At 39.6% G+C, this 72,089-nt stretch overlaps 1 protein-coding gene and 1 pseudogene across 9 annotated transcripts; both read right to left on the bottom strand.

The window, feature by feature from the left end:
- Positions 1-12,906: 12,906 nt before the first annotated feature.
- On the bottom strand, positions 12,907-70,029 carry SSX2IP (SSX family member 2 interacting protein). Of its 9 annotated transcripts, none has more exons than XM_070367775.1 (15): positions 69,897-69,997; positions 62,223-62,310; positions 42,129-42,248; positions 41,155-41,324; positions 40,501-40,713; positions 31,613-31,723; positions 29,889-30,024; positions 27,507-27,582; positions 27,248-27,425; positions 23,040-23,190; positions 21,454-21,590; positions 20,940-21,113; positions 17,953-18,067; positions 17,311-17,476; positions 12,907-13,570 (listed from the first exon to the last, which is right to left on the bottom strand). In XM_070367775.1, exons 3-15 carry the CDS (start codon positions 42,157-42,159, stop codon positions 13,393-13,395), a joined length of 1,836 nt encoding a protein of 611 aa, XP_070223876.1. In that variant the 5' UTR covers positions 42,160-42,248; positions 62,223-62,310; positions 69,897-69,997; the 3' UTR covers positions 12,907-13,392. The 9 variants fall into 9 exon arrangements, with proteins under 9 accessions (XP_070223876.1, XP_070223871.1, XP_070223877.1 ...); XM_070367770.1 differs by having other exon boundaries at positions 42,117-42,248; positions 69,897-69,996; XM_070367776.1 differs by having other exon boundaries at positions 40,501-40,676; positions 69,897-69,994.
- On the bottom strand, positions 62,916-64,423 carry LOC102270332 (activator of 90 kDa heat shock protein ATPase homolog 1-like; annotated as a pseudogene).
- Positions 70,030-72,089: the final 2,060 nt, after the last annotated feature.

Below are 72,089 nucleotides of genomic sequence, written 5' to 3'. Positions count from 1 at the left end.
TGCAGTTGGGTTTCCATCATTTATACACAGGATCAAACATGACTTTGCCATGATGGACTGCTGGTTACATCCCTTTGAGCATAAGCCTAGGAGCTGGGATGGTGACCGCAAACCTGGTAAAGCCCCCACTGTGGTCTCCCTCAAAAGAATGTTTTGAGGCATGTAAAAATTGACATGAAATTCAATGTCAGTGACTACAACCTAAGTTTTGCACTGACACCACCATTTTCACTCATTTATCCACCATCTGTGACTGCTTCCATGGCAACATGGCAGAATGGAGGAGTCGTAATGGGCAGTATATGATGCCCTTGTTGCTTTGCACAGCTGCTCAGTTATAACTGGGTGCTGCAAACTGCAGTCACACCTTGACAACATTTCAAGGGCCATGTAGTGACATTTCAAAATTCTTTTTATTACTTGCTTATACTCATCATAACAAATCAAGACCAGTGAACTCTGTGGTATTCTTAAGGTACAATAGAATTTTGCTATTAAATTAGATATCAAAGCATGGTTTTAGACTCACAGACATGGAGAACAGACCTGTGGTTGCCAAGGGGGAGGGGCTGGGAGTTTGGAGTTAGCAATGCAAACTATTATATGTAGAATGGATGAACAACAAGGTCCTACTGTATAGCATAGGGAATGATATTCAATATCCTGGGATAAACCATCATCTAAAAGAATATTAAAAAGAATATATAACTGAATTACTGCTGTACAGCAGAGATTAATACAACATTGTAAAACAATTATACTTCAATAAAAATATATTTTTTAAAAAAGCATGGTTGTATTATGCAAGGACACAGGCTGTGCTGAAAGAATACAATGCATGTTGATATAATTAGATAAGCATTCATCACAGAAAAGCTGTGGTCAGAAAATTTTTTAATTTTAAAATGGAATATCCCCTATAGTAGAATTTCTTTCCAAAAACAAAAAATGAAAATAAGTCTTCAAATCAAGTTTCAAAGGAGTTCATTTGTTATCCAAGCAAGGAAAACTGTTTACCAGTGATGAATTAATCAAATAATATTTGATTATGAAGCTGAAGACATGTGTCCAGACAAAATGAATTTGATTATTCATTTTTAGAGGAAGTTACTCAAAGAATTAGGACTTCTCTGGTGGCTCAGTGGTAAAGGATCCACCTGCCAATGTAGGAGACATGAGTTTGATCCCTGGGGTGGGAAGATCCCCTGGGAAAGGAAATAGCAACCCACTCCAGTATTCTTGCCTGGAAAATTCCATGGATGGAAGAGCCTGGCAGACTACAGTCTATGGGGTCACAAAGAGTGACATGATTGATCAACTGAACAACAACAGCTCAAAGAATTGAGGGCGTAGGGGCGACATCAATAGAACATTTTTTAAAACTAAAGCAAATGATTTTGAGTCATTTTCTTTGGCTCTCGATGAGTCAACAGATATTACTGATAATACCATTATTTGAGGCATCAACAGCAACTTTTTAAAAAAACTTTTATTTTGCATTGGAGTACAGTTGATTAACAATGCTGTGTTAATTTCAGGTGTACAGAAAAGTAACTCAGTTGTACATATACATGTAGCTGTTCTTTTTCAAACTCTTTTCCCATGTAGCCTATTACAGAATACTGAGCAGAGTTCCCTGTGCTATACAGTAGGTTCTTGTTGCTTATCTATTTTAAATATAGCAGTGTGTACATGTCAGTCCCAAATGCTCAAGCAAGTTTGCAGTGATGGAAGAATTAGCCTCTGAATAGTTGGCATGGAACAATTACAGGTGAGAATATTTTCAGAGACATTGAGAAAACACTAATTCAGGACAGTGTGAAATAGAATCTAAAAACACAAGTGATGGTAACGTGTGGAGCAGCAGCTATTTTGCAGAAGGATGTGAATCTATTTGAATTTATTATGCAATGACACTACAGCTGTGTATTATTGAACCAGTGGTCCCAGTGGTGAATTTCCTTCTTTCACATGGTTGCCAATTCTGTGAATTTTTGTCAGCAATTGGAGTTGAATAGTTCAACTTTCCTGGCCACATAGCAGCCTGGTGGCTTAGCAAGGGTAAGTTTCATTGTGATTATTTGAGCACAGGATCAATATTGGAAGTTTTCAAAGCACCTTCATCCACTGTTATTGAATACTGAACGGCTTTGTAAATTCCCTTTTGCTGCAGACGTGGATGTTTCTTAATGAATTCAACCTCCTTACCTGAACTTCCTTGAAACTGTCTCTTCCTAGGGACAGTTGATAACTTCTTGCTATTTACTCTCAAAATGCTGGCTCTAGTGCTTACACACTTGCCTTTTAGATGCCAGTGATACCCGAGTCTTTACCTTCTGCCTGTCATTCTTTCTTCTCTTTGACTCCATCTACACCTACAGCTGGGCTTGCCCAGTGGCTCAGTGGTAAAGAATCCACCTGCAACGCAGGAGACACAGGAGACAAGAGTTAGATTCCTGAGTCGGGAAGATTCCCTGGAGAAGGGAATGGCAACCCACTCCAGTATTCTTGCCTGGAGAATCCCATGGAATGAGGAACCTGGCGGGCCACAGTCCATAGGGTCACAAAGAATCAGACATGACTAAAGCGACTGAGCACGCACGCACGCCTATAGCTGCAACAGTCCCATATGTGCCTATTCTCAGAATTCAGTATCTAGCCCAGACCTCTGTTGATTTCCAAACACATATTTCCAGTTGCCTCCTGGACACATTAACTTGAATATTTCAGACACCTTAAATTTAACATGTCCAGAGCAATTCAGGGATCCCCAAGACCATTCAGGGTTGATGATTCACTAGGACTTAAAACCTAAGAAAAGCTGTTACCTTCATGGCTATGATTTATTACAGCTAAAGGATACAGACTAAAAGCAACAGAGTGGAAAACTATAAGAAGCCAATGCAGGCAGGAGTACTAATGGTCAGACCAAATAAAGGTAAGGGTAATCAAACCAGATGAAAAGCCAGGACCAGCCGAGGTTCTTGCTGAGGGTGAAGGGAATACAAATGGGTAATGAAGAGAAGGTAGTTATAAACACCAGCGAGTAAAGGTGGCTGGCTTCAAAACATATATTTGGTTGTTATGAGTATTTTTTTAATTGTTTTGAATAAGTCAGTGCACATTTACTACATACATGCATGTGACTAGTGATAGAGACAGAGCATAATCCAAATGCGGGGCCCTTCTGGTTGACTATCATCGCATTTAAACAATTAAAAGCCCAAAGAGGCAAACAAACAAACAAACCCCCCCAAAAAATGAGGATATTTTGTTCAGCATAGGGAAAGACAGCCCTTATTTTGTAATAACTTTAAATGGAGTATAATCTATAAAAATATTGAATCAAAAAATAAAGAAAATTTTTATAAAAGTTAAATGTACGTTATGTAAGGAATGTGAAACTCAAAGACCATGATTTATAAATGTTCTGTAAAGTACTTCAATGCCATACTGTCAGTGCTCAATAAATTTTAAATAGCAAAAAGTGAAGTTACAAAAAAAAAAAATCAACGGAGCAATAAGGCACATGGGCAAAACCCATGGCCCAGGAGAAACCAAGATCAGGCTTCCAGGCATCCTCTCTCAGGAGAGTCACAACAGTGTGTGACAATACCTGTGAAGTGTTGCCAACCAAGGAAGCTCACCCAGGCCTTGGCATCCTGGGGTTTTATTGAGAGTCAGTCACGTAGGCATGTGGCACCCATGTGAATGACCTCATCTATTCAGATGCCAGCAAAAGCAGGCATTCACCATGAGTCACATTGTGCATGCTGTTGCTTCAGTCAGGCCTGACTCTGTGCGACCCTATGGACTGTAGCCTGCCAGGCTCCTCTATCCATGGGATTCTCCAGGCAAGAATACTGGAGTGGGTTGCCATGCTCTCCTCTAGTGAATCTTCCTGATCCAGGGATCGAACCCTTGTGTCTCACATCTCCTGCATTGGCAGTCAGGTTCTTTACCACTAGCACCACCTGGGAAGGCCACAATAAACTTATGCGATACTTACGTGGTCACACTGGTACAGCGTGGCCCGAGGCTTCATGCATATGTTGTTATTCAGTCACTCAGTTGTGTCCAACTCTGCAACCCCATGGACTGCAGCACACCAGGCTTCCCTGTTCTTCACTATCTCCCAGAGTTGGATCAAACTCATGTCCATTGAACTGGTGATGCCATCCAACCATCTCATCCTCTGTCATCCCCTTCTCCTCCTGCCCTCAATCTTTCCCAGCATCTGGGTCTTTTCCAATGAGCTGGCTCTTCGAATCAGGTGGCCAAAGTATTGAAGCTTCAGCATCAGCATTAGTCCTTCCAATGAATATTCAAGGTTAATTTCTTTTAGGATTGACTGGTTTGATGTCCTTGCTGTCCAAGGGACTCTCAAGAGTCTTCTCCAGTTTATAAAAATATTCTTATCAAGAAGAATATTCCAAGAGCTCAGATGTTATTTCTTAGGAGTCAGCTGAGGGCCAGTTCTGAAGGCAGAACTTTCTAGGAAGTAATGTGCAGGTAAACCAGGGCTACAGAGTTAACTCTTTTCTGCACAACTTCCCAGAGCGGTTCTTCCTTACACTGTATCATCTGCCGTTACCTGAGGAATCAGCCTAGAGTGCCTTGCTTAACCCCAGCATCCAATCAGATCTGCCTGTAAGTCCATTCCCTTTCTCAAATCACTTCTTGCACGGATTAAGGCAAACTGGACTCATCTCCATTTTGCTTTCCTTCCAGCAGTTCTCCCTATTGCTTCTATCTGGAAATCAGGATCATGACAACTGCTGTGACAAAAGTATGCACAATCTAGGCATTGGTAATAAACGCTATAATAGAGGAATGCTCGTGATGCTGTGACAAGGAAACAGAGGGAACAGTCTGCTTGTGTCATGCTCCTGCTCGACAGACAGCTTCACCAAGAGGATAAATTCAAAATCCCTTGTATCCAAGACCTCTTAGCCTGGCCCCTGCCTGTCTTCCCACCGGTTTCCTAGGTCCTTTACTCTATGCACAGAACCACTTAGAGTTTCAATAAAGTTCATGTGGTTTTGAAACCGTTCACCTCAGATTGGGACTTGAACTGGCCAAAACACAATCTTCCAACTGAGGTCACACACACGGTTTCAGGACCTAGTGAAACTCAGGTTCTTGATATCTCATCACAGAAAGAATTCTGTGAGAGATAAAGTGACAGGTAAGAGGTGGATTTATTTCAAGGGAAACATTCCACAGAATGTGGGTCATCCCAGAAGGCTTTTGCAGCCTCGAAATGTGTGGTTAACTTTTACGGGCTGGGCAATTTCACAGGTTAATGAGTAGAAGTATTATTCCAACTGTTTTGGGGAAGGGCCTCCCAAGATTTTCAGGACTTGGGACACTGCCCACTTTCTGGTCTTTGAAGGTCAACTTTGGAACTGTCATAGCACCTGTGAGTGCATCACTTAACTTGCTGGTGTGGTACAATAAGCATATACTGAGGCTTAAGGTCTAGTGGAAGTTGACTTGTTCACCATCTTAGACCCATTTGGTTCTATCAGCTTGTCTTTCAAAAGTCATGCTCTGCCCTTTTCCCTCCTGTTTCAATTTGACCTTGACTGTTCTGTTTCCTTTACCTGGAATGTCTACTCTTCAATATTTAGCTCAAACATCCTCTCTGATTTCCTACCTCCTAGTTGAAGATGCTGCCCTCCCTCCACCCCGCTTCTCTGATCCTCAGAGCATTCTGATGCCTCTACTGTATTAATTTTCCAACTGCCTTCAATGGTTCATTCGTTTCCCCTTGGAAGACTGTTAGTTTCTGACAACAATCAAGTTATATTCAAGGCCACAGCCCTTGCACCTAGCACTACAATCCTAATAGCTCAATAAACATTTGCTGAGAAAATAAAAGAAAGTTAAATTCTGAAAGAAGAGAGGTGACTGCCTGCTTATAGAAGGAGGGGAAGTTGTGTAGACACAAGAACTTTTGAGTTACTATTAAAGGAAAATAGATGTTATCAGATTGAGAGAAAATGCCATAAAATAATTTTAATTCAACTCCTATGCTCTTATATATTAGCTGTGTGGCACTGGGCAAAATTCTCTCTCCTTGGTTCAGTTTCCTCATCTGTCAAGTGAGGATAACTATTGCTCCTACCTATAAAGTTGTTAGGAGAAGTAAGAGAAATTGCTTATTATGGCTTAGTGTCCTGTCTGGAACACAGAAAGGGCTATTTTAAATTAGGTAAGTTTCTATCCACAAAGATCAGTTTGTGTTACAGATGTGCAGATCAAGGGAAGCTGGCATGGAATTTTGAGAGGCTCCCCAGCAGCCTCAACTATGAACAGTTCACTAGAAGGTTGCTCTTTTCTATCAGATCTGCTCTCACACAACACACACACTCCTAAGACCAACATCTGCAAAACTGCACAGAAATAAACACAGGGTGTGTGGGGAAATAGGATTATGGGCACAACACTCAAAAAGCTTCATCAGTGACTCAAAAAGCAAAAGTCCTAATAAAATCAACAGCAGCGTTTTATACTGTTTAAGTGGTTAAGAAACACGTGAACACTACAATAAATATGGAAATGTCGTTATAGCTTGTGAGTTACTGTAAAGTGGTGGCAGAAGGCGTCTGAAATGGAAGGGAAAATTATAATGCTAAATAGGAGCAGGCATTGCTGTAACACACATGATAAACTGAGGTTGCCGTGGATATTTAAGGTGTCTGTGTTTTTTCCTCCCTACCCAGATCAGTTTGGCTGGGGGTAGTTTTTTGCATTCATCTACAGTGTTTCTCGTACATAAGCAAATGCAAATTTTGCTCTGTGATCAAATCATTCCCAAATATATCAATCACACTGAGACAAATTTGGTTGTGTGTTGTTTGTAAACCAAGTATTTTAGGAGAACTGCTCAGTAAGATAGACTATAACTCAATTCTATCTTTTGGAAACCATATCTGAGGAATGAATTAAAGGGAGCAGTTTTGAAGGGATTAGGATTCAACAATCAAAACTCAAGTCAGAGTTCTGGTTACTTAGAGGCACCTCCAGCCACACGCAGAATGAGCGTTCATCCCACTTTACACCTCTGGTGTGGACCTCATGACAAACAGCTCCCTGTTCATTTCTGAAAATTCTCAGTTTGGACAGTGATTTATAGATTTTAAAATTAAAAGCATGAATTGATTTCCTCCGATCTTTGCCTTTGATAAAAATGAGCATTCATGTGTCACAAAAGGATCAAAGCTAAACTAATTCCAATTAAAATTTTCCATGGTTTCTTTAAAATCAAAATAGTTTCTTAGAACTAACATATGCCACAGTTTTCTGTGACTAGCTGTTGATCTATTTTTCTTTAGGGCATTAAGTCTAGAACAAATAACTGGAAAAGTTTGATTTCACTAAATATAGAGATTTTCACTTTGTAATATTTTTCACTTAAAATTTAAGGAATGAAACTATCAAAAACAATCCATCAACTAGTTACTTTTCCAGGTAAAAGGAAAAAGGCTAAAAGAGTTTAAGCTGGTACTTCACAAAGCATTACACTCCTGGGCAGCTCTGAAAGGGCTGTTTCATTGAACATTTTCGCTAATATAAAATTAGGAGGGGGAGGGGAAGGTTATTTTGAAAGTCAGAGTTACAGGTATTTGGGGTAAATTAATTATGACATTATAATCTGATAATAACCTCAGGGGCTGACAGGACGAGGAGCAGACACTTGTTAGGGCTGAGAACCAGCGGTGTCTTATCCCGCCCCTGGCTGGACAGTTTCCACCTCAGCTTAGACACCAGGTACATTAGAGAATTGGAATGGAGGCAGAGAACTGGAATGGAGGCAGGTTCTACAAAGTCTGAGGGCTTAGGGAACATGCAAAATCTGCTTTTTTTTCTAATCAGTGCACTGGGTTGGGGCAAGGTTTGCTTTAACAGAGCACTGTAACCAGAAAACTGTCTTGACAGACAGAAACCAGAAAACTAAATATCTAAATGCAGACACAGCAGGGAAACTAGAAAAGCTCCAGCTGCCCTACAAGCAGCTGTTCTTTTTCAACTAAGTCAAATATTCATACACGTTAACTTCATTCTACTACTGTAACATTCATTTTTCATGGTGACATCTGAGAAAGGACCGTTGGACAAAATCTTTTGGCCACTGTGACTATAGTCACAGAGGGACATGGTGCACATACTAAGAACAAAAAACCGGGAAGAAAGAGCAGGCCGTCTAGGTATGTCTTAGCATTACTCAGTGGCCTTTCGTTATATTATTTGCTATTAATTTAGCTACTTCAATTAGATCCTTAATGTCCTAAACTTGAAATGGTAGAGATTCAGCTCATGATCACCATTCACAGAAACAAGGGTGAGTCTCGTCTGCGGACCAAGTGATCAGTACCTTTGGTGTTGAAGATGATAGCATGGTAGATTATGGGTTAAGAACTGTACAGTTTCATTTAAAAAGTCATATAGAAGGTACTATAGCAGTCTGGAATAAGCTGAAATTTAGGGATTGGAAGATCTGGGGTTTTAAGTTCTGATTTTGTCACTTGTTATGTGACCTTGCATTTGTCCCTTGACATCTGGGTCTGTTACCAAGTCTCTAAAAATAGAAAGGTTAATATTCTTTTTCACAGGGTTGTTGAATCAACAGAAAATACGTGTTATGTACACTATGTTTTAGTAAATGTGTAAAACTACCATTTAAACGTTTAAAAACGTCATATTATGGAAAGCTTAGAGACTTAAAATACATTCTTTCCATAAATTAAGACTTTGAATCTTTAATAATTAATCAGCAATAAATGTGCACAGAGAAATGTGTTTTACCGATTTCTTAAAAAATAATTTCTGTGCTGGGTCTTGGTTGCCAAGTGGGCTTTTCTCTAGTTGCGGAGAGCAGGGGCTACTTTCTAGTTGCGGTGCATGGGCTCCTTTTTGTCGTGGCCTCGTTGGGGAGCATGGTCTCTAAGGCACACGGCCTCGTAGTTGCCGATTCTTGACTCTACAGCACAGGCTCCATAGTTGTGGTGCACGGGCTTAGTTCCTCAATGGCCTGTGAGATCTTCCTGGATGAGGGATCAAATCCGTGGCTGCTGCATTGGCAGGCAGATTCTTTACCACTGAACCACCAGGGAAGTCCCTGGCTGTTTATTTTTTAAACAAGTTAACTCACTAAACATATTATGTAGCCAACTAAGCTCTCAGTGCTCACCAAATAGCTACATTTCCTGTGTCTTCCAGTCTTGTTTGTTGTTAGGCTGGGGCTGTAGGCCTAGGTTCTGGATGAAGTAATGTGTAGAAAGCATGTCTCTTTCAGATCTGGTTCTTAATAGCCAACATCACCAACCGGTCTGCTTTTCCCCGGATTTGACAACACTGTGGGCCATGTGATCCAGACGGCATAAAGATGGAGGCGGACTGCCCAGTCCACACTGGTCATTTCACAAGCAAGAACTCAATCTTTGTACTTAGCCACACCAGTTTGGTATTTTTCATTGTAGAATGGCTTACTCTATTCCAGTGCCCTGTGTGAGGAATCAAACTTCATCAGGTTGGGAATCAACCCAAAAGGTGCCTACCACTACCGAGAAAGAAGAGTTTTAGGATTCTGACCTGATTTAGTCCATTCATGCCAATGAAGCAATGTGTTTCATTCTACAAGTATAAATACCACTTGTTTCATTAGTGTTTCACATCTCTCATTAACAAATATCCCATGCTCACTATGCATTAAGCATCTTACAAGGCACAAGTATTTCTGGATGTAAAATATGAGTATGGAAAAGGATCTCTACCAGGATCTTTATATATCACTGACATTACAGTACCTTCTGAGACCTCTGAAATGAGGTATTTGTAAGTGTTAAAAAAAAAAAACACTCAAGTAAAATATTTTTATATAAATCAAATAATTTAATTAGTTCCATTCCACTTTAATCTACATCCAACCTGAAAAAAATGCATCATATTTAGAGAAATGACCAGGATAATCTATCTCATTATCCTTATCTACATGGCCCAAATCTTTGCAAATTCTTTCTCTATTAGATAATAATACATGTTCTTGTGGGCAGTAATTCTTAATGCTGCTTTGCAGGTATTTTGATTGTAGAAAACAAAACCCAACACCCAACAAAAACAAAATATATTAGTTACATAGTTCTTCCCATAGGAAATAACGGAAAGACTCTAACTAGAAGCTTGCCACGGCATTGTTATGAGATGGATATACAGTCCTGAAATAGAACAATCAGTCCAGGGTTATCACCAGACTAAACATCTGAACAGCATTTCCCATCGTTTATGACAATTTAGGTTTTTATAGCCGGTCTTTCACTCAACCCAGGGATTCTCAGTGGCAGAAAGCATTAGTTGTCTTTCTCTCCCGAGTGACTGACTGGAAGGTATTAATAAGGCCTGACACAGCAGGTACTTTATCTGCTTATGAAAAGACTTTTTAAAATTAAGGATAAACATAGGGAAAAAATATATTTACTAGACTTCCATGACTCACACATATATTTTAAATACAATCTAGAAATAAGAACATGATTTACATCAGGCAACAAGGCATTCAAGACTTTTAGAACAGGGAATTGCACAGGGGCTTGCTAGCTCAGTCTGCAAAACCTCTCCCTGCATCCCAGGTGTTTTCAAACGCTCCATTAGGGTGAATCAAGACTGGATTCTAGGGTGCTTTCCTTCTCACCCTGCACCATGAAATATGTTTTCCCAGAAAACCTGTTATATCACAAGCCCAAGAACAAGCCTGGTCAGCAAAGGTAGAAAAATGGAACTTTTAAGTAACGATAGTATTTTAATTACACTATGAAGGGAACAATTTGCTGTGGACTGGTCTGTGAATCTAAACATTTAATGCATTGCTTCTATAAGAAAATACCTATTTATTATGTTTAATTTTTATCTTAATTTTCTGGTAGGCTTATTCTTCTAATAAGTTTCTCATCATATACTGAAGATATAAAAATTTAAGAGTAGGAAATAAAACTTTTCTCTATTTCCTTTGCCACTTTTATGCTTTGAAAATTCAAAATGGGTATGCCAGGTCAAAACAAATAAGGCACAAAATATTTCAGATTTGCATCCTGATAAACTAGACGACCTTTAAGATGGTCAGGAGGACTTTCGAGCAAAAGTGAACATGATGCTCTCATGCACCATCATGGCTAAATGCAAGACTGCCACATGGCTCAACTACCAGTACACTGCAGATACCTACAGAAGGGAGGGAAGCAAGACCTAGGGGGAGTTGTGTGTGTGGAGTCAGGAGTTATCCAGCATGGAAACCTTTTCAACATTCTGGGAAGCTCTGCGTAACCAGGAACCACTGTTGGAGCCGGAACGTAAAGCAAACTGACACTGTTAGTAAAACACACGACTTCCAGCAGATCTATGCACACTTGTATCAGAAGCACGAGGGCCCTGGCTTTCACTTTATTGTTTCTTTCACACCTGAGATTTCAAAGTAAGAATTTTTCTTTTCAATAAGAGAATTCAACCAACTCCAAAATGGAAAGAAAAAACATGCTGCTTTGTAGAAATTCATCACCATGGAATGCAACATTCCCTAAAATAAGATCTACTTTAAAAATTAGAACAAGTTTCTAGGCAAGTACATCATGGAAACCCCTGAAAAAGCACCCAATTCTTGACAAATATATCACTATTTAGAAAATTTGACTGCTTTTCTTTGATATCATTATTGCTCAGTTCAGTTCAATTCAGTTGCTTAGTCATGTCTGACTCTTTGCGAGTAGCCAAAGAATTATACCACCAGCTGTTTCTTCACGTGGAATATGGTACTATTTCTGAAATTCTGCATAATTTCTAATATTTTAAATGGTAAAGAAAGGGCATGCACCAAGCTGAATGTAGTGAGTGACTAATTTGCTTTTGCTCAAGAGCCAGCTTTTTGAGACTGTAATTGTGGTACTTTCGCTAATGTCTTATAAGATACTCAATGATGTGCTGTTAGCCCTGAAAAAGTTTTCTGTACAATGAGTGCGTGACAAAAGTACTATTTAACACGACAACTTTTAATGGGCAGCCACAACCAGGTGAGTGAATACAAACGGTTAAAACTGCTAGAAAGTGGGAAGGCAGATGGGCCTCAACTACAGTACCTGCAGCAAGGACTGGAGATGCGTAGGTTTCTACATGCAGAGGTAAGCAAGGGTTAGGTACCTAAAGCTTTCGGATGAAAATCCTGGAAAGGGCTTGGGCCCACACTTACGTTATTCTTATTATAAATAATAACAACAATAACAACCATGAAGAAACATGCAATTAGTCCGGAAAATAAAACAAGTCTGTCCAGAGTATCATAGTGTCTAGACTATAAAGTCTGATAATTTATGTTGTCAGATTCCCTTATTACTAAATATCTCATTGAAAAATTATTAAAGAATTACTGGCAACTATACAAAGCCTTTGCTGGTACAGGCGTTACAGTATGGGTACCCATCTGGTAAAGAAAATATCACCATCCAAACATCTTAAATATCAGTATCTAACATCGAAGTATCCTAAGCCAATACTCTTAAACTGTTTTATCCAAAGGTACTCTCATCATCTTACTCTATTACCCTAAAATCAACAGTCCTTTGAAAAATTGTAATATCCTTCATATTAAAAAAATCCAATGCTGTAGAAATCTCAAAAATGGAATGTTAGTCATGTTAATTATCTAAAGAACTTGGCTTCATGGAATAGCTTTTGACTATTTATTGCTCAGATGGGTTCAAAAAATTCTTAAACATAATGTGGCAATGGCTTTCATACATCTGTAACAGAGTATCACTAATAAAAATTTATTGGCATGAAATACTATAATTATGGATGTGTAAAATCTTTAAATCTTAAAGCCTCTTAACATAATCATGTATATCTATGTACAAAACATACATAAACTTCACTTTATTTAAAACATATGAAAGAGGGAATTTCAAATCACATTAAACATAATAAATATAGAACTTGCTTTGTTAAAAATCTACAGTATACATTCAAGGAAAGGCTCAACTTCCAATGCCAACTATGTGTGAGACAAAAGTAAACATTTACAATATCAGTTTCCTAAAAGTGCTATTTTTAATACCTATAATAGGAAGCTCATTCTAGTGCTTTGTTTCCATCCAAACATGTATACATTCCTTTATTCACAGAACCAGATGCTTCTGTTACTAAAAATACATATCCAAAGTTTTTATATCCTTTCAAATAGATTTAACATTTTAGCTCTTTGGGGGAGGAACAGGGAAGTCCAAACAAACAACACAGACCATCTTAAATGATTAAGAGATCACTGACTTTATAACACGCCCTGTTTCAACTCAGATGTGAAATCTGATGACCATGTTAATGGAAAAAAACTCCCTGTTCATACATCTAAGGTAAGTCATCCTTCTCTACATGAGAATTTGTGTAGGCCAAGGAGCATCCACTGTAGCAACCTTCCTGTGACCCAGGCCTTGACGACATGCTCCACTTCTGATTTGTACATTCTCTTCCAACCTGATTTGGCTTAGTTTCTTCAGTGGTGATATTCAGAACGTTGATTGAACTGCTGGGAAAAGAAAGGCAGATCTTATTATCTCCTCCTCCCTTCATACCTTAGATATGCCTGAATGTCTAAAATTTGATTTCTCCCTTGCCCCATGCTAAACAAAAAATTTGAGGACACGCTGGTCAAGAACATACAAGTGCTTTAACATGGTCTAGTTTAATTTATCACTTTGATCTATCCACCTATTTATTTATCTGTTCAGTATACTCTGAAGAATGCTACCCGACCAGAGCCTAAGGTAGATAGATAACATGTTGAGTTTTGAAAGCTAACGTCTCCCATACCACAATATCCTAGTCTTTTTATGCTTTCTTCACTCATTGATTTGTTCATGCACGCTTTCATCCTCCATCCATTCAGCCATGCAGATATTTAATGAGCACCTACAAAGTAGTTAAGAGTCCAGACCCGAACAGATGGTTTAGGTTCACAGCCCAGCTGGACTACCTAGTACATCATTTCTGGCAAGTTAAGCCCTGCTGTTCTTCAGCTTCCTCAGCGGTAAAGTGGAAATAATAACAGAACCCATAACTCATAGGCTTGAGGTGGAAAATAAATGAGTTAACACACACTAAGCACATGTGATGATGCTCAACTAACTTTAAGTGTCAGACAACAACAATTTAAGTGTCTGAACCCTGATACAGCCCCCTAGCTTCAGAGATACTGTCTGAGGTATGCTCTGCAACCAGCCTCAAAGCAAGGAAATTTAGTTAAATGACTACTTACAAATCATGGGGCTGAGCCAATGAACAATACATTTTTATCAACTGAATAGCTTAATTTTTTCCATAAAACTTATTTTTCCTAAATATTCATTTTTTGGTGTGACTTTGGTTAATAACCTTATAATGTGGCAATCCTTAAAAAAATTAAGTTGCTTCAATTCTAAAACTGTAAACCAAAAACACTGACAATTTTATACTTATTTGCTTTAAATAAAAAAAGGCACTTGCTTATAAATCAGATTCAGAATCCCTGCCATCTCAGATGAGATTAGATCAATGGTGAACTAAGTTTCCTACATAACTTAGAACGTGAGTTACTTTGCCGTTACTTTGCTGTAACGTGAGTTACAGCTGACATGTAAAATTCCACTTTACAGTGGAGGAGGAATGAGGATGTGCTATAGAAATTAGGCATAAATACTCCTAATTATTTTGCCATAATCTGATTATAAACCCAGATCCCAAGTGCTTTAAGAGCAGGAATTCAAATACACCAAATAATTAAAAATTTCAAGGCCAATGTCAAGCTGCACAGCTTCTTGCCTGATAACTAGTCACATGACTCTTATTTCATCCTCAGAGGCCAGCAACTGGAAATAGCTTAACGAAATTTTCTTAAGCTCCAAAATTCTGTTTCTATGCCACTGATACTGTTCAGTGTAGCTCTTGGGATACAAGAAACAGAAAAGCATTTTTATAATCCATGTATGCTTACATATATTTTTATTAGCTGCTACTGAAGGTTTACAAAGGACCAAGTACTGTTTTAAGTGCTTTACATATTTTACATTTACATACGTTACTGACACTGAATCTCACACAGTACGCTTAATGTAGGTACTAAACGTTGGCCTTTTTATTAAACACAGAGTCTTCAAGGAGTTATAACTAAAAATAATTATGTAAAAAAGTAAAAATTTTAAATATGTAAATATAATTGAGGCAACTAGGCTACATTCTCTTTTAGGTACAGAATGCATTATAAGCATACTTCATTTTATAGCATTTCAACTTACTGTACACTTTGCTGATATTGTGTTTTTTACAAACTGAGGGTTTATGGCAATCTTGGGTTGTTTTTTAGTGATAAGGTACTTTTAAATTATGCTAGGTACATTGTTCTTTAAATACACTGCTACTGCACACTCAGTAGATAACCATACAGTATAAACATAACTTTTATATGCACTGGGAAGCCAACAAGTTTGAGTAACACACTTTGTTGTGATACTCACTTTTATCGCAATGGTCTGGAGCTGAGTCTGCAACATCTCTGAGGGCTGCCTGCATTTGTAAATTGTGACTAGAATGTGTATCTAAATCTATACACAGAGTTCTGATTGGTCAATTTGGGGGTTTCATAACATTCTACACATATACTCTGAGCTTACATTATCTTTTGATTGTAAATTAAACAAACTTTAACTTCCCACATTTAACCCATCAGTCAACCCACTGGCTCTAACTGCAGAATACAGCCTAAATCTAAGCACAGTCCTATCTTCAGGTTATGACCCTAGAGTCCAGATGACCACGTCTCTCATGTCCACTCCACTGACGTCTTCTAACTGGGTCTCCTGGCTTATGCTACTGGCTCCTACAATCTGTTTATCACATAATAAAAGGAAGTAATCTTTTTAGAACTTAGATTTTTTAAAATCATTCTCTCACTTATAAGGTCTCCAATTGTTTTCCAATGTCTTAGAACAATCCTACTTACAAGTACAGACTAACATAGTTTACAAATGAAATCTTAAGTGCATCATAGAGGCGGAGGTGTCAAGCACAGCAGGGTTGTATACAAACATATTAGTCATGAGTTGATAGCTAATGAACCTGGGAGATGGGTACACAGGGGCCCTGACCGTATTCTCTTTATATCTGTATATATTTGAACTTTTACATAAAATATTACCTCTCACCTTCACACCACTTGGTTTTGCTCGCACAAACACACCTGTGTCCTACCTCAGAGTCCCTACACTTGCCTGGAGGGCTCATCCCCAAGTCTTTTTTTGCCCCTCCATATTTTATACTTAGAGCCCTAATCCTTTTAACAGTCAACTATAAAACAGAGTGCCTTGTCCTTTTCTAAAACTTCACATTTTTGTTTAAAAATTCTTAAATTTTGTTTCAAAACTGGGCAATTATTGGTTCAAGGGCTCTTTGGCCTCTTTGGCACTCAGCTCCATGCCAGTCTGCCACTGCACAGGCCACATGTGCTGCAGCCCCGGCTCCTGCGTTCTAGATGCCTGGCCAAGTCCAGGTGCCACCATCTCCTACTCTAACGAAGAGGAACGAGATCATGCCACACTTTGCAACATAGCCCTTTGCTCTTTTCTGTTCTTCTCTATCTCCCTAGGAATGTTCCATCTGCTTAGTTCAAAATTAATCTTGAAATAGGCTCTAAGGTAGTGCTGATATTATACCTTAGAAAATGATTTAACAACTTAAGACCAAGGAGAATACGGAAATGCCGCAGTTAAAAGCAGTTATCTGGCTTTCCTGGGGGTGCGGAGCAACTCTGCCTGTCCTGTCACCCTTGGACACAGATCCTCATCACCAGTCAAGGGAAGGCAGCTTTTCTCAGGTCTTTGTCCTTCCACATCCATAACATGGGTATACCACATGAGACGCTTAAAGAGGTACTCTACAGAAACTATCAATGCAATATCCTTCTATTCAATACAATTAAAATAGTAAGTAACTCCTGAAATAAGATTGTACTTTAAGTTGTATTTTACCCATGAAATAAAAAGAATCACATATATATATGACTCCGCTCCCAGAAGACAGGGACCAGAGCTACCTTGCTTACTACTGTATTCCCCACACTAACAGGCATCTCTATGTAATGGATACCCAATAAATACGTGTTCAATGAATGAGTCAGTCTACTCAGTTCCTCTTCAGAGCCTTTACTATTGCTCATCCTAGACAGGCCAACTCTTCTTCACAACGCCTTTCTAGCACTGCAACAAGTGTGTGAGGAGATCCCCTACAGGCCAGTACCTATGTTCAGATGCACAAGAACGTGTCTGGCAAAAGTCTGAAGTAGAAGGAGAAGCAGGAAGAGACTTAGTCAGTTTAGACGTGCAAACTGGAGACCCACTAGGCACACCGTGAGGCTTCTTTTGCCGTGACCTCGAGTGTAATGTAGGGGTGTCCCGATCAGAACCTGTTAAAAAAAAAAAAGAAGAAGAAAAAGAAGGAAGAAAAAAAGGCAGTACATATGAGGAAGCATTACTAATAAATACAGTGAAGGTAATCAACTAGGATCCTAGACTAGGTTCATTTGCAGCTCGAAGGCAGGCGTGAGAACAAGTTAATCTGAATATCTTCTGTACATGAGTGTAGTCTAGCTAATCTGGTGATCTTTGCTATATTCAGTCCACAAACATTTAGGAGGATCTAGTTTAAAAAATATTTCTAGCTTGTGGATTTTCAAAACTTGACATTACACTCACAAAAGTTGTTTTGGGTATGCAAAGTCCTCCTGTCATTTCTATTTTGGTTACAGTAAATTAAAATATCAAAGTTGACTTTTATTCCAATTAGAGAGTTCTTACTGGTGACTGCTAAAGTTATATATTAATAACCTACAGTACTTTATTTACATGTATTTTCAGATTAAAAAGCTTACGAAGTACTCACTTCCTGAGAAGGCACTGAAAAGTTTCACATTTTCTGAGTTCTGGTGGTCAAAGGTAGTCATATTTAAAAACTGTTGCTTTAACCAACTGGCTCTTTCTTCTTCAAATGCCTTTCTCTACCGTAACAAGCAAACCAAAGAAACACTGGTCAATATTTCAACATTCACACAGTTGCCATTTCACACGGTTTCTCTAGGTATTTGTACTTGCTCTCTATCTCTATATATTAAGTCAAAGGAATTAACCCTAGAAAACTAAATTTCATTTAGGAAAGCTGTTAAAAATAAAAATTCACCTGTTTCTCCTAACAAGTCAACTACTATTTTCACATCAATTCTGAATAAATTCAAGAGTATAACACAGAAAAATAAGCACATTAGCATAACTTTAAACATACAGAATATCAGCATAACTTGTGAACATACAAAATATGGTAAATATAAGATTACAAGCAACAGAAAAATACCCCATTGTAAATGAATCACTTGGAAAAAAAAAAAAAGGCTTCATTGAGCTCCGCAAGCCACGTCCCAGTGCCTAGCAGCCATCATCACCTGACCACAAGAGGGCGTATGTCAAACCTCCCCTTTCTGAAGAGGGGATGGATCCTAAATTCTCCCTCACCTCTCAGGTCTCTGTTTCAGGTAGATGCTCAAGCAGAGAATGGGGAGTGGTATGCAAAGTAACAAGAGTATCTCTTGGACTGGCATGGAGAGAGGTGAGGGATATGAGCTCAGAAACAGAGGTGATCCCATAAGACGGGAGAAAATGCTGCACAAACTGTCTATTTCCTGAGGAAGATAATAGCTATAGATAACATAAGAATTTCATAATAAGGAGGAAGGCCATGTCAGCTACTTAAGATAATATACAGTATTTCATTCATAAACATTAATACAAAATCATGGATCACCAAACATTTGAAGAAAAATAATAGCATAAAAGAAAAATGCCAGGAGAAATAAAGAGAACTGGCCATGGGTAAAGAAAGTTCAAGGCAAGTTTCTTTAAGATAACACAATATCAGACAGGTTTACAAACATCTGTAAAATATAATGCTAGACACAAAACAAAAAATACACTATAAAACTTAAAAGATAAATTATGAAGCAAAAACTCAGTGGATGAAGTGAAAAATCAAACTGACCTTGCTGAATACCAGGTTGGTGATGCACAAGATAAAAAGAGAAAATATTCCCGAATTCGGAACATAAAGTCAATCTATAGATGTAGTCAGAAGGCCAAATGTTTGTCTAGCAGAAGTTCCAGAATGCAAGAGAAGTCAGAGAAGGAAAAAATACAGAATTGAAGAAAATATCCCTAAACTGAAGAAATATAGCATCTTCAGGTTAAAAGGAGCTACCCAGACCTACCCTGGTAAAATTTCAGAACTCTTAGTTTAAGAACATAAAATTCCAAAAGCTTCCACAGAGGGGGAAAAACACAGCACAGCTGTCTAAAATTAACGCAGGGTATATTATAACTAGGCTGCTCATGAGCAAAATCAGACAATGGAAGAATCAGGATAACTCACAGTTTTGAAAGGAAAAGTTGGAAAACAATTCTATATCCAGGCAAACCAATCAAGTATGAATATATTTTTGGATAGTCCAGAATTCAGAGTATTTTTCACTCACACACACTTATGAAAAAATTACTCAAGAAGGTAACACAACAGATTGAAAAAGGAACCCAAGAAAGAGAATATGAGATAGAAGTTGAATCTGATTCAAAAATCACAAAGAAAGTACACACAAAAAAGTCAAAGAATTTACTACAGATTCTCTTCTGTGTGACAGTCTTAACAACAAAGAAGACTACACAGAAGTGTCCAAACATATTACTGGCTACAGAATGAGTATTTATGTCATCACAATGTTACAAATGTTCTTTTTGGTTTTCAATTCTTACATCTCCATCTTGGACAAAGTACTTACACTTGAATTTGTATCAAATATCAGAATATAAATGTGGTAACACTTGACAGTGAAAAACAGCATCACGGACAAAAACTGGGGAGTGGAGGGGTAAGAGCAGTGCAACAAGGATAACTACAAGGATGCCCTCATCTTTCATTTCAGGGAGAAACCTAACCTGTCTAACGCTGAGCAAACATGAAATGGAAGCATTAAACAAAGTAAAAAAATCAACCAGGAGAACCAGTTCTTTAAAAATTAGCTTAAACAAGTAACAATATTATGAAGAAATCATATGTATATGAGAAATAGTTGTAGACGGGAGGTATGGTAAGGGTACTAAACTCCTTGTGTTTCATAGTGGGGAATCAATAGGCTGACTGTAAGGAAAAAGGCTGAATTTTATTCAAGTTAAAATAGTTTTTCCCAGAAGAATCATAAACCTTCAATAGTGGTACCTCTGAGGAATGAAATTGTGAGAAGAATGAAGGATACTTTCACACCTTGTAGCTTTTTGGAATGAGTTTCTTTTTTAAATCATGTCCAGACATTACTTCTCTAATTTTTGATAGGGAAATAATGCATGTAATACACTACTAAATAAAAAAGCGAGCTGTTGAAGTGCACACACACACAGTTCATCATCCCTGGGTAAGGCAATGGCGAGAGAGACTTTCATGTATACTGTACTCTCCTTTCCCTTAAAAATAACCCAAGACACTCTCTCGGTTGAACTCTCTCTTGACTTTACATCTACTAACAGCAGAGAGATGACAGATGCCTGAAAGAAATCTCTTGTGTGAAGCTAAACTTTTAACAGTAGAAAGCTAACCAAAAGGCATGACAAATGCCTAGTTTTTTCAATATAAAAATTTTTTTCGATTCCCAAATCTGAAGGCAAAATGATATACCTCTATGATAGCTTCCATTTCAAGCTATTTTGTGAAATCACTGGTAAAATACTTAAGGAAATGTACAGCAAAGAAACAAAAATCAGAAGTTCAATGCAGTCTAGTGAGGCTTCTCCAGGACCTTCAAACATTCTACAAGGAAGGCCAATTGCTTAAAATACCTCCAATCCTAGGCGAATAGCTGCTTCTGTAAAGCTTCGTCTTTCCTTCTCAAAATTCTTTTTCTGCTCTTTAAATAGGGACCATTCTTCTTTGAGGCGTTCCTTTTCTTCCAGCAAGTAACAGTCTCGTAGCAGTGAAGTGGTGTCATCATCACATGCAGTAGCGAGCTGCTGCTATTAAAGTTTAAAACATAGTAAGTTCCAGAGGGTCCCTGCAACACCCCAACAAGTTGAAATGAAAGCAAGGGAAAAAAACAGGCCAAACTTCAGGAGAAGGAGAGAGATGATAAAGAATCAGAAAGTCAATGGAAATGAGGAGCCTCATTTCCCAAATGCTTCTACTCTAAAAGGCAAAGCATCAACTAATGATGCTTTGTGGTCTACCTGCTAGCAAGCAGAGAACTTAGACTGTAAAACATATCTTACGAAATAAAGGAGTAAAAATCTAGTAAGATTCAATAAAATTCTGACCCTTCACAGGGGAGAACAACTTTAAAAGGTGTCTTGCATTTACCTGTAAAAGTTGCTGCTGAGTTTTAATCATCTCTTTACACTGCTGAATTTCTAATTCGAGTTTTTCAGTTTCTTGTTCATGGTCTTGTCGTGAGATTACATCTTCATCGTTAAAACCTTCTAAGTGTACCTTTGAAACTAACACAAAACCAATAATTTGACATAAACCTTACAGTCTCCATTTTAGTTTATGGCATTTGGGGACATATATTTAAAAATCAAGAAATAAATTTAAAAATCAGAAAGGTTTTCCCTTTCTGGAATCTCAAAGGTTTTCTAAAAGGTAGTTATTTCCTTTGTCCTTTAAAAATTCCACTAGCTATAATAAAATAGAATAAAAGGTATATTATTTTAACACTAAAAAATTTTTAAAAGTAAGCAGCTGTAATGAGTTCGTGGTAACTACAAATTCATGCTATTTCTGGACTAAATGATATCCTTACTTTACAAAGTTCTATTTCCAACATTTAACTTGTAATTTGTATTTATTCAAGATCATGTCCTAATTAGAAATGTAAACCTATGTTCCCAGAAAAATTAACATTCATAAACCATACTCTTTTGACACTTCCTCAAAGATTAGTGCAAGATTACAAATCTTGCTGTTATTAAATTTGACAAATATCAGGTCCAAAAATACTTGCTATTTACTAATAGACAGTGATAACTGAAATCAACAAAATCTCATGTAAATTAATTTTGATATTCTAATTGTTCTGACTTCACTTTTTAAGACAATTAGCACTGAGATTGTCATTTCTGACCATTTAGAATAAATTTTCTTTAAGTAGACTGCATTTACTTAATAGACGTCTTAATTTTCTTGATTTAAAAACATGCAAACTTGAACAAACATAAAATATTAAGGATATACTCATCAACATCAATCTACTATGTATCTATAATGACAGGAAGTGGTTATCTAAAAATAATACACTGTTGAGTGAAAAAAGAACAGTGTAAAAAAAAACAAGTAATATTCAATTTATGGTTTGTAGACATTTAAAATAAGTATTTTGCTAATGCAGAAAGGTCTAGAAAGGTATGCACAAAGCTGTTACGTGTTACACATAGGGAACAGAGACCTGACTATTCTCTTGGGTTAGCCAAAAAGTTTATTTGGATTTTTCCATAAGATCTTCAAACCTGAATGAACTTTTTGGCCAACCCAATACCTTATATACTTCCTGATATTTTGCATCAAATGTCTATTATTTTGAAAACAATTTAAAAATGAATTATTCACAACCTAAGAATATGCAAGTATCTAGGAATAATAAGAAAAAGGTTTATATTTATACAAAAATTATGATTAATATTTCCTGATTACCAAGATACAGTAGGAGACTCAGTTTACTTTATTCAACTGTCTTCTGCACTCGGAATGGATGGACATAAGATGGCCTTTTTTGAGAGATTCTGAGAGCAAAGCATATTTTCTCAAATTGCACATCTGGAAGTAGCAGAATTTTGCTTTTCAAATTGCCAGGCTAAGCTAAGGACTTTAGTCTGAGCCCATAACATGACTTTCCAAGTCAGCTTCCTGAGCGTCACAGCTTACTCTATGTGCATTCAGGCGGTACTTACCTTGGTTATCAAGTTTTTCTACGTGACTTTTCAAAATTCTCCACTGTTTTCTGATGCTATTGGTAAGCTGCTCTCTCACAGTCTCACAGGAAAGGTCCCATATACTCTCTCTACTCAGTTCCCCAGCATCCTCTTCAATATCAGAGATAACCTACAAGTGGCCAGAGATGAGAGGGAAAGACCAATATCTTAAAAATGATTTGAGACACTCAGACAAAAATCATCAGACTGAGAGACATGTATCAAAATCATTTCTATGTTGTATGTGCAACATAAATGACCTAGTTCTTAACATAAATGTCTTGAGAAAAAATAATTAATACTGGAGATAGAAATTCCCCAATTCAGGTCTCTTCAAACCTGAATTTGAAGCCAAATATAGTTAGTGACAAAGGCATGGAGCTGTTTGAGGAAGAGCCTCACAACCTATCTCATGCTGTGTGAGGTGTTTTCACATGTCAATTGGTCCTCAAATCATGTTAACATGTGAGGAAACTGAGGCTTAGAGAAGTAGACTGACTATCCCGATGTCACACAGCTCTAATCCAACCTGCTTCCAATTTTGGCTATTCAGACAACTAAAACTGTGAAAAAAATCTCCAAAGTAAAAGCAACTATTAATTCTATTTTTCTCAAATACTTTTAAAAATGAAATTGGAAATATTTTTCTCTGTATTCTACCAGGACATGAAATCACTGTAAAATGTAGCAACCTTTACTGATATGATCAAATAGAATCAAAGCAGGAGAAAGAACACTGGGAAGCAATACTAAATGTATACATGTCATAATAACCTGCATCTACATAAAATGGTCCTAATTTGTTATTAACATTCAGGAAAGTAGACATATATACTTAACTAATTTGAACAATAAATATCTTGTTGGAGGAAAATATCTTGTTGGAGGAAAAAACAAGAAAAGAGAAGATAAAAACAAAGAAGGGCTGATTAGACTGTTTCCACATGGAGACAGCAGAAGTGACGTAGTGACGGAGTCTGAAGAACTGTATCAATATCTGAAGTCAGCAATGGACTGACAGAGGTCAGGGTCTCCCAAGGGGCACAGATGAGGGGAAAGCCCAGGGTGTGGCTCACTATGACTCTGGTTCTTGCCGATCAACACTCTGGAGCAAGCTGACAATAATTTTTCCAAGGAGCTACACCATCTCCGCTATACATTTCAAGGAATACCAGAACACTATAAATTCATTATTAAAATTAATAATTGCCAGATTGAGTGTAAAACCATTAAATGAAGATTAAAAACACACTTAGCAAAAAAAAAAAAATCACCACACTTAACTTGAAATTTGGGTATATATTTTGGCTACAATTAAGTCAGCAAAATAAAAAATGAAAACTTGGATGCTAACTAGGCATTTCAAAGTTAGGTTTTACTAATGAACCAAAATCTTTCCTTACAAGTAAGGAATAGCTGAATTACTTTTAGGAGAAAGTGGATCTAGAAAAAGATCTTCTAAAAATAGAAATACACTTAAGAGATTATTGTTTCTCCAAACTTCAGCATTTGAATTATGAAAAACTATACAGGATACTATCATTTGTATTAAAGTTTTAAATAAATTTTTAAAAGATACTTGCTCCTTGGAAGAAAAGCAATGACAAACCTAGACAGCACATGAAAAAGCAGAGAGACGTTACTTTGCCGACAAAAGTCCGTCCAGTCAAAGCTATGGTCTGGTAGTCATGTATGGATGTGAGAGTTGGACCATAAAGGAGGCTGAATGACAAAGAATTGATGCTTTTGAACTGCTGTGTGTTCAAGAAGACTCTTGAGAGTCCCTTGGACTACAAAGAGATCAAACCAGTCAATCCTAAATATTCATTGGAAGGACTGATGTTGAAACTGAAGCTCCAATACTTTGGCCACCTGATGGCAAGAACTGACTCATTAGAAAATACCCTGATGCTGGGAAAGACTGAAGGCGGGAGGAGACAGGAATGACAGAGGATGAGATGGCTGGATGGCATCACTGCCTTGATGGACCTGAGTTTGAGCAGGCTCTGAGATGGGGAAGGACAGGGAAGCCTTGTATGCTGCAGTCCACGGGGTCACAAAGAGTCGGACACAACTGAGCGACTGAACAATAACAACAACAACTATCATTTCAGAAAGACCTCCTTCACTTACCACCTACTTTGCTGACTACAAGTTGGTAGAGAGGTGAGGAAAGGCTGGGCCCAAAACTGAAAAACTCGAGGAGTTATAGAAACGATGCCAACCCTGGCAAAGTGTGAGTGAATTATGAACTGACCCAAAGTGATGGAAAACCTTTCATAGAAAAGGTTAATTAAGGGAATATAAGATGTCAACATCAAGCAGATCTCAAATTGCAGAGTCTAAAAGAACATTCAGGTCCTTCTTTAAAGAAGAAAAAAAAAGGTAGAAGATGAGCTTATCAGTTGGACTGATTTTTGATACTAAAAAATAATCCTCAGATACAGGTTAAAAAGGGGCTTCCTAGGTGGTGCTAGTGGTAAAGAACCCGCCTGCCAATGCAGCAAACGTTAAGAGACATGGGTTTGATCCCTGGGTCAGGAAGATCCCCTGGAGGGAAAGCACAGCAACCCACTCCAGTATTCTTGCCTGGAAAACTCCATGGACAGAGGAGCCTGGGGGGCTACAGTCCATGGGATCACAAAGAGTTGGATACAACTGAAGCAACTTAGCATGGCTCAGCACATGTTAAAAACAAGTTTGGTGACTTACTGGTAATTAGCACTTTCCATCAAAATCGTCATTTTCACATTTTAGTTACTAATGTGAACTTGCCTGAATTTAAATGTCTATGTAAAGAACTAAGTTTAAAAAACTTTTCACCAATATGTGACTTGTTTTTTCAGACCTCTACACATTAGGCTCTTATCAAATGATTTCCCTAGGCATTCTATCTCAAAAATAGTGACTTTCAAACGTGACTTTCTGTGATGCCTTCCATAGTTGTTTGGTTTATACACTGTACCACCCTGCTGCTGCTGCTGCTAAGTCGCTTCAGTCGTGTCTGACTCTGTGAGACCCCATAGACGGCAGCCCACCAGGCTCCCCCGTCCCTGGGATTCTCCAGGCAAGAACACTGGAGTGGGTTGCCATTTCCTTCTCCAATGAGTGAAAGTGAAAAGTGAAAGTGAAGTCGCTCAGTCATGTCTGACTCTTAGCAACGCCATGGACCACAGCCTACCAGGCTCCCCTGTCCATGGGATTTTCCAGGCAAGAGTACTGGAGTGGGTTGCCACTATGTACCTGTTAATGTGTATAATAATCACTTCTCTATACACCTATCTCTCTCAAAAAGAGCTTCTTGCAGGATGCAATGGTCTGAATGCTTGTGTTCTCTCAAAACTCGTATGTTGAAATCCTAACCTCACAGTATTAACAGGTGGGTGATCTTAAGTGATTAGATCATGAAGGTATAGCCTTCATAAATGGGGCCCACCAGATGAAGACAAAAGTCAGCAATCCAACCAGGAAAAGGGCCCTCATGGACACCCACTCTGTGGGCATCCAGAAATTACATCTCCAGCCTCCAGAATTGTGAGAAAACTTTCTGTTGTTTATAGGCCAACCAGTCTACGGTACTTTGCTTTAGCAGCCTGAACTAAGACAAAGGAAACAGTCAAAATCTTCTAAGCTTTTTCTTTCCAGGGATTAGAACACATAACGGACATTCAATAAATTCATGGACTACGTGATCATTTGGTTCCCAAAGTTAATAAGAGTTTCACTCTCTGAAAAGTAAAGCCTGCTGAAGTTACTGAAAACTGAAGCTACTTAAAGGACACTTGGCACAATGCTTAGAAGCAGGAGCTGTGAAATGAGTGAGACAGCCTTGGATTCAAATTCTAGTTTTATCATATGTTGACACTGAACTGGCTTTTGTGCCTCAGTTTCCTCACCTATAAAAACAGGGACAATTACAATACCAAAGCCATCAAATTATTGTAAGACATAAGTGAGACAATGCTTATGAAGTGCTTTTCAGGGTGTGTGGCACAGATTGAGTCCCCAGAAAATCATTTCTGTTATTTCCCAGGGCGTGTCAGGAAACAGAGGGGACATTTTTTGGGGTTGTCAGAGTGACTGGGGGTAGCACAGCAGTCCAAAATACCAACAGTGACCCATGTACTGTTTTACTTGTTCTAATGAGCAATCTGAAGACTGTATTAAGAGAGCAAAGAGCCACTTACAGTTCCTGTACTATCATCTGCTCTTTCTCTAGGTTTCTGCTTTTGGGGAGAAAGAAGAGAAATCATTTCCTTTTTCATTTGCTGAAGAACCTTCTTAAGTTCAGCATTTTCCATTAGGATTTGTTTCTGACGATATTCATAATCATTCAAGAGAATTTTATACATTTCATCTTCATTCCTGAGAAAGAAACTGACAGTATGAAAACGCAGTAGAGAAAGGGAAGTCTGGTGAAACATGTCAGTTTTGATCGTGCTTTACCTGGCTTCGGTTTTACCCGTCCTCCAGGAGCCTCTTTTCCCATCAGCTCTCCCCACGTAATTTAAAACTTCCATAGCTACAAACATGAACACAAAGAACAAAACCAGTGCTTACATTACATGTTCAAGTGTTTAAAACCCTAACATTCTATATGCATGAGGGACATAAGTTAACCTGGTACACAGATTAGGATTTGGGCTCAAACAGCCCAGAGTTTAAGCTTCAATTCCATCACTCATAAACATCTTGGCAAGTTAACTGCTAAGCCTGTTTCTTCATCAATGGGGTAGTAATAATGAAAGTACCTAAGAGCTGTTGTGAAGATTGAAAGATACGTTAAAATACTTAACATAGTAAGTACTTACTAAGCGTTAATTATCATTATTAAATTTTATCATCAGTGTTGACAAACTATGGCCTGTAGGCAACTGCCTGATTTTTTTAATTAAATTTTTATTAGAACATAGCCTCACCATTTGTTTACTTATCTTCTATAGCTACTTTTGCACTACAATGGCAGAGTGACAAAAGACCATAGAACGCACAAACATCAAAGTATTTACTATGTGGAAAAGTATTTACTCTACAGAAAAAGTCTGCCACGCCCTGTATCTTGACCACCACTGACATCATCATCAAAGGAGTCAAGGTTCCTAACAGTATTAATATGTCTTCTGTCCCAGGTGGAGATGAAAGCAGTTGACATAAAAAGGAATAAGATGAGAGTAAGTATTGTAATTTTAGAGCTGATTAAGAAATCATTACAGAATGGTCACTTCCAGTTGGGCTTGGAACAAGAAAAGAACTAGATACCCATAATAAAATGGCTCTGCTACAGAGTTAAATATTTAATAAACTTCTCTAAGTGTTACATTTTATACTTCTAGTATTTCATCCTGCTCCCTATTTCTTTCATGAATAAGAGGTTAACCGATCTTAAAAAGCATTAAGTGTCCAAACTGATGAGCTTAAGATTTATAATCTCAGAATACATAGGTTTCTAACCTTGTCTTAATTGCTAATTATTACACTTTCATTTTCAATTAATTTTAAACTAAAATGTTCAAATAACTGTAACACTGCTCCTGTACTGAATGACAGTGACACAGTCACCACTGAACCGCTTGCTGGTAACAGGCTTAGCCACCATGTGACAGCTTGAAACATCTGCTCATCAGCTGTTGTATGCAAGTCCAAGTTCAGAATAATGTATAATGTGGGTTAGATGACAGTGTATAGTCCACTGGAAACCACTCTTCAATAAATCAATGCACAGATTTCCTGTTCCCTGAATCTTGGCAGGCCTGCATAACTTTATCTGTGTGGCTCTACTTTTGTGTGTCTGCAGTTCTGTTTTTTTGATGTATAGTTTATTTACAATGTCGTGCTAATTTCTGCTGTACAGCTAAGTGACTCAGTTACACACACATACACGTTCTCTTCCGTATTCTTTTCCACTATGGTTTACCCCAGGAGATGGCATATAAACTGTGCTGTACAGTAGGATCTTCTTGTTTACCCGTTCTAAATGTAATAGTTTGCATCTACTAACCCCTCATTTCCAGTCCATCCCTCTCCTTCCCACCCTTCCCTTTGGCAACCAGAAGTCTGTTTTCTATGTCTGTGAGCCTGTTTCTGTTTTATAGATAGGTTCATTTGTCCCATATTTTAGATTCCACATATAAGTGATATCATATGGTATTTGTCTTCCTCTTTCTGACTTACTTCACTTAGAATGATAATCTTTAGTTGTATCCATGTTGCTGCAAATGGCCTTCTTTTTTATGGCTGAGTAGTGCAGTTCTATTTTTTAATCTACACTATTTACCTTTTGAAAGCATGCATAAACAGATGAAGTGGTAAATTACAGTTTCAAAAGAATAACAGAAAAAAGTATACTTTAACAAACTTTAACTTTCACTGTCAAACTGTACTTCAAAGATGCACAGCTAAAGTAACTGAAAAGAACTCCAAGTGACATGAATGATTTGGCCTGATGAACAATTTTATGAAATTAACCAAAAAAAATCACACTTTTGAGACTCAGGAACTGATCCTAATTTTAATATTATCACAGTTCATTGCTACGAAAGATTAGTGTGTCCTCTGGCTTAGCTTTCTTCTGTGGATTAATCCTACATCTGTCATGTTAAAAAAAATACATGCAATTCTTATATGCAACTAAAGTAGCAAAGCAAAATTACTATTTTTCAAGTAACCAGTTGTCTCAATTTCTAGTTCATATGGATATATACCATCTACAATCAATTATATAAAGAATGAAAATGACACTTCAGGAATTACTGAGCTTAATCCCTCTACATTTCTTAGCATAATACTAATTTATTTCCCTTTGTTTTATCTTAGCCAGCTGCTTTTTACCAATTTTTTTATCCTTCTTGTTCATAACAAGTTGATGTAAACGTTCCTTTAGTTTATTATATTCACGCTCTTTTCTCTTCATATCATGATTATATTGAGTAGCTCGACTTGCAATGATATTTTGTAATTTCTGCACCTAAAAAAAAAAAAGCATTTCCTATTAAATGAGTCCCTTTTGGATTGGTAAACTCAGTTAAAATTTACAAATTCAAGAGAGAGAAATCATCCTAGAATTCAGCTCCTCATAGAATAGTTTAAAAATTACAGGATTATTCTTCCTTCTCTATAACCACTGGAAACCACTCTTTAAAACATCATTAAATAAAGCATATAAAATGTTTATTTTTTAATTCTGAAATTTCCAAAGCTTCTAACTCTCTAAATTATCTTCTACACCTTTCACCCTAGATATATAGATTTTGATCATTTAGAAACCACAAACTCTTATGGAAGTATTAATGTGATTAAAGCTTCATTTGAAACAAGTAGATCATTTGTAAGGACTTCCTTTTACCACTGACTTGAATCATTTTATTCTTTCTCAATCTGTGACAAGCCCAGTTAGTCATAGCATGTGGCAGCAGATAAACAGGTTTGTTTTTCTCTGATCAAAAACAGCTCTCAAATTAGAGTGAGACAAACAGCAGACAGAATCTGGTTCAGACATTTGCTAAGTACATGCCAAGCACTACTGGTCAATGTTTTTATCTGCTATGACTGTTTAGGCAGCCCTGGATGGGAAGTAAGTTCTATAAAGACATTCGTTATCTCTGCTAGAGATGATCATGTTTAACTTAGTCTTTACTAAAGAAGAACAATAGTCAAACCATTTCAAGTATAATCAACAGATTAAGTCAAAATTTTCCATGAAGTAACTCAAGGAAAAGTATACATAACCTATTGTTTTAGGTAAGATACTTCATTACCCACTTACTAAATATACTACTACATAATCAAACATGGCAAAACAAACCTGTTTAAATCACTGTAAGGTTTTTCAAGAAATATGCTCCCTTAAAAGTCTAATTATCTTCAAAGCAACATATACAACACTGAAAATGGTCTGCATTTACAGTGATCACGTGGTCAGAAATCAAAACACAGAGCAGTAAAAACCTAGTGATTTCTTCTTATATAAATTCAGATAATTTCAAATGCATTATTAGTTCTATAGGTCCAAATACCAAGTATCAATAAAGCAAAAATGAGATTAGAATTATAATGTCTTCAGCCTAGAAATCAGATTTTTAATGTGAATTGCTTTTTTCAAACAGTAACTCGTGTGTTCATTTAGCCAATTAATTGTCTCATTAGATGGACAATGTCAATATTTCAGATAGTTCAGGAAGAAGCATTCAAGTAAAGCATTCAAGTAAAGGTATGACAGAGAATAAAAGATCTGCATTTAAAGCACGCTTGTGTCTGACAAAAAGTGGCCGTGCGTGTTGAGTCCAGGATGGATGGTATAGAACACTGGATGTCACGAGCTGTGCACTGACATACTAAGCCAGATAAACCCCTAGGGGAGAGGGAGCTGGAGAAGGTTCCTGACCTCTGAGTATGATACAACACTATATACACAGAGGTCTGCCATACCAATTTGACACAGGATGAATAAACGGTTCTTTCTTGTTATAAAGTTAAGTGACCGTTACGGTCACCTCAAATTACAAACAACAACAAAAAATTCACTTAAACTTTATCTGCAACAACTGACAACTCACCTCATCTTTCTCATTTTTCAGTAGCTGATGCAAATTCCTATTCTTACATTGTAATTGTCTGTCTCTTTCCTGAAGACCAATCATTTCTCTCCTGGAGGTTTCCAGCTGTTCCTAAAACATTCATATGCAATTTTGACTAAAATTAACATTGGATTCAGAGCAACTGAATCCTTAAAAGATTAGTAAAAACAAGTTACATGTACTAGGATTTGTTACCTAAAATTGAAGTTTAGCAGCACACAAAATACTTAAAACAATTATTATAAAGCTTGATACTATAGTTACAAATTTTAAATTTGGATAGCAAATTTTAATTTAAATACCAATTTTAATATATATGCAAAAGACCTTCAAAGTGGATCCTTCAAAAGGCCCTTCACCTATTCCAGTGATATTGCCACTGAACATTTTCATAATTTCCTTTTAATACTTTTTAACACTTCTATGGCACACTCTTAAGAAAGATCCAGAAATGATCTGGAGCTAAGTCTGAAGACAGGTGACTAAGCAAATATAACACTCCCGGTCAGAAAAGGTGGGACTGCAGCATACCAGTCCTGCCTTGCAAACAATAAACTCTCTCAAACTCTTTCCCCAAGGGCAATGGCAGCATTGCCAGAATCAATATGGGATTAAAATGTGTGTGTGTTAGTCACAGAGTCGTGTCTGACTCTTTGTGACCCCGTGGACTGCAGCCTGCCAGGTTCCTCCATCCATTGGATTTTCCAGGCAAGAGTACTAAAGTGAGTTGCCATCTCCTTCTTCAGGGGATCTTCTCGACCCAGGGATTGAACCTGGGCCTCCCACATTGCAGGGGGATTCTTTACCATCTGAGCCACCAGTGAAGCCCTGGGATTAAGATGTTCACTTTCAATTCATTTCACACATTTCCAGAGGAACTGTGCCAAAGTATGCATGAAGCTGCTAGAGTATTTTTTAAATCCTCTAATCTTTTAAAATATAAAAGGCACTCAAGTGATATCACAACTAACCGCAAACAACTTGCATGATCTCCGTAACAGTGGACCACGAGAAAAATTTAGGAATATAACTTAGATAGCTACAAGGTTGCCAAAATTTCCCGTCATGCTTAAAACTTCCTATCGTGCCAGACCATCTGGCACTGGGCCAGCTGACATGTCCCACACACATCAAATCAGTCATCCACTTTACATGAACTCACCATCTTCTCTGCAAATCTATTTCTTATCCCAGTGAATCATACCACCATCATCAGTAAATTCAAATCAGAGACCTGACTCTCTTTTCCCCAAATTCAATTTTTCATAAAATTCTACTCATTCTACTTCTTGAGTTTTCCTCATGTCTCACTCTTACTCTCTTCACTGGCACTTTCTCAGTTCAAGCCCCAAACACCCCTGGACTGAGCAATTGCTAAGGACTGCTAAGAGACGACCTTTTCACCAGGCTTTCTGAGCCCTTTTCCTCCATTTCTCTCTTCTATACCTCCTCCTCTAATCTCTTCAACCAACTTCAGATGGATAGTCACATAATTCCTTGTGTTTACATTCCTTGGTGCCTCCAGGTTTCTGCACAATGCCTTTCACCCCTGGAGACAGCGTCCCAGCCCCTGTCTTACTATTCTTCATCATATATCACATAGATCAGCCTCTACTGAGCTCTTTGATGTTCCCTGAAAGGAAAATACTCTTATCTCCATGCTTTTATATGGCTCATACGCTCTGCCTAGAATGGCTTTCCCAACACGAGTGAATTTATTAATTTATTTCTTTTAATTGGAGGCTAGTTATAATTTTGTAGTGGTTTTTGCCATACATTGACATGAATCAGCTACGGGTGTACATGTGTTCCCCATCCTGAACCCCCCTCCCACCTCCCTCCCCATCCCATCCCTCAGGGTCATCCCAGTGCACCAGCCCTGAGCACCCTGTCTCACGAGTCAAACCTGGACTGGTGATCTATTTCACATATGGAAATATACATGTTTCAATGCTAGTATCTCAAATCATTCAACCCTCGCCTTCTCCCACAGAGTCCAAAAGTCTGTCCTTTACATCTGTGTCTCTTTTGCTGTCTTGCATATACGGTCATCATTACCGTCTTTCTAAACTTCATATATATGCATCAATATATTGTATTGGTGCTTTTCTTTCTGACTTACTTCACTCTATATAATAGGCTCCAGTTTCATCCACCTCATTAGAACTGATTCAAATGCATTCTTTTTAATGGCTGAGTAATAGTCCATTGTGTATATGTACCACAGCTTTCTTATCCATTTGTCTGCTGATGGACATCTAGGTTGCTTCCATGCCCTGGTTATTGTAAACAATGCTGCAATGAGCATTGGGGTACACGTGTCTCTTTCAATTCTGGTTTCCTCAGTGTGTATGCATAGCAGTGGGATTGCTGGGTCGTATGGCAGTTCTATTTCCAGTTTTCAAGGGAATCTCCACACTGTTCTCCATAGTGGCTGTACTAGTTTACATTCCCACCAACAGTGTAAGAGGGTTCCCTTTTCTCCGCGCCCTCTCCAGCATTTATTGTTTGTAGACTTTTTGATATCAGCCATTCTGACCAGCGTGAGATGGTACCTCATTGTGGTTTTGATTTGCATTTCTCTGATAATGAGTGATGTTGAGCATCTTTTCAAGTGTTTGTTAGCCGTCTGTATGTCTTCTTTGGAGAAATGTCTGTTTAGTTCTTTAGCTCATTTTTTGATTGGGTCATTTATTTTTCTGGAATTGAGCTGCAGGAGTTGCTTGTATATTTTTGAGATTAATTGTCAGTTGCTTCGTTTACTATTATTTTCTCCCATTCTGAAGGCTGTCTTTTCACCTTGCTTATTTATAGTTTCCTTCATTGTACAAAAGCTTTTAAGTTTAATTAGGTCCCATTTATTTATTTTTGCTTTTTTTTCCATTACTCTGGGAGGTAGATCATAGAGGATCCTGCTATTATTTATGTCAGAGAGTGTTTTGCCTATGCTTTCCTCTAGGAGTTTTATAGTTTCTGGTCTTATGTTTAGATCTTTTATCCATTTTGAGTTATTTTTGTGTATGGTATTAGAAAGTATTCTGGTTTCATTCTTTTACAAGTGGTTGACCAATTTTCCCAGCACCATTTATTAAAGAGATTGCCTTTTCTCTATTGTATATTCGTGCCTCCTTTGTCAAAGATAAGGTGTCTATAGATGCATAGACTTATCTCTAGGCTTTCTATTTTGTTCCATTGATCTATAATTTGTCTGTGTGCCAGTACCACACTGTCTTAATGATTATAGCTTCGTAGCACAGTCTGAAGTCAGGCAGGTTGATTCCTCCAGGTCCATTCTTTTTTCTCAAGAATGCTTTGGCTATTCAAGGTTTTTCGTATTTTCATACAAATTGTGAAATTATGTGTTCTCTGAAAAATACTGTTGGTAGCTTGATAGGGATTGCACTGAATCTATAGATTGCTTTGGGTAGTATACTCATTTTCACTGTATTGACTGTTCCAAGCCATGAACATGGTATATTTCTCCATCTATTTGTGTCATCTTTTATTTCTTTCATCAGTGTTTTATAGTTTTATATATATAGGTCTTTTGTTTCTTTAGGTAGATTTATTCCTAAGTATTTTATTCTTTTCACTGCAGTGGTGAATGGAATTGTTTCCTTAATTTCTCTGTTTTCTCACTGTTAGTCCATAGAAATGCAAGAGATTTTTGTGTGTTAATTTTATATCCTGCAACTTTACTATATTCATTGACTAGCGCTAGTAATGTTCTGGTGGAGTCTTTAGGGTTTTCTATGTAGAGGATCATGTCATCTGCCAACAGTGAGAGTTTTCCTTCTTTTCCAATCTGGATTCCTTTTATTTATTTTCCTTTTCTGATTGCTGTGGCTAAAACTTCCAAAACTATGTTGAATAGTAGTGGTGAGAGTGGGCACCCTTGTCTTATTCCTGACTTTAGGGGAAATGTTTTCAATTTTTCACCACTGAGGATAATGTTTGCTGTGGATTTATCATACATGGCTTTTATTACGTTGAGGTATGTTCCTTCTATTCCTGCTTTCTGGAGGATTTTTATCATGAACGGATGTTGAATTTTGTCAAAGGCTTTCTCTGCATCTATTGAGATAATCATATAGTTTTTATCTTTCAATTTGTTAATGTGGTGTATTATATTGATTGATTTGCAAATATTGAAGAATCCTTGCATCCCTAGGATAAAGCCCACTTGGTGATGATGCATGATCTGTTTAATAGATTGTTGGATTCTGTTTGCTAGAAATTTGTTAAGGATTTTTGCATCTGTGTTCATCAGGAACACTGGCCTATAGTTTTCTTTTTTTGTGGCATCTTTGTCTAGTTTTGGTATTAGGGTGATGGTGGCCTCATAGAATGCGTTTGGCAGTTTACCTTCCTCTGCAATTTTCTGGAAGAGTTTGAGTAGGATAGGTATTAGCTCTTCTCTAAATTTTTGGTAGAAATTCACCTGTGAAGCCATCTGATCCTGGGCTTTTGTTTGTTGGAAGATTTTTGATCACAGTTTTGATTTCCGTGCTTGTGATGGGTCTGTTAAGCTTTTCTATTTCTTCCTGGTTCAGTTTTGGAAGGTTATACTTTTTTAAGAATTCGTCCATTTCTTCCAAGTTGTCCATTTTATTGGCATATAGTTGCTGATAGTAGTCTCTTATGATCCTTTGTATTTTTATGTTGTCTGTTGCGATTTCTCCATTTTCATTTCTAATTTTGCTGATTTGATTCTTCTCCCTTTTTTTCTTGATGAGTCTGGCTAATGGTTTGTCTATATTATTTATCTTCTCAAAGAACCAGCTTTTAGTTTTGTTGATTTTTGCTACAGTCTCCTTTCTTTTTCATTTATTTCTGCCCTAATTTTTTATGATTTCTTTCCTTCTACTAACCCTGGGGTTCTTCATTTCTTCCTTTTCTAGTTGCTTTAGGTGTAAAGTTGGGTTATTTATTCAATTTTTCTCTTGTTCCTTGAGGTAAGCTACATAGAGTTACATAGAGAAGAGAAGAGGGAGGAGGGAGATAGAGGTGACCAAGAGGAGAGAGGGGGAGTCAAAAGGGGAGACACCAATCTAGCCAGTAATCAGTTCCCTAAGTGTTCCCCATAGCCCAGAACACCCAGAGAGATTCACAGAGTTAAGCAGAGAAGAGAAGGGGCAGGGAGGAGATAAGAGGTGACCTGGGGAGAAAAGGGAGAGTTAAAAGGGGAGAGCAATCAAGCCAGTAATCACACCCCTAAGTAAAAACAGGTACTGAAGTTTAAGATTCGTAAAGGTACAAAATTGATACCAAAAAGCAAAGATTAAAAATCTAGAGTAGATGTTAGACTCTCAAAAATACAATATTAAAAATACAAAACAAAATCAATCACAAAAATTATAAAAAATATATATATGGATTCATTTTGATATTTGGCAAAACTAATACAATTATGTAAAGTTTAAAAATAAAATAAAATTTAAAAATATATATATATATATGAAATTTGCTTTAAAAACAGGGTCTTTTTTTGCAATAGTAGGTTATAAAATTAAAGGAGTAATACAGAACTTAAAAATTAAAAAATTTGTTTTTAATTAAAAAATTATAATAGTAAAAATATATCTAGAAATTTCTCTGGAGCTGTTCAGGGCAGTGTGAGGTCAGTTCAGTTTCAGATAGTTCTTCTTTCCAGCTTATACTTCTTCTCAAGGTCTATAGGCCCCTTCCAAGCTTTAGTCAATGCTAACTACAGGGTTTTAATCTGTTGCACCTGTCACTTCCAGAGCGGTTCCCTCTTCTTTGTTTATTTTGGTTTCCTCTGTTTGCAAGTCTCTTCAGTGTCTAATTTCCACCCTGACACAAGGGGGCGCAGGTGGTCACTTATTCAGGCCCACTTTGCTGTGGGAGGGAAGAACACTGCAAACAAATATCATTGGCATGTGTGGGGAGTGCTTGCAGTGTATGGATCACACTGGGTTTGCCCCAGCTCACAACAGAATGTGCTTTCCTGGTCTACACTGCTGAGGCTCCAGGTTGCTCTGCAGGGGAACTGTCTAAACCAGGCCCTGCATTTCCTGCACTTCTCAGGTCTAAGCTGCTCAGGTTCATGTTCTCATGTACTCCACAAAGTCACAGACTCGGTTGGGTATGCATTTTGTGCCCTTCCCAGGTCCGAGCCGCTCAGGTGGCCAGATGCTTGGTGTGCACTGTCCCAGGTGGGCTGTGCGTCTTAATCACCTCCCAGGTCCCAGCAGCTCGGTTTCCTGGTTATGCCGCGAGAACACTGTCTCAGGTATGCTGTGTGTCTCCTCTGGGGAGCTGATCTCTGGCTGTGACCCTTCTGGCAGATGTCAACCGTCTAGGATCCCAGCAAGACTTGGGTTAGCAACTGAGAGCCTGCTCAGTGGTGGAGGATGCTGGTCTCTGGGGCCAACATTGCCCTTTGTCTTCTGGCTCTGGCTGTCACCAGCCTGCCTCTCTGCCTCGGGTGGGTGGATGGGCCAATCTGCAGCTGGCTAGCTCGCCTTCAGTATTCGCTCAATCTTTTGTTATGTGAGCAGGCCAGGCTGCACCTCAGGTTAGAGCTTTTTGAAGGAAAGTTTTTTTTTCCCCTCTTGCTGGCTATCCCACAGTTTGGGTTGCTATCTCACGAAAGCTCCCTCAGAGTGTCCTCAGGGCATTCAGGCCCGGTCCTTACCCTAAATGCAGCCTGTACCTCCCTGTCCAGCCCACGCTCGCTGGTGGCGGACAGGAGCGTCTGGGCTAGTTCTCTGCTGGGAGTTGTGGTTAGGCGCATATTCTGCGGGGTTTTTTTTTCTTCCCCTCCTAGTTATGTTGCCCTCTGAGATTCCAAAACTCCCCACAGACCCGCCAGAGAGGGTTTCCTGCTGTTTGGAAACCTTCTCCTCCTTCATGACTCCCTCCCCAGGACAGGTCTCCATCCCTAACTCTTTTGTCTCTCTTTTTGTCTTTTGTATTTTGTTCTACCTACTTTTGAAGAGAACGGGCTGCCTTTTTGGGTGCCTGGTGTCCTCCAGAGTTCAGAAGTTGTCTTGTGCAAGCTGCTCAGCGTTCACATGATCTTTTGACGAATTTGTGGGGGAGAAAGTGGTCTCCCCATCCTATTCCTCTGCCATCTTAGGACTGCCTCCACTACTGAATTTTTATTCATTCCTCAAATCTCAGATCAAGTGTTACTTCTCTCTGTAGCATTCCTTACCTCCCACACCAAGAATGAGTAAAGCAAATAATTACAGATCAACTTGTCCCTTTACAATGACTACAATCTCCTTGCAAACAGGGACAGGGTTCTACTCATATTTGAAACCGACTGATTACAACAAAAATACTCCATAAATTCTGCTCAACAAATTGAGTGAAAAATAGTTAGATCTTGAAACTTTTCTAGGATAGATTAGCAACTTCTCCCATTGTACACACATTTCTGTCCATAGCTGATCCAAAATACCTGATTTTGGCCCAGATCAAATCCCAAATTAGAAGATTTCTTAGAAAACACTCTACGTTTGGGTCGTCCCAATGAATGATCATTTCTTAGAGGAAAGGTTCAATAGTCCCAGATTACCAATATTTTATGTAATTACTCACTAGCTATTTACAAGACAGTGAACCAAAGGTGCCTAGAAAAAATTTTAATGCAGAATTACTCCCTTCTAGGACTTAAAACTTTGGGTCTGTCTAATTCATAAGATCTTCCATAAGTTTCTCTGATTAAAACTAAAATCCACAGCCTTTTAATAAGGTTGGAGGGTACCAACTATCCCCTCTATCACAGTTCCCCAATCAGCCACAGCATACAGAATGTACAAAAACCTAATATTATTATAATAGAGAAAATATACTGTTATATATGTATATGAGCTAAGACAACAACATACAATAGTATTCGGCAGTGACAGGCTGGTATGAGCGAGGGCTGCTGAGAAGCTAAAATGCTTCCCTATTATATATATTTTATATTATATACTAGAGATTCTATTATTTTCCAATAGAGCTTAGAGATTCAAAATGCTGAGCAGGTTGTTGTTGTTATCTGTTCTTGGAGTGGGGTAGGAGAAGATACAGAAGAAAAATAAAAAAGAAAACCATTATAGAACTGTATATCTTTAAAAAAACTTTGCTTTGAATTGACTATTACCTCCTTTATAATATACAATCATAAGTCCCTATCAGACTGTGATTTGAATACCTTCTTTCCTCTCAATAAATGAGAAATTCATTTCTTAAATGAATAATACATTTTTTTTAAAAAAAAGGAATACATTTGTTCATTTAAAAGGAAAGAATGAAAACAAAATAGAGCCAGCAACAGATGTGCTATATAGTTCAAGGTAGCAGGTCAATGTAAAAAACACTTCTTTTGTTCTGAGAAATAAGCAGGTCTCTGAAAGCATTCTTCTCTGGTCCTCTCTAGAGTCCCAGGGACTTCTAAGACTTAGTAGTTATCTGGTCTGCTTTCATTATTGAGCTTTAGCAACTGTGGCATAGATCACCTCAAGAATATTATTCTTGAAATAAACTGATGCAGTATCTCACAGTAAGATTATTTTAAATTAAGCATCTACTTTATTAAGCAAGACTGGATAGGGTGGGGGGAGGTCCTCATTTTATTTTCCTCAGATGTAAGTATTTCTTGATCTAACTTTTCAAAGATTCAGCAAGACACCAAACAGTTCATAAAATCATCGCCTTCAACATGGATATCATGCAGCAGCACAGTTGATATGTACAAACTATGCTCACTTTCACTCAGCAATTTTAAAAAATCCTAAAACTTAAAAAAAAAAAAAAAAAACTAAAATTTGTTTGATAAAGTCCAATGAAAATTTATAGTATCAAACTACATAACAATGGCATTGAAATACACACTGAAATGTAATTTCTACCTTAAGTTTTGCATAGCAGTTCTGTAGATGGTCCATATCGCTTCCCAGTTTCAAATTCTGTGTTTCCACATTTTCCTGAGCTAGAAGGTTCTTCCGCTGAAGTACAAGTAGCTCATTCATGCAATTTAAAACAGCAACTATATTTAATCCTCTCTTTGTCTCTTTACCTTTGGATTCTTCATATAATGAAGGAAAACCGAAAGTAGTCAATTCCTAGTAGGAGAAAATGTTTTCCTAAAAGTTGGTTACTGACAACTTAGTAAATAAACAAAAGACAGAAATCTCTTCTGAGAAAGAAAACTATCCTGAGATACTTAAGAGAAGAGTACCTATGCCAAAGGACAAAGAATTAAGAGACCTGGGCTCTTTCAGCCTCTGCTCTACAATTACCTGTGATCTGGAATAGGCACTTAGGTTTCTACGTGTAAAATAAGGGTAAGGCTCCCCCTGGCAGAGCTCCTAGAGTGATGAGGGAGCCGAATGGTTGCATCAAAAGCATTCAGCTGGTATCTAGACTATATGGTCACCAAGGTTCTCTGCAAATCTAAGTTCCGGGCCAATATGTAACATACGTGTGCTTGACAAGTTTACCATTCTTATGTTCTGTTGTATAACATGATTTCTGTTATTTATTGTATCTTACAAAAAAGTTACCTGATCAAGATATGAGATACTTTGCTCAATATTCTCTTCTGTGCAGAAGGCACTAAAATAACTGTGCACGTTTTTTGATAAAGGTATTGAAGAACATAGCACTTGCTGTGAGTATAAACTTGATGGAGACATCTTTGTTTCTGAGGTATATTGAGAGATAGTTTTGCTTTCTGAAAGAATCAATAAACATAAATAATTTTCAAAAATGCATGCAAAACTAATTACATGATTTTCATTACCAAAGATTCTGAATTATAGAAATATTGTTTTTTCAAATTAGGGCAAAGCTGGTTTTTGTATGAAAACTATATAATATTTTCCAAAAAATATACAATAAAGTGGTGGTCTTAGAAGGCATGTTAAGTTCCAATATTCTATCTTAAAAATTAACAGTACTTTAGATTTATAAAACTGTTAGGCAAAACCTCCTTGTCTATGCACTCAAACTTTATGTGATTAAAGGAATAAATCAGAGAAATATACTGAGGTAGCCAATGAATTTATTTCAAATGCAGAAAAATCTCCTCAAGTAATCAACTATTCAGTCAAAGCACTTAACCCTGCTGCTGCTGCTGCTAAGTCGCTTCAGTCGTGTCCGACTCTGTGCGACCCCATAGACAGCAGCCCACCAGGCTCCCCCGTCCCTGGGATTCTCCAGGCAAGAACACTGGAGTGGGTTGCCATTTCCTTCTCCAATGCATGAAAGTGAAAAGTGAAACTGAAGTCACTCAGTCTTGTCCTACTCTTAGCGACCCCACAGACTGCAGCCCACCAGGCTCCTCCATCCATAGGCACAATCCTTAGCTCTCCCTGATGATTTTACTAAAGAAAGATGAAAATTATATATTTTACTCCTATTATGTCTCTATGTACATATATAGTATTTATGGTAATTATAGTGTCACTGAAAATTAACATTTGCAATTACTGTTCTAGCTTACAACTATTGTAAACTCCGTTACCTGAAGACAGACCTGGATCTGTAACAGTCATCCAATCTCCCATAGCAATCACCAGAGCCAGGATACCTGAGGAACCAATTCAGCAGTGACACATTCAGCCCAGCTGCTATCACTCTTCTATGTAGGCATTTCCTTAGAAAACCAATCACAGAATAAGAGCATCGAATTAAACATATGAAGGCAAATATAAAGTCAATGCATCAGAAATAGTCATACGTGCTTCAGAAGGATTCTGTATTACTCTCATGTACTATCACATAGAACACAGTAAAGCACAATAATAAAAACTCTGTGTGTGTGTGTGTGTGTGTGAGTTCAGTTCAGTTGCTCAGTCATGTCCACTCTTTGCGACCCCATGGCCTGCAGCACACCAGGACTCCCTGTCCATTAGCAACTCCCGGATTTTACTCAAACTCATGTCCATTGAGTCGGTGACGCCATCCAACCATATCATCCTCTATCATCCCCTTCTCCTCCTGCCTTCAATCTTTCCCAGCATCAGGGTCTTTTCCAATGAGTCAGTTCTTCCCATCAGGTGGCCAAAGTACTGGAGTTTGAGCTTCAGCATCAGTCCTTCCAATGAATATTCAGGACTGATTTCCTTTAGGATGGACTGGTTGGATTTCCTTGAAGTCCAAGGGACTCTCAAGAGTCTTCTCCAATAGCACAGTTCAAGATTCTAGCTTGTGCTTCCTCCAGCCCAGCATTTCACATTATGTACTCTGCATATAAGTTAAATAAGCAGGGTGACAATATACAGCCTTGATGTACTTCTTTCCTGATTTGGAACCAGACTGTTGTTCCATGTCTAGTTCTAACTGTTGCTTCCTGACCTCCATACAGATTTCTCAAGAGGCAGGTCAGGCGGTCTGGTAGGAATGGCAAAGGTAAGGTAAGGTAAGTCACTTCAGTCGTGTCCAACTCTGTGCGACCCCATAGACAGCAGCCCACCAGGCTCCCCCGTCCCTGGGATTCTCCAGGCAAGAACAATGGAGTGGGTTGCCATTTCCTTCTCCAATGCATGAAAGTGAAAAGTGAAACTGAAGTCGCTCAGTCGTGTCCGACTCTTTGTGACCCCATGGACTGCAGCCCATTAACCCAGTGCCATTAACCACTTCAGTATTCTTGCCTTGAGAACCCCATGAACAGTACTAACAGTGTGTGTGTAAGAATCAAGGTTGAAAAGCTTCTCAAGTTATAATAAGGTATTCGCATTACTTCACATATATAAAGTACATGATCTGACTCACAATATAAATCTAAGGTACAGAATTGTACTAGAATATTGGAGTGGGTTACCCCTACTCCAGGGGATCTTCCCAACCTGGGGATCAAACCTGTGTCTCTTGCATCTCCTGCACTGGCAGGCGGATTCTTTACCACTGCTGCTGCTGCTCCTGCTGCTAAGTCGCTTCAGTCGTGTCCGACTCTGTGCAACCCCATAGACGGCAGCCCACCAGGCTCCCCCATCCCTGGGATTCTCCAGCCAAGAACACTGGAGTGGGCTGCCATTTCCTTCTCCAATGCATGAAAGTGAAGAGTGAAAGTGAAGTTGCTCAGTCGTGTCCGACTCTTAGCGACCCCATGGACTGCAGCCTACCAGGCTCCTCTGCCCATGGGATTTTCCAGGCAAGCGTACTGGAGTGGGGTGCCATTGCCTTCTCCGTCTTTACTACTGAGCCACCTGGAAAGCCCTAATAAATATTTCCAAATTATATCCTTTAAAGTAAAATTCCTACTTTTTTTGAAAGAAAAAAAATTTCTTGATCAGCATTCCCATTTTTTGTTTGCAGTTTTTACTAACTATATTAGCAAAACTTTTAATTAGTGTTGGCATGGATGCAGTGAAATGAATACTCCCATACACTGCTCTCAAGAAAGATTAGAACAATTTATACTGCTACCAAGCAATTCGACAATATGTATCAAAGTCTTAATAATGAACATATATTTTGATGCAGAAATTCCACTTTTAAAACTTAATCCTAATAAAATAACATTTTCCACAAAGATTCACCTACATATTGTTCCTTATAATATGAAAAAGACAGAAATCACTTATATGTTCTACAGTAGGAGATTGGTTACATAATACATTTATATACTGGAACACTGTGCATCCTTTAAACACAATCTTTCAGAATTAGAGTGGCTAACAAATACACAAAAGGCAAGAAACATATATGAATCAAGTAGACCAAGTATAAGAAACACATAAACTTTTTAGTCTACCATTCATACTTCTATTTTTCTATAGAGATAAGGGAAGTAGTAAATATTTCTCCACCATGAAAAATTCAAGTGAAATTATAAATGGCAACTGGAAATTGATTTCAAGGTCAGGGACAGGAGGAGAGAGGTGAAGACGGGAGGCAAACTGGAGAACACATGTCAACACTTTGGACAGCTGCTTCCCAGCCACAATAAACTGTGGCCAAAAGAGAAAGCAGCTCCTATGTTGGTACATCATTTCATTTTGAGAGATGTTGAGATGCTGGATTTCTCTGGGAAATCTCCAAATATTAGCAGCTAATTACAAACATGAACTATGCAAGCTACCCTGTGCAGAGGCGGAATGGCTAGAAGGGGGAGATCAGAGCACCACACATTTTGATCTGAGAGGTGGTTACTTAGGTACACATATCAGCACAATTCGTCAAGCTATACACTTAAGACCTGTGCACTTGACTGAATAGAAGTTATACCTCAAACACCACCATTTTTTAATAAGCCAAATAAAATGTGTCTTTAGGCCAGATCTGGACTGTAGATGGAGAGTTTATCATACCACCTCTCTTTTGAATAGTAAAGATATGGGAGACTATTCACAATATGATGTTAAAGTGAGACGAAATCTTTCATTCATTCAGTAAAATTTTAACTGTGCTACTACAACGCTAGCATGCTTTTCTAGGCATAGGGAAAGCCCCGCTCTCAGGAAGTCCATATTCTGGTGGGGTAGAAATAGATCAGAAGCAAGCAATAAATTACAGTAACATCACATTCATTGTGATGAGAATAAGGAAAATAAAACACTAATGAGAGAATGTGGGGGAGGGATCTGGATCAGTCAAGGAAGGCTGCACTGAGATGCTGATGTCTGAACTGAGACCTAAATGACACGAATCATCAACCACAAAAAATAGCCAATGACCAGAGAAGCCCAGGTGGAGAAAACAGGGCATACAAAAACCCAAGATGGAAAGAACTTGGTACATATGAAAAACATAAAAACAGCCAGTACACCTGAAGCACAGTAACAGATGTACAAAGTTGGATTTCCTCTAAACTGCAATGAAAAGCTCTCAAAGCAGTTTAGGCAGGAAAGAAGCGTGATCCCCTTTAGGCTTTAAAAATTATCGTTACAGCCACTCTGCCCTATGAGATTATAGGGGGCAACAGTGGGCACTGAAGAAATCAAGCTACTGCAATAATTCAGGCAAGAAGACCAGAGTTACAGTATGTCTCTTCAGTGAAAGCAGAGACACATGGATAAATTAAGGATGTGGCCTGGAGACAGAACCTTCAGGATTTATAGATGGGTTGGAACAAGGGCAAAAGAGAGATGACAATTCCTAGATCACACAGCACATAAAATATATACTCGTGCAAATCACTGTATGTGATTTGCATACATATTATGCAATTCACAATTATGTGATATCACATATCACAATTATGTGATAAAATGTCACATATTGTACACATATTATGATGTCACACACATACACACAGAAGGCTTTCTAGTCTGGCACTGATCTTCTGCTATTTTGCTACTCATGTGTTTTGGGAAGAACACCTTGAACTCTTGTACTTTCCACTGACCTTAAATGGGTGTTTTTAGCAACAGGAAGAACAGGATGAGAGTTGAATCTGCACTCAGAAAGAAAAATGATCTCACTTTTGGTTTTCAGAAATAGTAGCTATAAGCAAAACAGAATCCAAGGGACAATAAACCCAACGATTCTAACCTGGCTCTGGTTTGGGTAACTTACTTTAACTTCTCCAAGCCCTAGTTTCCTCACTGATAAACTGCCATTATCTTCTAAGGATTGAGATAATGTACGTAAAATATTTATTTAGCAACTGCCTGGCATATGGGACACATGTAATTAATATCAGTTGTTATCATCATCATCCCAACATGGATCTGATTGGTATGAATGACAGGATTCTAAAACCTGTAACAAAATGCATTGCTGCTCTCATTAAGACTTTAACATAAATCCTCAGAAGATCTGAGACACATCATTAGAAAACATAACACTGGCTCTAAGTGCCTTTTCTCCTCATACAGAAAGATTATTAAACACCAAAATATGTCTAATACAATTCGTTGTTGTTCAGTCACTAACTCGTGTCTGACTCTCTACAACCCCATGGACTACAGCAAACCAGGCTTAAATCTCCAGTATCTCCCTGACTTTCCTCAAGTTTATGCCCATTGAGTCAATGATCTACTGCATATCCACAATTTAAAACTGTAATTTAAGTCAGTTACTCTTAACTGTGTGTTTAGCTCTCCAGTGTCTACAGGTTTCAACAGTAAATTGTTCCCTGTCCTGTTAAAAACAAAAACATAGTTGCAAAATATTCAGGTCTAGTTAAACATCCAAAGTGAAAACCAAAACTACTCTTCTGTTCAATGAGGCACCAAATCATACACACTGAGGCTTGCGATAAAATGTCAACTAGCCAGTCTTTTCAAGAACAGAGAATACACGTCAATATGCATCCCAAAAGAGAATAATTTATGCAAACTATCCTATACTTGTCTCCTGAGAAACCTGTATGAGGGTCAAAAAACAATAGAATCAGACATGGAACAACTGACTGGTTCAAAATTGGGAAAGGAGTACGTCAAGGCTGTATATTATCAACCTGCTTAGCTAAATTATATGCAGAGTGAGTTCATTCAGTTCAGTCACTCAATCATGTGACTCTTTAGGACTCCATGGACTACAGCATTCCAGGCTACCCTATCAATCACCAATTTCCAGAGCTTACTCAAACTCAAGTCCATAGAGTCGGTGATGCCATCCAACTATCTCATCCTCTATCGCCCCCTTCTCCTCCCACCTTCAATCTTTCCCAACGTCACGGTCTTTTCCAATGAGTCAGTTCTTCGCATCAGGTGACCAAAGTATTGGAGTTTCAGCTTCAACATCAGTCTTTCCAAAGAATATTCAGGACTGATTTCCTTTAGGATGGACTGGTTGGATCTTCTTACAGTCCAAGGGGCTCTCAAGAGTCCTCTCCAACACCATGTTCAAAAGCATCAATTCTTCAGTGCTCACCTTTCTTTATAGTCCAACTATCACATCCATACATGACTACTGGAAAAACCACAGCATTGACTAGATGGACCTTTATTGGCAAAGTAATGTCTCTGCTTTTTAATATGCTCTCTAGGCTGATCATAGCTTTTCTTCCAAGGAGCAAGCGTCTTTTAATTTCATGGCTTCAGTCACCATCTGCAGTGATTTTGGAGCAAAAAATAATAAAGTCTGTTACGGTTTTCACTGTTTCCCCATCTATTTGCCATGAAGTGATGGGACCGGATACCATGATCTTAGTTTTCTGAATGTTGAGTTTTAAGCCAACTTTTTCACTCTTCTCTTTCACTTTCATCAAGAGGCTCTTTAGTTGTTCTTTACTTTCTGCCATAAGTGGTGTCATCTGCCTGTCTGAGGTTATTGATATTTTTCCCGGCAATCTTGATTCCAGCATGTGCTTCATCCAGCCCGGCATCTCCCATGATGTACTCTGCTGCTGCTACTACTGCTAAGTCACTTCAGTCGTATCCAACTCTGTGCGACCCCACAGGCGGCAGCCCACCAGGCTCCGCCATCCCTGGGAGTCTCCAGGCAAGAACACTGGAGTAGGTTGCTATTTCTTTCTCCAATGCATTAAAGTGAAAAGTGAAAGTGAAGTCACTCAGTCGTGTCCGACTCTTCGCGATCCCATGGACTGCAGCCTACCAGCTCCTCCATCCATGGGATTTTCCAGGCAAGAGTACTGGAGTGGGGTGCCATGATGTACTCCGCATGTAAGTTAAATAAGCAGGGTGTCAATATACAGCCTTGACGTACTCCTTTCCGAATTTGGAACCAGTCCATTGTTCCATGTACAGCTCTAACTGTTGCTTCTTGACCTGACAGATTTCTCAGAAGGCAGGGAAGGTGGTCTGGTATTCCCATCTCTTGAAGAATTTTCCAGTTTGTTGTGATCCACACAGTCAAAGGCTTTGGCATAGTCAATAAAGAAGATGTTTTTCTGGAACTCTCCTGCTTTTTCAATGAACCAGTAGATGTTAGCAATTTGATCTCTGGCCCCTCTGCCTTTTGTAAATCCAGCTTGAACATCTGGAAGTTCGCGGTTCATGTACTGTTGAAGCCTGGCTTGGAGATTCTAAGCATTACTTCGCTAACATGTGAGATGAGTGCAACTATGCGGTAGTTTGAACATTCTTCACCATCGCCTTTCTGTGGGATTGGAATGAAAACTGACCTTTTCCAGTCCTGTGGCCACTGCTGACTTTTCCACATTTGCTGGCATATTGAGTGCAGCACTTTCACAGCATCATCTTTCAGGATTTGAAATAGCTCAACTGGAATTCCATCACTTCCACTAGCTTTTGTTCGTAGTGATGCTTCCTAAGGCCCACTTGACTTCACATTCCAGGATGCCTGGTGCTGGGTGAGTGATCACACCACTGTGGTTATCTGGGTCATGAAGATCTTTTTTTGTATAGTTTCTGTGTTTTCTTGCCACCTCTTAATATCTTCTGTTTCTGTTAGGTCCCTACCATTTCTGTCCTTTATTGTGCCCATCTTTGCATGAAATGTTTCCTTGGTATCTCTAATTTTCTTGGAGATCTCTAGTCTTTCCCATTCTACTGTTTTCCTCTATTTCTTTGCATGGATCACTGAGGAAAGGCTTTCTTATCTCTCCTTGCAATTCTTTGGAACTCTGCATTCAAATGGATATATCTTTTCTTTTCTCCTTTGCCTTTAGCTTCTCTTCTTTTCTAAGCTATTTATAAGGACTCCTCAGACAACCATTTGCCTTTTTGCATTTCTTTTTCTTGGGGATGGTCTTGATCACTGCCTCCTGTACAATGTCACAAACCTCCATTCATACAGTTCAGGCACTATATCAGACCTAACCCCTTGATTCTATTTGTCTCTTCCACTGTATAATTATAAGGGATTTGATTTAGGTCATACCTGAATAGTCTAGTGGTTTTCCCCACTTTCTTCAATTTAAGTCTGAATTTGGCAATAAGGAGTTCATGATCTGAGCCACAGTCAGCTCCCGGTCTTGTTTTTGCTGACTCTATAGAGCTTCTCCATCTTTGACTGAAAAGAATATAATCAATCTGATTTCAGTGTTGACCATCTGGTGATGTCCATGTGTACAGTCTTTTGTGTTGTTGGAAGAGGGTGTTTGCTATGCCTACTGCGTTCCCTTGGCAAAACTCTGTTAGCCTTTGCCCTGCTTCATTCTGTACTCCAAGGCCAAATTTGCCTGTTCCTCCAGGTATTTCTTGACTTCCTACTTTTGCATTCCAGTCCCCTATAATGAAAAGGACATCTTTTTTGGTGTTAGTTCTAGAAGGTCTTGTAGATCTTCATAGCACGATTCAACTTCAGCTTCTTTAGGATTACTGGTTGGGGCATAGACTAGGATTACTGTGATATTGAATGGTTTGCCTTGGAAATGAACAGAGATCATTCTGTCGTTTTTGAGATGGCACCCAAGTACTGCATTTCGGACTCTTCTGTTAACTATGACGGCTACTCCATTTCTTCTAAGGGATTCTTACCCACAGTAGTAGATATAATGGTCATCTGAGTTAAATTCACCCATTCCAGTCCATTTTAGTTCACTGATTCCTAAATTGATGTTAACTCTTGCCATCTCCTGTTTGACCACTTCCAATTTACCTTGACTCATGGACCTAACATTTCAGGTTCCTATGCAATATTGCTCTTTACAGCATTGGACTTTACTTCCATCACCAGTCACATCCACAACTGGGTGCTGTTTTTGCTTTGGCTCCATGTCTTCATTCTTTCTGGAGTCACTTCTCCACCGTTCTCCAGTAGCATACTGGGCACCTACCAACCTGTGGAGTTCATCTTTCAGTGTCCTATCTTTTTGCCTTTTCATACTGTTCATGGGGTTCTCAAGACAAGAATACTGAAGTTGTTTGCCATTCCCTTCTCCAGTGGACCACATTTTGTCAGAACTCTCTACCATGACCCATCTATCTTGGGTGGCCCTACAAGGCATGGCTCATGGTTTTACTCAATTAGACAATGCTGTGGTGCATGTAATCAGTTTGATTATTTTTCTGTAATTGTGGTTTTCATTCTGGCTGATGGATAAGGATAAGAGGCTTATGAAAGTTTCCTGATGGGAGAGACTGAGGGGGAAACTGCACCTTCTTCTGATGGGCAGGGCCATGCTCAGTAAATCTTTAATCCAACTATATGCAGAGTATATATGAAATGCCAGGATGGATGAAGCAAAGCTGGAATCAAGACTGCCAGCAGAAATATCAACAACCTCAGATATGCAGATAACACCATCCTTATGGCAGAAAGTAAAGAGGAAGTAAAGAGCCTCTTGATGAAGGTGAAAGAAGAGAGTGAAAAAGTTGGCTTGGTATCCAGTCCCATCAGTTCATGGCAAATAGATGGAGAAACAATGGAAACAAGTGACAGACTTTATCTTCTTGGGCTCCAAAATCACTGCAGATGGTGACTGCAGCCATGAAATTAAAAGACGGCTGCTCTTTGGAAGAAAAGCTATGACCAACCTAGAGAGCATATTAAAAAGCAGAGCCGACCAAATGTCCATCTAGTCAAAGCTATGGTTTTTCCAGTGGTCATGTATGGATGTGATAGTTGGACTATAAAGAAAGTTGAGCGCCAAAGAACTGATGCTTTTGAACTGTGGTGCTGGAGAAGACTCTTGAGAGTCCCTTGGACTGCAAGGAGATCCAACCAGTCCATCCTAAAGGAAATCAATCCTGAAATTCACTGGAAGGACTTTTGCTGAAGCTGAAACTCCAATACTCTGGCCACCTGATGTGAAGAACTGACTCACTAGAAAAGACCCTGACCCTGGGAAAGATTGAAGACAGCAGACGGAGATGACAGAGGATGAGATAGTTGGATGGCATCACTGACTCTATGGACATGAGTTTGAGCAATCTCCGGGAGTTGGTGTCAGACAGGTAAGCCTGGCATTCTGCAGTTCATGGGGTAGCAAAAAGTCTGACACGACTGAGCGACTGAACTGAACTGAACTGAGACAGTTGAACGTAACAATTTACACTGTTTCTGAAAGAAAATGAGGATTTTAGTAAGTTTCCATAAAGAAATCTACCACTCTTCATGTCAAATTATTTTCTTTCATATGTATTTATCTATATTACAGATAGGAAACTTGGGCTCAAGAAAGTCAACAGGACTGCCTGAGGTCACACTTGTAATGGGTTGTGAAGTTCAGTTGCTCAGTCGTGTCTGACTCTTGAAGCCTAGACACAAATCTCCATCTTTAAACTGGTGCTCTTTTCACTCTACCATTCAATCTTTCAACACCGTACACACAAATCCATTGATTAATCTATCTACATTAAAAGTAGAATATAATGAAAGATTTTCATCGATGTTCTTTAAAAGACTGAGTAACTCTAATTCATTTTAAATGATTCCACTCAGAACACGCAATTCTTAAAGGATCTTACCTACTATTTAAGTTGAGATACACTTCTAAACTTCTCCCGTGCTGTGCCACCACCAATAGCTTTTTACTCATTTATAAACACTTTGCTTTAAAAAGGCATAAAGACAATGCCTAGAAATGAGATCAGTTCCACAGAAAGTTTAATGAGGGTGGAAATAAGTCATTTTACCATTTATCCCTAAAATATTAAGACATCATCAAATACAAGTTTATGGATCTTTAGCAAGAACATTTGTGGTTCTAGGTTAATTACATGTGTTTTTTCCAATAGAAATGTTCCTTGCCTGGTTTTTCTTCCTTCTTCCCCAAAGACTCAGGGTTGCACAATATAGATTAACCACTTATAGAATTTTGGGGTAGGCAGCCTGTAGGATACAGTCATTCCTGTATACACCTTTAGATTATTCTGTTCCTTCAGTGTGGGCTGTATTTAGTGAATAGCTTCTAACAAACAGAATAAAGCAGAAGTGATTGGATTTTACTTTCATTAGGTTATAAAAAAAGGCCGTGCTTTACATTTGGGGTCATTCCTGGTGGCTCAGATGGTAAAGAATTTGCCTGCGGTACAAACTGGCTTTGATCCCTGGGTTGGGAAGATTCGCCTGGAGAAGAGAATGGCTACCCACTCCAGTGTTCTTGCCTGGGAAATTCGAAGGACAGAGGAACCTGGCACACTACAGTCCACAGGGTCTCAAAGAGTCAGACACAACTGAGTGACTAACACTTTGACACTTTCACTCACTCAGGGTATCTTGGATCCCTCTTTTTGGGGAAAGCAAGCTGTCACAGCTGTCCTGTTGCAAGCAGCCCCATGAAAGGCCAATGTGGCAATGAACCAATGTCTCCAGCCAACAGTCAGTGAGGGCTTGAGGCCAGCCAGGAGCCATGTGAGTGAGTCTGGAAGTAGATTCTCCCCACTCAAGCCTTGAGATGCCTGTAGCCTTGGCCAACACCTATAGCAGCCTAGTGAGAGACCCTGAGCCAGAGGCACCCAGCTAAGTGGCACCCAGATTTCCAATGGACAAAAACTTGGAGATAAATGACTTATTTTAAGCTGCTAAATTCTGGAGTAATGTGTTATATATGCAGCAATAGATAACACAAGTTTATATACACATATATGTATTAAATTTGTGAGTCCCTTCCATAATTATGTTTCCTGCTGAAACATAACTAAAGTGATACCATGCACACTCATCAGGTTTATGACAATGATACCATGCAGTATTACAACGAATCATTTCATACACTTTTAGTTTACTAGTTTATGAACTTCTAAACTAGGGTGGGAAATGTATTCACCTTGTATCCAACAGTTCCTGGAACACAGCAGGTGCTCAAGCAGACACTTATAACATGAACCAAGTCCCACGTCTGGCACGCTCTCTTTGGCCTGTGTGCTCCACTTGTGCTTTATTCTTTCACCTGCCCCCAAACTAACATTTCTTCAAAGCCCAGATCACCCACCATCATCCTGTTCACATACTCCAAGGAACTCTATTCTCTGGGTCATTCTAGTTTATTTCACTTTTCCCATCTAGACTCCTGAGTCACATTCTCCACTTCTGTACCCACCTCCCATTTTAATAATCAATGAATGCCCAAGTAAATAACTGATGGTAAATTAGCACATTCATTACAGCACGCAAAAGTGGATAAACAAAAACAGCAATGGAAGAGAAGCACAAGATGTGAGTCCTTTAGAGAAAAGAACTACTCCTCCTCATCTCCCAAATCTCTCCTAACACTTCTACCCACGGAACGAACGCTTGGCAGAAACCTAAGTGATGTTTTGATTACAAGATTTCCTTCACACAGTACACTATTTTAAGTGTTCTTTTCAAGTTCACTTGAAATTCAAACTTGAGAAGGCACGACTGCCTACCTAATCAGAGTTCTAAGACAAACTTCAATCAAGTGTCAGAAAATATTGCTTTTTTCATTATACAGGAAGGTAGTAACATGATACTATCTGGGCTTCTAAACATTACACAGGATTTTCCACAAATAACCAACTAAAGTCTTTGCTAAAATCTCACAAAATTAGAGTTACCCAACTTTGGGTTAAGAAAATAAAATTCTTAAAGTCTTTAAACGTTAGTCCTTACAAATTCAGCCATAAAACTTTAGAATTTAATTATCTGCATACTTTAATAAATGCTATTACTCTCAAAAACCAAATACTTAATGATTACATGAAAAAATACTATGTTCTACTATGATTTTATTCTAAAATAAACTATAGCTTTCAATTATTAATACCTGTTACCTTACATAAAACTATTCAGATATGCATATCAGTACAGATAAATACTAAATTCAAACTCTTAAAATCCAGTTTTTACAAATTTAAGATCTAAATGATTTCATCTGAGTGGCATAATAGATTTTTCCATAGAAATAAATTCTTCTCCATAAATTAAATTTTAATATATATTTGAATGGCTGAAACTCAAAATCTGCTATCCCTTTAATCACCCGCCTTGTTGCTGAGTTTGTGGCTCTGAGGACCTGCAGTTGGGGACACAGTGTGAGTACTGTGAGCCTCGCAGGCCTGGGGCAGACAGTTCATATCCTGACCAAGTCTCTCAGCTGGCTTCCTCACCCAGAAAACAGGGTGATACTACCTACTTTGTAGGGTGGTTATGGGTATTTAGTGACATAAGTAGTAAAAACTAAGTACCGAATACCTAGGGAACTGATCTAACAAACACGTCAGGTGCTGTTCTAAATGCTTTAAAACTTTATGAAGACAACCTTCACAACAACCCTAAGTCATCACATTATTTCCCTTTTCAGTGATAAGGGACATGAAGTACAAAAAAGCTAGGTAATTTACCCAAGGTCACACAGCTGGCAAGTGGCAGAATCGGAGGCCATTGCCCACTGCACGCTCCAGAGCACAGGTTGCTGCTTCATGGATGAGAGACCCAAGAACAGTATCTGCTACCACCACTCATTAGAGCATTTGGGCAAAACTGCACAAAATAGTGTACAGACACAAACTGCAGGAAAATTTTTCACATGTATCCTTTTGAGCTGAGGGATACAATTGCTGTGAAGCTCCAAGTCAGAATCTTCCATTAGAAAGCTACCCTCTTAGCAGCTTAGGGAACAGGAAGCTACATCAAATCCCTGATAAACACCTTGACCCAGATACTGCTGCAGTATGAGAAACAGTAGTCTTCTTAAAGCACAGGGTCCAAAGTCAGACCACCTGGTTTCAAACTCAGTTCCAGCACTTACAAGGTAAGTGGCTCTGAACAGAAATATCTGGACCTCATTTTCTTTATCTGCAAAAGGAGAGTAAAACCAGTCTTTACCTCAAAGGATTATGATAAAAATCCAAATTAAATAATTATGGTTAAGTAATAAACTTAGCTTTAAATTTACTTGATAACTTCATTAAATAAGTATATTCATGCAAAGGACTTAAAACAGGGTCTTGGGTATATGGTATGCTCAATAAATGTTAGCTATTAGACATTTTACTAATTTGGAATATTTCCATGATATTTTATAAGTTAAAAAAAAAAGGCTGCAGGAAAATAACATGATCTTATTTGGTCTTTTAAAAAAATCTTAAGAATGTTCAAACTACCATACAATTGTGCTCATTTCACATGCCAGCAAGGTAATTCTCAAAATCCTTCAAGCTAGGCTTCAACAGTACGTGAACTGAGAACTTCTCGATGTATAAGCTGGATTTAGAAAAGGCAGAGAAACCAGAGATCAAAAAGCAAAATTTGTCAGATTAAAGAAAAAGCAAGAGAATTTAGGGAAAACATCTACTGCTTCACTGATGAGGCTAAAGCCTTTGACTATGTGGATCACAACTAACTGTGAAAAATTCTTAGAGATGGGAATACCAGACCTGGTATTCCTATCTTAAAGAGATGGGCATACCTTACCTGCCTCTTGAGAAACTTGTATGTGGGTCAGGAAGCAAGTTAGAGATGGACACGGAACAACAGACTGGTTCAAAATTGGGAAAGGAGTACACCAAGGCTGTATATTGTCACCCTGCTTACTTAACTTCTTTGCAGAGTACATCATGAGAAACGCTGGGCTGGAAGAAGCACAAGCTGGAATCAAGATTGCCGGGAGAAATATCAACAACCTCAGATACTCAGATGATACCAACCTAATGTCAGAAAGTGAAGAACTAAAGAGCCTCTTGATGAAGGTGAAAGAAGAGAGTGAAAAAGTTGGCTTAAAACTCAACACTCAAAAAACTAGAATCATGGCATCTGGTCCCTTCACTTCATGGCAAATAAATGGGGTAAAAGTGGAAACAGTGGCAGATTTTATTTTCTTGGGCTCCAAAATCACTGCTGATGGTGACTGTAGCCACGAAATTAAAAAAAAAAATGCTTCCTCCTTGGAAGAAAAGCCATGAAAAACCTAAATAGCACGTTAAAAAGCAGAGACATCACTTTGCCAACAAAGGTCCATACAGTTAAAGCAAGGTATTTCCAGTAGTCATGTATGGATGTTGAGAGTTGGACCATAAATAAGGTTGAGCACCAAAGAATTGATGCTTCTGAACTATGGTGTTGGAGAAGACTCTTGAGAGTCCCTTGGACTGCAAGGAGATCCAACCAGTCCATCCTAAAGGAGATCAGTCCTGGGTGTTCATTGGAAGGACTGATGTTGAAGCTGAAACTCCAATACTTTGGCCACCTGATGCGAAGAGCTGACTCACTGGAAAAGACCCTGATGCTGGGAAAGACTGAGGGCAGGAGGAGACGGGGACGACAGAGGATGAGATGGCTGGATGGCATCACCAACTCTATAGACATGGGTTTGGGTGAACTCCGGGAGTTGATGATGGATAGGGAGGCCTGGCGTGCTGCGGTTCATGGGGTCGCAAGGAGTCAGATACGACTGAGCGACTGAACTGAACTGAACTGAACTATGGTGTTGGAGAAGACTCATCTTGAGAGTCCCTTGGACTACAAGGAGCTCAAACCAGTCAATCCTTAAGGAAATCAACCCTGAATATTCACTACGAGGACTGATACTGAAGCTCCAATACTTTGGCCACCTGATAACGAAGAGCTGACTCACTGGAAAAGACCCTGAGGCTGGGAAAGACTGAAAGTAAAAGGAGAAGGGGATGACAGAGGATGAGATGGTTGGATGGACATGAGTTTGAGCAAACTCCAAGAGACAATGAAGGACAGGGAAGCCTGGCGCGCTACAGTCCATGGGGTCACAATTGAAACAACAATAATATACGAATGTATGTACACATATAAGGTTTGCTCTGTAAAGTTTGTATAAGAACAGAAAAAATTAGAAGACAAGACCAAGACTAACCTGGGAGTAGAAAAGAAGGACAAGGGCAGGACATCCATCCCCTTCACAATGTATTTTCACACACAAAGGTATTATGAATAATCCCTTTTGCACCTTCCAAATTTTCTATAAGTGAATACGTTTTTCATATGAGAAATAAAATCCGCATTTAAAAAAGGCAGTTACAAAGATAAGCAGAGAAAATGGGGGAGAGTAGCACCAAAACTCACCAAAACTAAAAGCAGCATGGCATGAGTGATAAAAAATATAAAACATTTATCTTCAGACTGATCAGTTAAGCTGCACTATCAACACACAAAGCCAAGCGGCCCTGAAGAGCAAAAATTGATTAGAAATATACAAATGTCCCAGTTATTCAGACAGTCAATTATGTAAGTGAAATAGAACTTTACCAGAGGTCAGTAGTTTGCAGTTTCAGATGGCAACCCAGCAGTCCACAAAAATTTGAAATGCCTGTCTTTCTACTAATCAATTATGCTTCTAGGCATCTATTACCACATATTCAATCATGACAAGCATGACATATAAGAACGCTGTTGACTACAGCTTTATTTTTAATGGCAAGAAATTGGAGAAAATTTAAATATTAATAAGGAGGGAATTCCCTGGTGGTCCAGTGGTCAGGACTCCATGTCTTCACTGCAGGGGGCCCTGATCTGGGAATTAAGATCCCACAAGCCCCATGATGCAGCCAAATGAATGAATGAATGAATAAATAAATATCAATAGAGAAACAGTTAAAAATCAATATACATGGTATAGTCAGAAGAAGGGGTACTCTGGGATTAATAAAGTGAAGTAGATTTGCATGTATAGTATGAAAAAAAAAGTGATGAAAAACAAAAATATTTTGACTACCATTTTTTGCTAAATTATCTAAATACATTTAGGAGAACAGTATGGAAAGGTTACGAACTGTTAGTAAGGACAGCCTGCGGAATGGGATGCCTGGGTGAGTGAGGGGTGGGCCAGTGTTTTCACTTCTACAGCACACCTTTATACAGCTGGATATTCTAGGGCATGTCCTGTTCTGCAACATTTTTAGAGGCAGTGGATTCATGCGCGGTTAACGAGACGGTATAGATGCACTTTAATCCCAGACAGGAGCACCGCTGCCTTTTAGTGGAAACATCAACGCAGACAAATGATAAATGCTCCCCATCAATCAATGACACTTCCAGAACCTACCCCCTCCTCATGATCACAGATACAAGTGAGCAACGGTGCTGCACTCTTCACACTGACCCTGGCCATGTCAGAGCATGTCTGTGGGGAACCAGCCCACCAGGGAGGAAGGTCCGCCTCGCACTGATGTGAGAAGCAAAAACACAAAGAGTACTGGCTGGCCTGGCAAACATGGACTCTTCCTCCAGATCAATTACGATCTAAACTCAGTAGGGACAAAGAAGACGGAGGTTGGCTTTGGTTTATAACTATTGATATTCTTCTCAAAAAAAAAAAATGCTCTTAATCTACCAACCTTCTAGGACTCAAGCAACTAGTACAGTGCATTTCTCTGCTTCAAGAGAGCAGCTGATGAAGTCAGACGGGTATGTCCTTAGAGTCCATGCCACACCATGAGGTATTTCATTATACAATGACTTCTTATTGCTCATGTTTTTGTCTGTTTTGGTCTTAGCTCTTCAAATAAACTCATCTTGTTCAGGGCACTGTCCCCTCAGGGAAGCGGCACAAGGTACTGAAAGAGCACCAGACAGGAGTCAAGGGCCACAACTCCCAGAGCCACTTCCACACTGTGCGACCCTGAGCAAGGGATCGTTTCTTTGATTTTCAGTTACCACATCTGTAAAATTAGGATTTTTAAAGACTTTGCAATTCTACTATCTATGATTTTTACATTTATCATGGGACCTATTATAGAATCGAGTACAGCTATTTATACCAAATTTTTCTCACATTTTTAAGCAGAATATGCACACGCTGTCTTCACAAACAAACAAGATTCTACCTAATTTTAAGAATAAAATAATTAAGTGTAAACCACTTATTTGAAACAAGTAAACTGAAATCATTTTACATGTATTAACTGCTTAAATTTCTTAATAACCCAGTCAATTGCCCCTATCAAAGATGAGCAAACAGGTCCAGCAAGCTTTCTTACCCAAGGTCACATAGCTGGAATATGATGAAGTCAAGAAGCAAAGTGGAAGAGTCCAGCACATTTAACTATACACCCTCAGTTCAGTTCAGTCACTTAGTCGTGTCCAACCCTTTGCGACCCCATGAACTGCAGCACGCCAGGCCTCCCTGTCCATCACCAACTCCCGGAGTCCACCCAAACCCATGTCCATAGAGTTGGTGATGCCATCCAACCATCTCATCCTCTGTCGTCCCCTTCTCCTCCTGCCCTCAATCCTTCCCAGCATCAGGGTCTTTTCCAACGAGTCAGCTCTTTGCATCAGGTGGCCAAAGTACTGGAGTTTCAGCTTCAACATCAGTCCTTCCAATGAACACCCAGGACTGATCTCCTCTAGGATGGACTGGTTGGATCTCCTTGCAGTCCAAGGGACTCTCAAGAGTCTTCTCCAACACCACAGTTCAAAAGCATCAATTCTTTGGCGCTCAGCTTTCTTTATAGTCCAACTCTCACATTCACACATGACCACTGGAAAAACCATAGCTTTGACTAGACGCACCTTTGTTGGCAAAGTAATGTCTCTGCTTTTTAATATGCTGTCTAGGTTGGTCAGAATTTTCCTTCCAAGGAGTAAGCGTCTTTTAATTTCATGGGTGCAGTTACCATCTGCAGTCATTCTGGAGCCCAAAAAAATAAAGTCAGCCACTGTTTCCACTGTTTTCCCATCTATTTGCCATGAAGTGATGGGACCGGATGCCATGATCTTAATTTTCTGAATGTTGAGCTTTAAGCCAACTTTTTCACTCTCTTTTACTTTCATCAACTACACATCCTACACCCTACTATATTGTAGGAGAGGAAGGAATACACAATTTGTGAGTTGCTTTCTCAAATCTGACACATATAGAGGTTCTTGCTTTCTACCACCTCTCCTTGAGACTAAATTATAATCCAATAGTATTATTCCAATTGAATAACTATATAGATGCACACAAAATATTAAATAGCAATACAAAAAAAATTCTGAAAAAAAATCTAGTGAATATACAGTTCTTCTCCAGGCTTTCTCTGAATGGCTTTCCAGAACACTTTGCATTAACTCTATAGTACAGAACCAACTGTAATAACACTTTTTCTCCCACCACCTAAGCTGCATTCCTGGCCAGCAGGCCTGTCAGCATATTGCCTGTACCCTTGCTTTGGTATGGCAAATAGATGGGGAAACAATGGAAACAGTGAGAGACTTTTATTTTGGGGGGCTCCAAAAATCACTGTAGATAGTGACTGCAGTCATGAAAGTAAAAGATGCTTGCTCCTTGGAAGAAAAGCTATGACCAACCTAGACAGCTTATTAAAAAGCAGAGACATTACTTTGCCAACAAAGGTCCATCAAGGCTATGGTTTTTCTAGTGGTTATGTATGGATGTGGAGAAGGCAATGGCACCCCACTCCAGTACTTTTGCCTGGAAAATCCCATGGATGGAGGAGCCTGGTAGGCTGCAGTCCATGGGGTTGCTAAGAGTCGGACACAACTGAGTGACTTCACTTTCACTTTTCACTTTCATGCATTGGAGAAGGAAATGGCAGCCCACTCCAGTGTTCTTGCCTGGAGAATCCTAGGGACGGGGAAGCCTGGCTGCAGTCCATGGGGTCGCACAGAGTCGGACACAACTGAATCGACTTAGCAGCAGCAGCAGCATGTATGGATGTGAGAGTTGGACTATAAAGAAAGCTTAGCACCAAAGAATTGATGCTTTTGAACTGTGGTGTTGGAGAAGACTCTTGAGAGTCCCTTGGACTGCAAGGAGATCCAACCAGTCCATCCTAAAGGAAATCAGTCCTGAATATTCACTGGAAGGACTGATGCTACAAGTTTAAGCTCCAATTCTTTGGCTACCTGATGCAAAGAACTGACTCACTGGAAAAGACTCTGATGCTGGGAAAGACTGAAAGCAGGAGGAGAAGGGATGACAGAGAATAAGATGGTTGGATGGCATCACCGACTCAATGGACATGAGTTTGAGTAAGCTCCCGGAGTTGGTCATGGACAGGGAGGCCTGGCATTCTGCAGTTCATGGAGTCAAAAAGAGTCAGACACGACTGAGTGACTGAACTGAACTGTTCTTGCTTTGGTATGAGGTATCATAACTGACCCTCAGTCAATATGGAATCCAATAAAGTTTGCTGAATGAATGTCAACTAAGTTTGATGATATATTAATGAGATGTATGCTATTTTAATACTGTGACAGACCAGGATCAACACTTCAGTCATGCTGCAACTTAATAAGGCTTTCAATGGAATCTTGATCATCTTTAAGTCTCTAAGTCTTCCAGCTTAGAGAAGCAGGAAGGTGATTAGATATTTGAATCAAGAGCACTTAAGAGACAGTATGAAAGTGAAAGTCACTCAGTCATATCTCACTCTTTGCGACCCCAAGGACTGTACAGTCCATGGAATTCTCCAGGCCAGAATACTGGAGTGGGTAACCTTTCCCTTCTCCAGGGGATCTTCCCAATGCAGGGACTGAACCCAGGTCTCCCACATTCTTCCAGGGCAGAGGTAGGAATAGCAGCAATCATTCTTAAGAGAGGATTAAGGAAAAAAAAAACCCACATTGATCTAACTTTGTAAACCAGAAAGTGAGCTAAGTGAGAATGAAACATCAATAAATGCCAATTATTTTTTAAATCTTGTTTGGACTTCTTAGCCAACAAGCCTCCCACTTAAAAGTAGAAAAACAGGCAGTTTTGGCCACAGTTTCAGAGGATCCGTGAGGACATCCAGAGATTTGCCAAAGATCATGGACAGGGACTGAAGAACTTCTGTTTCAGATAACTATGTGAAGCTGGTAGGTGCGAAGAACTACTGCTCTTAGCTTTTACTACCTGCCAAATGTGTTCACCAGCCATGTCACTCAGCCTTACCATGGCCCTAGGAAGGAGTAAATATGCTACTCTCTTGATGGAAGAATATGAAACTCAGGGAGGTAAGATAACTTAGCCAGTTGCACACCTGAAAGACAGAAAGGAAAACTTAGCTCTTTAACCTGGGAGGTAAGAATAAGACTAGCTTATAGCCTTACCTTGGAGATACTGTGGTTTGCTTCCCGATTACTGCAATAAAGCAAGTCACATGAATTTTTGGTTTCCCACTGCAACTAATAGTTATGTTTACATTACAAACGTAGTCTATTACATGTGCAATAACAGCATTATGTCTGAAAAAACAATGAACATGCCTTAATTAAAAAATACTGCTAAAAAATGTTAATCACCCGACAATGCAGGGTTGCCCAAAACCTTCAATTTATTAAAACACACAATAATGTGAAGCAAAATAAAGAGGTATGTCTGTATCTGATTCCAAAGCCTCACAAACCTTGGCCTCCTTTTGACATTCAACAAGTTTCTGGAGCAAATTATATAAATTTTTTGAGACCACCTCCTCATAAACTAACACAGCTGGTGATAGACTATATTAAATGATGATTTCTAAAAGGTCTTTTCTTTCATTTTTAAAATTACATTTATTTAGTGTAGGTACACCTAAAAGAACTCACCCTCTGTTCCCACCCAGCAGAAAGCATGGGCAAACCTAAGGTGCGCATGAAGGGAAAGGGCCCTGGCCCGTTTGTGGTTGGGAAGGTGCAATCCTCTGAGTCCCAAGCCTCAGGAGAGGGTTGGACTGAAATCCTGGGCAGCCTGTACTCCCGCTGCTGGCCCTAAGAGAAGCATGCACTATAGCCAAAGGCCTGTTTGATGCCCTCAATGTAGTACCGCTGCCAACCCTGCCACATTCTCTCGTCCTCATAGGCAGGAATGCCTCAGCCTTCCAAACACAGCTCATTCTCTCCATTCTTGTCAATGAAGGTCAAGGTGATGGTGGCAAAGCCACCTTCTGGCCAAGATTTAAACCTCCACTTCATCGCAATATGTTTCTCAGGGACCAGTTCAATGAATTCTCCAGACACTGACACCAATCAGCTGAAACTTGCCACCTTTCTCTGCTTCTAACATTGCAGGAGGGCTTTCCAGGTGAAGTGGAAATGTAGGGAATGCATATTTAATCCCTGGGTTGGAAAGATCCCCTGGAGTAGGAAATGGTAACCCACTTACTCCCATATTCTTGCCTAGGGAATGCCACGGATGAGGAGCCTGTCAGGCTACAGTTCATGGGGTCGAAAAGAGTAGGACACAACTGATTAACTCAACACAAACACATAACATTACAGGAGCATGGGTATAGGCCTGAACAAGCTCTTGGGTAGTAAAAAAAAAAAAAAAAACAAAAAGCAAAACAACTCTTTAGAGCTCTGATCTGGGTTTTTGAAGGGGCAGATTTGGCCTTGTGCTCCTCAGTTTTCAGTGCTGTCTGCCCAGCTGGGTCTACTGACTCTCCATGATTGTTGGCAATATCATACCCCGTGTGAACTCTGTTTTGAGGATGCTGCTGATTCTTTAAGGCCACGAGATTTGTGTCTGGCTCATTTCTGGCAAAGCTCACACTAATCTCCATTTCATCCACACTATTTTCATCAGACAAATTGAGGATCTCCACACGGCCCTTGTACTGCACTCCAGAGGTACCTGTCCAGTTTAGTTTGATGCTCCACTCATAAAAGAAGGTAAATTTGCCTTTGTGATGGTTAATGGATGCCTTCCCATCGTTTATTTACTTCTGACACCTTGAACTTCTCATTTAGGACACATATAGGAACAGTGTTTTGAGTTTATCTGTGAACGTATTCCGGAGAAGGTGATGGCACCCCACTCCAGTACTCTTGCCTGGAAAATCCCATGGATGGAGGAGCCTGGTAGGCTGCAGTCCATGGGGTCGTGAAGAGTCAGACACGACTAAGCAACTTCACTTTCACTTTTCACTTTCATGCACTGGAGAAGGAAATGGCAACCCACTCCAGTGTTCTTGCCTGGAGAATCCCAGGGGCGGGGAGCCTGGTGCGCTGCCGTCTATGGGGTCACACAGAGTTGGACACGACTGAAGTGACTTAGCAGCAGCAGCAGTGGACATATTCAAAGCATCCCTTTCAATGCCAGCTGTTGACATTGGTGGTGTCTGCTTATTCCTCCATGATCCAGCATGGGTCACCCTCACCCAACCTGGCCATCGGCTCTCCTCACACATTGCTACCAGCTCCCGAGCAGCCAGTCTCAGGACCATTCAGTCCCTGCCTCCCAGCAGTACCTGGAAACTACTAGAAGCCAAAACGTCTTCTTGCCATTACATGCTTGATCCTATGTAGAAGGACATTTCTAGAGCTTGGATACAGAATACAGGCATACCTCACTTTACCGTTATTGTTGCAGATATTTGCAGATATTGTGATTACAAATTGAAGGTTTATGGCAACTCTTCATCAAGAAAGTCAACTGGCACCATTTTTTATAATAGTATTTGCTTGCTTCATGTCTCTGTCCACATTTTGTTAATTCCTACCATATTTCAAACTGTTTCATTGTTACTGTGTTTGTTATGGTGAACTGCAGTCAGTGATCCTTGACACTACTACTACCACAGAAAGATTAGGATTCGCTGATAATGGTCAGTATTTTTTAGCAAAATACTTTATTTTTTAGCTAAATACTTTAGCAAAAAAGTATTTTTTAATTAAGGTATGCACATTGTTTTTCAGGCATAATACTATTGCATACTTAAAAGACTATATTACAGTGAAAACGTAACTTTTATACGCACTGGGAAACCAAAAATCCACGTGACTCACTTTATTGCAATATTCACAAAACTGGAACCAAATCCATTATATTTCTGAGGGTGGCTGTGGAAAGAATAATATTGAAGGTTCCATCTTTTCAAAAGGAAGCACAGACAATCATATTAAAATCAACTAGCAAAAGACTGACAAACTCAAGACTCTATCCTTTATAACCTAAACTATTAACCATTAGGCAAAAAGTACAGTCGTCCTTCAGGATCCAAAAGGGGTTGGTCCCAGGGCCCCCCGCAGATACCAAGCTCTGAGGATGTTCAAGTCCCTTATAGTACAGTACAATGAACACAGTCGGCCCTCCTTATCCTCAGGATTCACAGTCAAAGATTCAACCAACCTGGGTTCAATTCAACGGATTCAATTCAACCTGTGGTTGGTTGAATCCGTGGATAAAGAGGGCCGACTACATATATGCAAATGGCTGGTATCCACCTTGGATTACAAGTATCTACTGGCCACTCATGAAACTGAATTCTTTTAGAACAATATTATTCTAGAAATCTCCTCCCACATTATGCTTACAAAATAGGTCCTATTTTCAGTAGCCCTGGCACAAAAATATTATAGCAAACAGAGCAATTAATGGTCGGGGATGGCTGGCCAAATTTGCCAGTGACAATGAAGACAATGAAGGAAAGATAAGAAAAGCTTCAGAAGCTGGGCTGACAAACACGGTGACAAATATACAAAAGGGAGGCATATATTCTCTCATGTAAAAATCTGGTTTTGGTACTAGACAGACAATAGTGTCATACAGATAGAACACAGGAGTAAGGTTACCAGCAGATCTGGTTAAGTGTGTGAAGATAAAGAGCTCAGTGTAGAGAGCTCTTAGTTAGTTAAGTCGCTCAGTCGTGTCTGACTCTTTGCGACCCCGTAGACTGTAGCCCACCAGGCTCCTCCGTCCATGGGATTCTCCAGGCAAGAATACTGTTGAGTGGATTGCCATTTCCTTCTCCAGGGATCGAACCCAGGTTTCCCGCATTGCAGGCAGATGCTTCAACCTCTGAGCCACCTGTGTAGAACTCACTGGGTTTATACAGGTCCTCATGAGACATTCAAATGAGGATAAACTCTAGGGCCTGGAGATTAAGATATCAGGGCAGATTTAGGAGTCATCAGCATACATGTGGTAGTTGAATCTATACAGAGAAAAAGGAGGGAGGCAGGAAGAACCTTCAACAACATCAACATGTAAGAGGTGAGGGCAAATGACCTAGATCTAGGAGATGAAAATACAGGGGTGAGGGGAGGTTTTAGGAAAACGAGTTTTAAAGAGGAGGAAATGAGGAACAGCAGCAAATGCCACAGAAAGGGCAAAGCTAAATAGAATATTATGTTCAGTCTGGTAATTAAGGACTTTATGACAAAGCTGAGGAGTAAAATTGGAAATCAGATTTCAGAAAAATGATCAGTAAATAAAAGGAGATGATAAACAAAGGTCACTCATTCAAGAAGTTTAGTTTAACAATATATTTACCCTCTCTGAATGTAGAGGGTTTAGCTGATACTCACAAATAGAACAAAAAAAAGAAAAAAGAAAAAATTCTGCCTCTAAGTTAGTTCTTATTCAATTACATTCAATTACATAACATTTTTATGTCAAATAGTTAAGCACTCAAAAGATGTAAAGTGTTTTTCCAGGCACCATTCTGGATACTAACATATCATTTAATCATCACAAACCTATGAAGTAGGTTTTACTATTCCTATTTTACAAATGAGACAACTATGGCACACAGAAGATACACTACTTTCTGAGGTCCCATAGCTAGTAGTACGGTAGTCAAATCTGAAATTTCACTCAAAAAGAATTAAGAAGTGGGGAGGGCAACGTGAGAAGTGAGGGTTGATAGACGAAAACTGTAAATGGTATAGTAAGACTGCACTGACTGTTTCACTGGACACATTTTAACATCTATTCAAGAACTTATTTTTAATTTGAAAGAATCTGTGTCTTCTCTCATCTCAGAATCCTACATTGCTGAGACCTGACATATTCATGCCTCTTATGACACTCAAGATTCAGCACTGTATTATAACTGTCATTTCTCTTACTGAATCACAAGTTGATTGAAAACGGATGTGTATATCATTTATCTTGGTGTATTTATTCCTCTAATCCTAACGTAGAAGATTCTAGACTTACTATGGTAACCACTTCACAGATATACAAATATCAAATTATGTTGTGCACCTGAAACTAATACCTGTTATATGTCAATTATACCACAATTTAAAAAAGAAAGATGCTCAATAAAGGCTGGTTGTATGAATGATCATTTTTACTTCTCAGAACATCCTGGGGGCTTCAATAACTTATTTTTAAAGTCTTAAAACTGCTATGTACTATTCTGACTCAGACATTATTTAAATTGTCTATGGACCACTCAAATTACTGATTTTGCTGGAAATACCATTCTGAAGTAAAAATCAAATATAATTCCCCTGGATAAAACTTTTTAAGGATTCCCTATCACCTACTAGTCAAAGGTCATAGCCCTGCTTTCCAACCTTACCTCTAATCCTAGTCACCTGCTTCCAACTACCAAACTGGGATTCCCTGGTGGCTCAGTGGTAAAGAATCTGCCTGTCAGTGCAGGAGACGTGGGTTTGATCCCTGGGTCAGGAAGATCCCCTGGAGGAGGAAATGGCAACCCACTCCAGTATTCTTGCCTGGAAAATTCCATGGACACAGGAGCCTGGCAGGCTATAGCCCCTGGACTCACAAGAGTCGGACACAACGTAGTGACTAAACCACCACAGCAACAAACAAGTAGGTGTAAGTCACTGGCCTCATGGGACTTACTTCCATTTTAGTGGGGGGGAGATAAAAAATAAGGCTGACATTTTATTAGATTTTTGTTAATTGCTCTGTTTTCATCCGTCTTTTGGTCATTGTAGTTTATCCTTTTTAAATTTAAAAATCCAACCACACACATACAAAGCTCTGGAAGTGCTCCGACTTAAGTGTGTAAAATGAATTAAAATGACACAATTCTGGGGCAGTGTCTTTTTTTATATTTTATTTCTAGATGCATACCACAATGAAGGCACTCAATATCTTTTATAAAACCTGAGTCATAGCTAGTTTGGTCAAAAGAAGCTATATGAGGTTTTCAGACAACCCCAAAATATAACATGTCAGCCTTGAGGCCTTAGGCACATCATCTTAACAGTTAAAGTTCTTTCTCTTACATACTGCCTCAGCATGTTTCGAACTCAATGTGCTTTAACAAGCCCTGTCACAAGGCTCAATGTGTTAGGAGGAGATCTTCACATTTCATCCTAGAATAACTTAAGTCTTTGCAGTTATCTTCAAGCTGCTTCACCCATGTTACTAAATCCTGGGCCATGATTATCTTCATTGTACAGATGGGGGAAGGAAGGATATAAAATAACTTGACTGAAGAGTCCCAGCAAGTCATTGAAAGAGCCTTCATTTTAACTATCCACTCCTGTTCCCCTCTTCAAACAATCATTCTGAGAAACTCTCACTGCCAGCAGGCAGAAAAGAGCATCAAACTAGTTATTAGCTTTTACTTGTTTAACTTCAGTGAATAACAGAAGCTTCCTAGACCTGCAGGTTATGATAGCTGTAGGATAGGAGATTTGATAGATTAAGTTTTGCTGACTGAATCCAAATTCATAAATCTACCTCTAACTTCTAAATTTCAAAAGAGCATGAAGCAAACTTTAAAGGTATTTTTTTCCCTCTCTCTCCTGATCTCTAATTCTATCGAAGTTTGCTCAGTCCCCTAAATGTGTCAAGTCATACCTACCTTTTCAGTTCAGGATCCAGGCTGCCAGAATTTTCTCCTACTTAAACTGTAAACCAATCCCTCCTGAGCCAAGACACCTATCATTCCTAGCCAACTCTAGATCTAGACACTAATCTGAACTGGTAGAGGAGCCCAGCAATTTTAATCCCAGGCAGCCCCCCTCTTACACCTCCAAACCATTCTGGGAGGAGTGCCTCTTCTAATCGTCGCCCCATTATGGGGTCCAGAAAAGGGAAATGTCAAGTGTCTCAGATTCCATAAAAACTATTATCCACGTTGCCATTAATGGTAATTTGGAGATCACAACTAGTAATTGAAGTAATAACCTAAGAAGATTCCCACGTTATACGTGCTGAGAACAAATTACTTAGCAGATGACATTTCCTAGCCCAAGTGACTTGCATAACTGGGCGATTAGCACAGGCTCGAAAAAGAGCAGGAAGCTCACACTTCAGTTTACTGTACTTTACTACAGAATTCTACACCAAAACATCCTCACACACGCCTGCCTTGAGATGATGTAAGTTGTTGCCCTAGTCTTTTAACCAGAACAGTAGGGGGGTTCTCTTTCCCTGCAGCGGCCACCCCTCCTTCTAACGACTGGCCCCTGCGGCTCGAGCTAACAACCTCGAAGCCCGCGAGCCCCGCAGCTTCTGCTCGGCGGACACCGCAGCCCCAAACTGGCCATCCCCTCCTCCCCCACGTCCCCGCGTCGCTCGTCATCCCGCGCCAGGCGCCACCCTCTCTCCATCCCGGAGAGGGTTTGGGGCTCCGTTCTGCGACGATCAGCGGGAACGGTCCCAGAGTCGGCACCTACCTCCCACCTCTTCCTCCAGGCGCCGCCGGGGGGCAACGCTCGCCCGCCTCCTCCAACGGCCCCAACGGCCGCGCCGAGCCTCACGCAGAGAAGCGGGGCGCCGCTCCAGGTGCCGGCGCTCACCTCCGCGCCCGCCCTCCCGACCCCGGCCGGCGCCCGCCCCCGCCCGCCCGCCTGCCCCAGTCCCGGCAGGGCGCCGTCGCCCCTCCCCAGGCGGGCGCGTCACAATCCCGGCGCCGGGTGAGGTTCTCACCTTCACGGCCCCCGGCTGTGGCGGGGAAACACCGCTCGGAGTCCTAGACCTGCTCGCGCAGCCCCGAGGGCCCGCACAGGCGCGGCTGCACGCTGAGCCCGGGCCGACGGCCCCGCCTCCACCTCCGGCTCCCGCCTTCCCCGCCCCCGGCCGGGCTCCGCCCAACCCCTCGCGGCCACCTCCCCTGCTCCCCAGGTTCGCAAGGCCTAGCCGCTTCCCATTGGCTCCGCCAGTTGCTAGGCGATGAACAACAGCGGCCTGCATTGGTCCGGTGGCACCTCCAAAAAAACCCGGAGAAAAAGAAAACCTCATCCCTAGAGCCCGAGCGGGATGCGGTCGCAGCTGCGGCTCTCGGCACCTGTTACGCCCTGTGATTCACCCTGCTGGGTCCTGCTCTCCACCCCCTCCTCACTCCCGCGGAGCTCGGGGCCCCGGGCTTCATCGGGCTAGGGGCGGGTGGCGGGGTCGTGGCTGCTTCAAAGCACACGTCCCGAGCCCCTGTGAACCCCAGCACCCACCCGAGCAAAAGTGAAGCGCCCAGTAAAGCTCTGTGGGGTTGAAAAAGTGGGGAAATAAACCAAACAACAGCCGGCACCCAGAATTAGGTCAGGCCCAGGGGAAGGGAGGTTCAAGCGCTGGGAGTCGAGGATGCCAAGGAGAAAAGTTCATGTAAATTTAGGGCAAGAATTGGACCTAGGCGAAAGACAGCGGGAAGTCTAAGAAAAGGCACTCGTGAATTAGAAGTCTATGCAAAACTGCTCCACACCCACTGATCAAAATATGTGCAAAAAAATGTATGCCCGCTACTCCTTTAGCCAGGGTCATGGCGGCTCCTCTCGTGTTCCATGGCCTCCTAAAATTCTCCAGCGAAGATGAGAGGCCAGAAAAAGGAAGGAGATCAGATGGAGAAATCGCAGGCATATGAGTTGAGTTATAAAACAAAGACGTACTTGGATAGATTTTTTTTAAGTGAAGCCAATAAATTTACTCAGTAAAAACAGGTTTGGTATTTTAAGGAGGATCCTGAGAGCACTTTGAAACCAAAATACTATGAGAGAAGGACAAGAATTGTTAAAACTGAAGAACAAGGGAGAAAGGAGTGCCTTCCTTCTTCCAGTTCACACACGTATATCCAGCCCCAATCCTGGATGAAAGATCAAGACGAGAACATGAACATGCCATGGCGACAACTTCAGAATCCAAGGTAACCCTCCTGTTGCTTTTGGCCTAAGCTATCGGGAGGGACTGATGCAGGTAAGCATAGGTGAATGACAGGCCCTCCTTATAAAGACAGACGCCGCAGTGCAGGCTGGTGATAAGGTAGGCCAGTTATTACCAATAATTAATCGCTAACCCAGACAATTGATGAGACTAAAGTGGGGTTACCCCTGCTCCCTAGAAGAGTTCTGAAATTTCAACTGTCCACCCCTCAAAACCCCGCACCCCTTCCCATCTTAAGAAGCAAGTTCGTGTGACGTTTGTCTTTGAAGTAACACTTCCAGCTTCATTTTGACCATTTAACTGCCTCACTGTCAAAAAGCAAGAGCTTACTCTCCGATTAGCTAGAATCATGGAGATCGCTTAATTCAATAAGCTGCGTCTGCACTTCCTGTTGTGGAATTTACAGAGTAGGATTTTAAGAAGGCTTGGGTCAAGAGGAGGTGAGTTAGGAAAAGTTCCGGCTCTGCCCTGGCCGCAAGGGTGAATCAGACCTGTCAAAGTAAACCAGCGCTTTACTGTTTTTAGAGACCCACTTTCCACTCCTAAAAGTTATTGCGGGCCCCCAAAAGCTTTTGTTTATGTGGGTTATATGTATTAACATTTACTATACTAAAATTAAAACTGAGAAATCTAAAAATATTTATCTAAAAAATAATTACATCTTGTCATAAATAGCACATTTTAATGGAAAATAACCATGTTTCCCCCCTAAAATAGTAGCAAGAGTGGTGTTACTTTAAAAATTCGCAAATATCTGTAATATCCAGCCTAATGGAAGAAAACTGGATTTTCAAATCTGCATTCAATCTGTTGCACTATTTCAGGTGGCCCCTGGAAAAAAACTCCATCGTACCCTCAGAATGGGAGTTTAAAACAAAAAAGGCAAATAACATTTTAGTATTATAACAAAATAGTTTTGACTTTGCAGACTCCCTGAAAGGGTCTTGGGTATCAGCTCTTAACACCCTCTCC

This window comes from Bos mutus, chromosome 3 (genome assembly GCF_027580195.1).
Source record: "Bos mutus isolate GX-2022 chromosome 3, NWIPB_WYAK_1.1, whole genome shotgun sequence".
Taxonomy (NCBI): Eukaryota; Metazoa; Chordata; class Mammalia; order Artiodactyla; family Bovidae; genus Bos; species Bos mutus.
Note: the sequence above shows the minus strand (reverse complement) of the source record. Positions and strands in the feature narration are given on the sequence as shown.

Excerpts from the sequence above, each read along its gene's own strand:
- SSX2IP (XM_070367769.1), bottom strand. The coding sequence starts at position 42,159 with ATGGGAGATTGGATGACTGTTACAGATCCAGGTCTGTCTTCAG. Across the intron at positions 31,724-40,500 it reads ACTGCTATGCAAAACTTAAG|GAACAGCTGGAAACCTCCAG; the intron begins GTAGAAATTACA and ends TGAATGTTTTAG. Across the intron at positions 30,025-31,612 it reads TGAAAAATGAGAAAGATGAG|GTGCAGAAATTACAAAATAT; the intron begins GTGAGTTGTCAG and ends TTTTTTTTTTAG.